Source organism: Semicossyphus pulcher, unplaced genomic scaffold (genome assembly GCF_022749685.1).
Source record: "Semicossyphus pulcher isolate SPU_LCO1_2020_fin unplaced genomic scaffold, fSemPul1.0.p SCAF_17, whole genome shotgun sequence".
Classification (NCBI taxonomy): domain Eukaryota; kingdom Metazoa; phylum Chordata; class Actinopteri; order Labriformes; family Labridae; genus Semicossyphus; species Semicossyphus pulcher.
The window spans coordinates 21562054-21632771 of record NW_027211681.1 but is presented as its reverse complement, the minus strand read 5'-3'; the positions used below and the strand labels follow the sequence as shown (position 1 = coordinate 21632771).

At 42.9% G+C, this 70718-nt stretch overlaps 4 protein-coding genes across 5 annotated transcripts in view; 2 read left to right on the top strand and 2 right to left on the bottom strand.

The window, feature by feature from the left end:
- LOC138594472 (beta-1,3-N-acetylglucosaminyltransferase lunatic fringe-like) overlaps positions 1-8180 on the top strand; it is a 10123-nt gene extending 1943 nt beyond the window's left edge. Inside the window, exons 2-8 of the mRNA XM_069665570.1 lie at positions 3760-3808; positions 4222-4324; positions 4412-4565; positions 5766-5851; positions 5930-6089; positions 6189-6274; positions 7861-8180. Of these exons, the coding sequence (XP_069521671.1) occupies positions 3760-3808; positions 4222-4324; positions 4412-4565; positions 5766-5851; positions 5930-6089; positions 6189-6274; positions 7861-7927 (705 nt within the window). The 3' untranslated portion in view covers positions 7928-8180. The remainder of the gene's footprint in view (positions 1-3759; positions 3809-4221; positions 4325-4411; positions 4566-5765; positions 5852-5929; positions 6090-6188; positions 6275-7860) is intronic.
- A 5750-nt stretch (positions 8181-13930) lies between these two features.
- On the bottom strand, positions 13931-42011 carry ttyh3b (tweety family member 3b). 2 transcript variants are annotated; one of them, XM_069665334.1, is made up of 15 exons: positions 41503-42011; positions 39632-39818; positions 31183-31379; positions 26239-26350; positions 25913-26133; positions 24620-24715; positions 24416-24488; positions 24208-24283; positions 23151-23206; positions 22916-23008; positions 22648-22740; positions 22423-22559; positions 20409-20582; positions 18755-18830; positions 13931-16882 (listed from the first exon to the last, which is right to left on the bottom strand). In XM_069665334.1, exons 2-15 carry the CDS (start codon positions 39755-39757, stop codon positions 16748-16750), a joined length of 1665 nt encoding a protein of 554 aa, XP_069521435.1. In that variant the 5' UTR covers positions 39758-39818; positions 41503-42011; the 3' UTR covers positions 13931-16747. The 2 variants fall into 2 exon arrangements, with proteins under 2 accessions (XP_069521435.1, XP_069521436.1); XM_069665335.1 differs by lacking the exons at positions 18755-18830; positions 20409-20582 and having other exon boundaries at positions 16771-16882.
- Positions 42012-42776: 765 nt separating this feature from the next.
- On the bottom strand, positions 42777-57029 carry iqce (IQ motif containing E). The gene is made up of 21 exons (XM_069666029.1): positions 56643-57029; positions 55265-55306; positions 55118-55163; positions 54866-55015; positions 53110-53211; positions 52815-52885; positions 52384-52497; positions 52256-52306; positions 52102-52172; positions 51941-52013; positions 51768-51808; positions 51343-51494; positions 49650-49705; positions 49306-49535; positions 48984-49091; positions 47451-47727; positions 47239-47325; positions 46033-46160; positions 45843-45934; positions 43898-43996; positions 42777-43787 (listed from the first exon to the last, which is right to left on the bottom strand). The coding sequence occupies exons 1-21, from the start codon at positions 56712-56714 to the stop codon at positions 43663-43665; spliced, it is 2187 nt and encodes a 728-aa protein (XP_069522130.1). The 5' UTR covers positions 56715-57029; the 3' UTR covers positions 42777-43662.
- Positions 57030-61451: 4422 nt separating this feature from the next.
- On the top strand, positions 61452-69734 carry LOC138594953 (fascin-like). The gene is made up of 5 exons (XM_069666243.1): positions 61452-62493; positions 65404-65560; positions 65676-65797; positions 66066-66236; positions 68385-69734. The coding sequence occupies exons 1-5, from the start codon at positions 61668-61670 to the stop codon at positions 68588-68590; spliced, it is 1482 nt and encodes a 493-aa protein (XP_069522344.1). The 5' UTR covers positions 61452-61667; the 3' UTR covers positions 68591-69734.
- Positions 69735-70718: the final 984 nt, after the last annotated feature.

Here is a 70718-nt window from a genome sequence, read left to right as displayed (position 1 = left end):
TCCAGAATATATTCAGTTCTACGGAAGCCCTAAGAGGACAAACATCCATACATTAATTTACTCTGAGTGATTTCCGGTTGTTTTCTCGAGATCTCGACTTGTTTATGTCGTTATCTTGAGATAACAACGCTGCACCACCGTTTCAAAAGCACAAAACAAACATAGAAACAGGCTTATCTTACCTCATCAGGGTCTGTAATATCACAGTGACCAGCCATATTGTTTTGTTTCGACAGAAAATGAACCCATTATAACGAGAAAACAAGCTTTGTTATCTCAAGATGATGAGAAAAATAATGTTCTTAAAGTGGTAATCTCGAAGATCTCAGTTTCGGTGTCTTTGGCGGCACCTATGGAGATAAACGGTAATTGCGGGAGCACACTTCCCAGATATCCAGACTGTGCTGCATGTGTGACGTCCACGGTTGGCTCCGTTCGTAACTCTTGATTTCCTCGCTGACGGTCGCTTTCCTTTTCAGACGGTTTGCCTTCATCTGAGCGTCGAGTTTGTTTCTTTTTCTTTGGATTTTCACTTCTTTTTGAAGTCGTATCTGTAGTCATCCATCTTTTCTTTGTTTGTTCAGCCATAGTAGATTACTGTTTACTCGCAACACTTGCAGAGACCGGAAAAGCAGCCGCTTAGCTCCACCTACCCTCTCTGGCAGACCAACCACTGCTGGGTGATGGAAAAAGCATCACTAACTGGGCACCGCTTGTGATTTTTTCCGTGAACGTCGCCACAGACACCCAGTCAAAGTCTTTCATCAGCGGGCCATAGGCTCAATCACCATTGTGTTACCTCACTCGATTGATAGATAGACACTTAACAGACATTTATTTAAATGAAAATCTTAAAGATCATCCCTTTAATGATCAACCAATGATGAAAATTGTTGCTATCTTATTCTGCATTAATCGACTTATCGCTCACTCTCTGAATCTGAACTCTTCTTCCTCCACTGATCATATAAGAAACCACAACCTCCCAGTCTCTAAAGCATTAGTCCTGTGATCTGGAGCAGCATCATGTCTACTGCATTAAAAGGAGAGATGCTGGGCACAGAGGGGGGGCAGTTAAAGTTCTCACAGATAAATATTTGAGATCAAACAGTTTGAACAGTCTCGATGGAGTCTGATTCAGAGTGGAGAGCGAGTCAAAGATGAATCTGTTGCTATAAAACACATGGGGCTGTGGTGAGCTGCACCCAGCGGCTTCAAAGCTCCTAATCGAACACAGACGAGAGTGTGGAGCGGACAGCGGTCGCTCTGATTCCCATTTAAAGGCCTCGTTCATGTCTCATCTGCTGCACACGCACACACACACACACACACATACACGCACTGTTGACATGAAAACAGGGGTTATGGAGGGGAAATCAGCTGATGTGTGTCTGCGTGTGTGACGCATTCCTGCATCTGCTCTCACGGTCAGGTGTGTGTAACTCTACCTGTTTCCCAGACACGCCTCCGTGCAATAAGACTGCTGAGTAATGGAAACACTGCAACACACACACATATGCAGGTTCTCACAGTGTTACCTTCACACACACACACACACACACGCCCTGGGAACTCGCCAGATTTCTCATGGGAAGTTAAAATGCGTCTGATCACAAGAGTAAACACACACACACACACACACACACACACACACACAGACACACTTTCTCCTGCCCTGATTGTTGTTGTTGCCGCCGTTTCCTGTGCTGTAAAGCTCAACTCCTGGCGATCCACCGACCCACTAACCCCCCTATACCACCACAATTTCTCTTCACACTAACCCCACCCCCTCCCTCCTCCTCCCTTCCCAGCTCGGCCCCAGCGTACACTCACTGGTACAGACACACACTCCAACAAGAAGCTGACGTCTCTCTGGAGGCTTAAGAGGCTCAAGGCTGACAAAAAGTCACAGCTGGCTGGACTCTTTCCTCACTCTCTCTCTCTCTCTCTCTCCTTTTCTCTCTTTCCCTGTCATTTCTATCTCTTTCCCTTCTCTCTCTCTTTTGTCTTTCTCTCGCTCTTTCTTTATTTTCTCCCCTCTTTCTCTTTTTTCCCTCTGTCTTCTTTCTTTTTCTCTCCTTCTTCTTCTTTCTCTCTCTCTCTCTCTTTTCCCTTCATTCTCTTTCCAATCTTTCCTCTCTCTCTTCCCCCCCCTCTCTGTCTCTCTTTTCTTTCCTCTTTGTCTGTTGCCTCTCTCATTTGTCATTCTTTTCCCTGTCTTTTCTCTCTCTCCTCCCTCTTCCCTCCTTTCTCTTTTCTCCCCTCTCTCTTTCCTATCTTTTTCTTCCCTCTCTCTTTCTTATCCTCTTCTTTCTTTTCCTTTCCTGTCTTTTCTACCCCTCTCCTCTCTCTCTTTTGTCTCTCTGTTTCCTATGTATTTCCTCTCTCTCTCCTTCCCCCTGTCTCCCTCCTTTCTCCCTTTCTCTCCCTCTCTTTCTTTTCTCTCTTTCTTGTCTCTTTATTCTCTTTACTTTCTTTTCTCTCTCTCATTTCTGTCCTCTTTCTCTCTTGCTTCTCTCTCTTTTGTCTTTCTCTTTCCTATGTCTTTCCTCTCTCTTTCCCCTCTCTCTGCCTCCCTCCTTTCTCTTTCTCTCTCTTTCTTTTTCTCCCCCTCCTCCTTTCTCTCTCTCTCCCTCTCTCTCTGTCTCTGTCTCTTTCTCCCCCCTCCTCCCTCTCTCTCTCTCTCCTCTCTCTTCTCCCTTTCTGTATCCTCACGCTGAGGTCACGGTGCAGACTCTGAGCTGCAATCTGAATTGAACAAAGTGTGAGTTTTAGATGTTTCAGGGGAACAGAAGTAAAATGAAAACATCCTAACTTTCATTATTTCAGAGTCTGGAGGCTGAAACACACAAACACTTGTAAGCAGACTTTTAGTCCCTGCTGGTCTCCTGCCGGCCTGCACTGCAGCAGCCTTTAAGTATTGATCTGTTGGTTTGCAGGTCTGAAGACCTCTTGGTGCCTTGTGTTATAAAGTGAACATTTTACAGACACAAACACATTTTAACCACAATAACATTATGGCTGTTTGTGTAGGGGTGTTATCATTTGGATGGTCAACGATTCAATAATGTTTTCTTTAAGATACACAGACCAACAACTATCCTCCAACATGACATGTATTTTATATTGAAGAAGGATGGATCCTAATACTTGTGGATTGGACTGAAGGGATGCGACAGGCTTCGACAAGAACATCACAAATGTTCCTGCATTATCTAAAACTCGGGGCCTATATATAAAAAATAGGATTAATTAAGGCCTAAACTGTGCAGAGAAAATGGATGCAAACAGCTTCAAGCACAGATTTAGCAGCGAAACCTCTTTGTCTTTGTTTTATGTCGCATCTATTGTCCTGGAGCCAAACACTATATTTACACACCGCTCTGCGTGAGCACCCGGGGTGTGTGTTTACTTCCTGTGGAAAGTTGAGGGGTCTACACGGCTTCCTGAGTGCGCAGTGACCCTTAACCCTCTCACTCATCGCATAAACACACACACACACACTGACACACAGCTGCTGGACTGCTGATAGACAAGAGGCTAACCTTTGTCTTGGCCTCCATCCAGTAGCAGTGTCGCTCTCTGCTGCTGCTGTGTGTGTTGGTGTGCGAGCGGGGAAACGTGCGGCGTCTCACCTGAGATCATAAACAATCATCCACGATCAAAGATGAGCGAGGAGACGGTGTTTTTGTTCCCCCCCGCTGGACACGACACGCTGCTGGAATAACACGAACTGTGTGTTTGTGTGTTTTTCCGCAGACGTACGTGTTCACTGATGGAGAGGACGAGAAGCTGAGGAGAAGGATGGGTGAGCAGCACGCACAAACGCACACACACACACACACACGCACACACGCAGGGCAGTTTTTCGCTGAGTAGCTGCAGTGTTATCTGCAGAGTGTGAGCAGGAAAGCAGGAACCAGGCTGCTGACGGGGCATTGCTGTGTTTCCACGAAGTGCAGGAAGCCACTTCAGTTTAATCAACAGGCCGTTCTTTATCTGACTCATGCAACTGTTTTACTTTCAATGAGGTATTCTTCTCACTATCGGACGCAGTGTACCAGTTGATTGATAATGAGCTAATTTATGAGGCTGTTCTCGAGTCGGTCAACAATGGGATCCTAGTTTTCATTAGTTTTCTTGCTAGCCACAATGTTCTTTCTCTCTTTCTCATGTTCTTACCTTCGTTAAGTCTCTGATTTTTGCGTCTTTGATTATCAGGAGCTCACCTCATCAACACCAACTGTTCAGCCGCCCACAACCGCCAGGCCCTCTCCTGTAAAATGGCTCTGGAATATGACGCCTTCATCAGCTCTGGCAAGAAGTAAGACATGCTGTTACACACACACTTGTCCCAAACACACACACACACAAGGAGCATTTTACGAACTGTGAGCGGCGTCTGTTGCAGGTGGTTCTGTCACGTGGATGACGATAACTACGTGAACGTCGGCTCCCTCCTGAAGCTCTTGTCTCAGTACGGTCACACTCAGGACGTTTACATCGGCCGGCCGAGCCTGGAGCGACCGATAGAGGCTACGGAGAGACTCGGCACCACTGACATGGTAAACTTTGATAAAACTTTACATGATGACAGACTGTATAAAAAGTGTACGTAACCACTGTGACATTACCGATTGGTTCGTGACCACGATTTTAAAGCCTAAAGGTATTTTGGCCGCTGCTATCCTGTTTTTTTGGAGCAAGACGTGAGCATATTTCGAGCGGGTGAAGTAAGAGTATAGCAAGCGTGACATTATAAACGTTAAACGGTGAGGCCTGCTAATTGCTTAGCTTATGAGCCAAGATATAAAGCCAGTTATAGGGCGCTCGTGTAGCTCAGTTGGTAGAGCAAGCCCCCTTGCAGTCCTCGACGGACTGATCGCAGGCTCGACTCCCGGTCTGTCGCTCTATTAGTGCATGTCATCCCCCTCTCTCTCCTCCCCACACTTCCTGCCTCTCTACAGCTATCTTATCCAATAAAAAGCCAGTTATGGTGAGCATGGACACCGATAACTGCTTATTAGCTAGCTAACAAATAAAAAATATAGTCGAATTTTAGTCAACTGTCCAGTATTTGCAAGATAACATCCCCAAAAGGCACCAACGACTTTAATGATTTATAGCCGAGGTGGTGCGGAGCAGACAGCTAGCAGCACCCACCTGTCACTTAAGTTTGCCACACTCAATATCATGCATAACATTAAGCCTTACTATGATTTAAACAGCTGAGTTATATAAAAATTAAATTAATTAAAATTAGCCGCAGAGACCAAATACAATATTTGTACAAGGCTGTAAACATGTTTACTTCTGCTGCAAAGTAAGACTTGTTAGTACTGGCGTCTACGGGACTGTCTCGCTTCTGGAGCCGGCCTCTAGAGGCAACTTGAGGAACTGCAGTTTTTAGCACTTAAGCATTAGCCGCAAATTTAAGTCCCTTCGGCATCTCACCTTAAAAACAAACCGTAGCATAGAGATTCTGTAATATTCCTCCATTGTATCGATGCAGCTTCACATCCTATTTCCCTGATCCATTACTAAAATATGCATCTAGATCTCCATGCGTTTCCCCTTCTTTCAAAAAAACGTGCTTAAAGTTTCAACAAGAAAAAGGAAAGTGAATAAAGTAACGTCAGCTCCCTCTTGTCTCACCCATCTGTCTGTCCCTCACTGGTCCCCCAGCTGACCTACAATACATGCAGAGGCACAACTCATGAGTACAGCACCTTTTGATAGTAATGCCTGTGTGTGTTTGTTTGCAGAAGCAGGTGCATTTCTGGTTCGCCACGGGAGGAGCAGGATTCTGTCTGAGCCACGGCCTCGCTCTCAAGATGAAGCCCTGGGCCAGGTAAGTCTTCACTTTTCACAAAGCTCTGTCAGCTTAAATCTCCCCTCTCTTACGCCCTCTGCTTCTGTCTCTCCGTAGTGACGGCACTTTCATGGCGACGGCCGAGCACATCCGCCTTCCCGACGACTGCACGGTCGGCTACATCGTTGAAGCTCTGCTCGGCGTGAGCCTCATCCGCTCGGCGCTGTTCCACTCCCACCTGGAGAACCTGGGCCTGGTGTCAGACGTGCACAGTCAGGTACACACACATTTACACACACACACACTCGCACAAACAGACTCACTGATCTGCCGACTGTTTATACAGCTTGTGTTTTGGTTGCCCTCCCTTGTGCAGGTGACGCTCAGCTACGGCGCGGCGGAAATCAGCAGAAACACTGTGAACCTGAAAGGACCTTTTTCAATAAGTGAAGATCCTACAAGGTAAAAACATCTGTGTGTCCTTTGAGTTGTTTTTGTTTCTTTAAGTTGCAGGAAGGAAGACAGTGAAACAGCTGGGGCTACAGCAAGCCACTGTTTCATGATTAATTGGTTATATTTTGACCAGAACGGTGAGGAATTCCTGTCTCGATTTCCAATAGCTTTGAGGTTTTTTGCAGACTAATCAGAAATGAAAACACTTAGTCAATTAACAGACAAGACCAGAGTTAATTTTGTTAATGAAAATGAGGACGAAAAATGTTCGGCAAATATCATTTTTCCATGACGAAGATGAGACGTTGACGAGCTTAAAAAAGATGTCTGACAATAAAAACTCTGACGACACAGGTGTTTTGTTTTTGTTGACAAGAGGAGGCCGCACTAAAATGTTAGTGGTGGGCCGTCGGACATTCAAAATCCATGATATTTTAAGCCTCAGCAGTTAGAGATATCAGGTATCATGAAGGTAGTTGTGAACCTTCTTTCAGCTTCAGGTGCACGCTCACAGAGCCCGAGCCGATCATCGCCGTCTGCTTCAGTCAGAGACAAAGTTATCTTAAGATGCGGCGTCTTAATCGTTCTTTATTGTATGGATGATCTGCTGAAATTAAAATGTTATCTGTACCTGAAGCAAACATCACCTTTTGTAAGTGACACTATAAAGGTTAAAAATGACTAAAACTGAGAGGATTACATCTAAAATATCTGCCAAAATGAACACCGTACAAGACAAAGACAAACATCAAATCCACATGAGCTTGAAATGAGAAAATATCCAGCATGTTGTCGAAGTTAATCAACGATAGAAGTAGCTTTAAAGTAGCTTCAAGCAGGCGACAAACCAACAAATCAATACATTGTTAGCTCTATTTCTTATATTCTCCTGTCGTAAGCGTCCACTTTTTGTTAAAAGTACCTTTTCTAAATGCTAATGAAGAACAAGATGACATTTGATTAAGCCTGGCTTGTTCTGCCACTCAGTGTGACACAAAGGACGGCCTTCTGTGTGAATATTAAAAGCACATGAGCATCGCTGAGGGGAAAAACATTCCGACACCACAAAAGACAAACAGAACCACACAAAGAACAAATAAACCTGATGTTATCTTCAGGCTTCCTGACATTAAGGGGATTTTTTTTTTTACTGCTCCCCCTTCCCTTCTTTCTTCTGCTTTGTCCTCTGCTCAGTAATCGTATTATTGTGTATTGCATTGGGCCGATTGTCATTATTTGTGTACCTTGTCTATAGACACTAATGGCCGTGTGCCAAACGGAGGGAGAGAGGGCCAAAGGAAGTATGATAAGCTTGTTGACCTATTGGCAGACGGGTTAATACAGACGGGTCGAACAATCGATAGTGCACGCTCTAAACCAGGACAAGCGTTCGACGTGTAAAATGTGTACTACAATCCTCCTTTATGTGAGTGCTGCTCGTTGTGAATGTTTTACTACTACGACAAGCTTCCTGGCTTTGTTCATTGTGCGTGTGTGAATGTATGCACACGACTAATTGTGTTCACTGTTTTATTTTGAAATCCCCAGTGGGCAGCTTCCAGGCATTGTGACACTCACTTCCCTCTCTCTCTCAGGTTCAGGTCGGTCCATTGTCTGTTGTACCCAGACACTCCTTGGTGCCCGAGCTCCTGGCGACTCTAACACCCATCCAGAGACAGACGGACTGGTGGAGGAGAGTACGTTAATGTCTGAAGTAACTCAATGTTCTCGGAGGGTTGAAGGAAATCATTGCAGACTTCCAGGAATAAGAGAAGAGGACTCGGTGCTGCCCTCCTCTGGCGTCCTCTAAGAATCTCAGACAGTTTGAACATGAAGGTTTTCCTCACGTCTCACAGTGTGACCGGCTTTTAATGAAGGACTTCTGTTTAATGACACCTGAAATCAGAGGGCAAAAGACGACTGAAACTCTGGACAGTCAACTTTGCTTTTCTTCAACCCTGAAGAAAAGAACAATCGAAGTTTGACTGTCATGTCAGTGTCAGCTCTTGTTTGTTAGCTTCAGCTGCGCTCACGCTTAGCTTTGCATAAAGCTTAATGCTATAGTAAGCATGTAACGGTGAGGCTTACAGGGTCCTTTTGTTCTATTGCAGCTTGCCTCGTTGTTTCAGGTCATTTTATACATTATGATGACATTTCAGGCCTCTCGCTAGGGCGACCTGCCGGGTCAAAACGTCAGGGAACTTGTTATAAAGATGTGTTTTAAAAGAAAGTTCGAGTGGGGCAAACATTAAGGAAACATGCTGTAAATGTATGAAATGTTACCAGTGACATTAGTTGGATAAACATGAACACACTATAGGAACAGGAGGAAATATTTCTCTCTAAACCAGACTGACGGACCAACAGACAAACCGACTAAAGCCCCGTGTCCACATAGTGCTTGTGCAGTGAGAGGAAAAAACGCTGCATGCAGGTTTTGTTTCTATGACAACAATAAGTTTAACTTACTACACAGGTAACAACAAGCTTTAGGGCGATAGAAGCACAACACAAGCAAGCACACGCTTACCAGCAACAATTAGAGTCCGGCCGATCTGCTCCCACTGACGGGTTTGTTTGTCATGTCGTACAGCTCAGAGTAGACAGAAATGGCCAAAACAAGTTGCTCCTCCATGTTTGGTGGTAGACGGGGTGACGAGTGGCGCCCCATCTGATTGGTTGCCTGAAAAAAGCAGGAGTGACGACACCAGCTCTTGGAGCGGCCGCACAAAAAAGGCAGAGCGCTCAGAAAAAGGCGCTATGTGGACACGGGGCCTAACCAACCTTGATCGTGCTTAAAGTTGAAACTGATTGGTGTACACCATCTCTTCCCATCTCATGTAGATTGTTAAGGCATTTGTCGCTACACTGCTGCTTGTTCTGCTTTTCCTCACATTCTCGAACATTTCCAGTCTTTTCCTTACTTTTGTTGCTCTCACAGCTCATATGCTACCTGCTTGCCAAACCTGCGTCCCTCTACCTGCTCCAGTGTTTAGAGTGAACAGATGAAATGAAGTGTTTATCAGCGCGATGAGACAAAAACACCAGATGGATTTTGACGGTCTCCAGACTCCTTATCTGAAGTTTTATGTTGTCAGTGTTCAGTATTATTTTCCTCTGAAGTATCGCATAATGACTGAGCACTTTAATGTTTTATTTGTGGTGTTTGCAACTCATCAGATGAGCAAAGTAAAGTACAGGAGGAAAAGAAAAAGTTCTGGGAAACATGCTCATTTGTTTCCTTGACAAAAGTTAAGTAGAAGATTGATACCACTCTGTATGTATGCTAAATATGAAGCTAACAGCTAGCCTGGCTCACATATCCAGCTGTCAAAGCACAAATTGTTGCTTTTACACTTTCTGTAAAGATTAAACAAACATGTTTATTCATGAGCTTTAGGAGTGCTGGAGGACAGATTTATTTCTGGACCAAATCAGGCTAGCTGTTTCCTCCTAAGCTGAGCTAAGCTAACTATCTCCTGGTTCCAGCTACATATTTACCCAGAGACATGAAAGTGGTAACAATTTTTCAGCTATTCCTTTTAAAAGCCCTGTATTTAATATTTTGAACCGATCTAGTGAGGCCTCTGTTACAAAACATTCTCAAATGTGTGGATAATGTTTGTTAATGCTGTTAGACTGCCTGTAAAACGTTGTACAACAGCAGTGTTTTTATTGAGAAATGACTCATGTTGGGTCGTCTTCTGTCTGTCTGTGCTTTGAAAGCAGTTGTTACAACTGAATGAGAGTCATTAAGTTAAATTGTGTCCCTTTTTAAATGAATGTATATGATGAAATGTTGCTTGTGAAGCGTACACGCTCTCTCCAGTATCTGGACTGTATGTAGACATTCATGTGGAAATTAATTAAAGCAGTTTTTGGTCAAATAATTGAATGTTTCTGAGATTGTGTGATGTAACACTGACGTACATGGGTTTTAAAATGAAACTGCTGTGACCTTTCACCTCTGACCTTGTTTATGTGCGGTTGGGTTCCTGTCTGTCACACACACACACACACACACACACACACACACAAAAATAACAGTAATCCTACCCTCAACCACCTCTAAGCCTGTGTGCACCCACCGCCCAACAAGGTCAGTCCTATGGTTCAGAAGAGATGGTCCACAGTTAAGAGATGCAGCGACTGAGGGAGAGGGAGGAGCTTCCTGGACGAACACACACGTCTTCTCACTCATGACGGACCGGAGGTCACACGTATGAAACCAAAAACAAGAAGGCATAAATTCTGAAGTTGCAGATACCTACTAAAACAGGGCGCTTCTAGGTGGAGAGACGCCCTGCATGCATGTGAGGAGTGTTAATATGCTGCTCCGAACCGGCAGCGTGTTGTTGCTGCTCAGCTTCGGTTGTCACATCAGTCACACATCCAACTTTCTGCTGGCTTGAAACCTGCATCAGACTCAGAGTGTGGCTTCATGAACCCTTCTACAGAAGTACTTTTGGTTGATAGCACTGTATAGTAGCTCTTGTTTGTCGAGTTGAAAATAGTCCCACAGCAGATATTCGGCTGTTTACACCCGGCCCGCTCAACCCCGGTTGCCTACTCTGCTGTCTCGCAGCAGCCCAGCAGGTACTCTGTTAGTGCAGAGAGGGAAGAGAGAAGCAGACGGAGCGAAAAAGAGTTATAGGGAGCCCACGAGTTGCCTCGGATGTGTTAGTTAGCACTGAGCGCCAACCGGGATTTCAACGTTGAAATTTGGTTGAAAACAGGGTGAAATCAGTTCTGAACGTCTAAGATCTCATTTTGCTAAAATACGGTTACGACATCAACGTGTCAGAAACACATTTTAGTTTCACCATTTTGTTTATTTGTTCATTTTAGCAATGAAAGGGTGGCAAAAGTGACATACGGACATCACATGTGAACTTAGTAGCTGGGTTGAGAGCTTGGCTTGAATGCAGGCGTCCTTGAATTAAATCCAGGGCAACCTCTGTAAAAAATGTGCTGGTGACTGTGATGCACTGTTCAATTATATAGACTTGATAACGTGTGTGAATGTGTGATGAATCTTTTGAAAGAAGCAGGTGAAATCTGGTGTGAACATAATCAACGTCTTCACACTTAAGTAAAAAAACTTTAAACCAGTTTTGAACGTCTTTTTCCTATTAACACAAGATGAAGACCCTTTGGAAAATGGACACTGGGCTCTTGTCCTGTCCGGTCCCAAAGACATGGATCAGAAAGGTAGACTGGAAACACCGGAATTTCCAACAAGGATGTAGTGAGATGGAAGTTTGTGGGTTAGAGTAAAACTGGAAACAGTTCCCACTGTCGCTTAAAACACGACAAGCATGGATTCACTGATATCGCCTGATGAGGAAACTGCAGCACTATGATTTCTCTCTGGTACAACTAAATTCTCTGGTGCTTTAAAAAAGATGCTTAAGTGTCTCCAAAGAACTGACTGCAGCTAATCTTTTGGTTCCCGCCTCCTCATAAAGACACAGGTCTTTATTTGTTTGTTACGTGCAGCAGAAACATGCCTGCCTCTGTTTCCATCAAAAGAACATGTACAACACGTGGAACAACAATGGTTTCCTCGCATGGTGGGCCATTTTATCAGAGAGGAAGCATGAATAGTGTTTTATTATCCGTCCGATCAGCCACCGAAAAGTTGACAAGACCAGTGCTGCATGAATCGAAGAATCCTTTTGTTAATGACATTTTGAAAAAATTACATATAATTATCTGAAGATTAACAAAAACAATCCTTTAATCTTCCTGCGATCACAATGACTACTGGTTAAACTTGCCCCTCGGTCCGTGTGTACATGTGTATCTGTGTGCAGATGCTGCAGCACATGACCTCCTGGCCTTTCATTTGCCCTCCCTCTCTCTTGTCCCCTGCAGAGAGCTCGTTTGAGCTGCTGTGCCACACTGAAAACTTTCCTCTGTGACAGGGGAGCACGCTGACAGACACTGAGAGGCTACTAGCTGCTGCTTTGATTCCCTGGGTGATTAGCTGAGCTGGGGGAGCATCATGACACGGGTGGGGCCCGGGCGTTTTCAGAGACAGATAAAGACTTCTAGAGACAAGATGATGAAGACACACATTTATTCTTTATCCACTGGCTCTCTCAAACACACATACACACACAGCATTTGTATGCAGTTTAAAAAGCATTCCTCAGGGGCTGACCTCCTCTGGCTCTCATTATCGGCTATAACAGACAAGCAGTTCTCTTTCTCTTACACACACGCTGAGAGAAATAGGCATGAATAACCCCTGATACTACACAGATACAGGGAAAGCATTAGCAGACTCCATGCCTGTGTGTGTATGTTTCTGGGTATGATTTGGCTCTCAGAGACAGCTTTCAGACTAAAGACCAGTTAACTGAGAATATGGTCTACCTCGTTACTGTAGGAGACATTGCAGGGACACACTATCCTATTGGGGACTACACAGGAGTGAAACTGTAAAGCTTTTCTGAGGTTTAACTGCTTCTAAGTGGAGTGTGACACCTGCTGGCTGCATGTGGTACTGCAAAGGGTAAACGTTTATTAAAACTGGCTCACTGCCTGTTTTCCTGCACTGTGTTTGTATTTAAATATTTTTATATTTATATATGTTCTATATTTAAATGTTAAAGAATTTTATATTGAAGTTTTTCTGAGGTCAAACATCTTAAAGGGGGACGCTGGTTTAGCTCAGCTGGTAGAGCAGGCGGCCCATGTACAGAGGCCACAGTCCTCTATGCACTGATCGCAGGTTTGACACCCGGTCTGCTGATAATTTAGTGCATTTCCTGTCTCTCTTCAGCTGTCCTGTATAATAAAGGCAAAAGCCAAAAAAAAAACTTTAAAAAAAACAAAAAACGGTAAGGGTAAATGGATCGTGGAAACACCAGGGAAAAGATGCAATAAAAACAACAACCCAGGACTTTAGACATGCAGGTGTCAAGTAGATCATCTGACCTTTGACATGCAAAGTCATTCACATCTTGAAATATAGGAGCTATATTTTATGTAAGGGATAATGTAAAGTGAGGGGGGTCGTTATAGTGAAATGGAAACACGACAGGCTGACGCAGGACGGAGAAATCTGTGAAGGTTCCCAGTCGTCCAGGTCATGGTAATTCTGAGCTTAATCCAAAAGGCAACTGGACTTGGATGAAGTTCTTGAAGACGTTTCACCTCTCGTGCGAAAGGCTTCTTCAGCTGTAAACTAACTGGTGGACAGAGTAAGAAATATGAGCCTCTGTAGGTTATTAGCTAATAGATGTGTATAAAGGAAGAGTCAACCTCAGTTGTTTAAACTAATAGCAACGAAAGTGCTTCATTGCTTAGTCGCCTTTTGGATTAAGCAGGACCCAGATGCAAAGTGAGGTTGACTTTTCCTTGTTAGGTAGAATTTCTACATTGTGGTATTTCTACTTTTACTTAAATAATGGATCAGAGACATTCTCCCCCCACAGGGTATTACAGACGCTCTTGCAGTTTCTGAGATATTGCAGACTTTACAGATTCCCTTGTGGTCTAAAGCAACAAGTGAGAATGCAGATAAACAGTATGTGTTGTTGCTGTGTGTTTCTCTGGTCATTAAGGTGCACTAAATCCTAATAGGGAATTCCAAGTTACATCATGGAAAAGATAAACACAAAAGCAGAGAAGAAAAGAAGCCCCAGTCTTCATCAGTACGTTAAAGTTGCTTTAATTCCTTTTTTAAAACATTTATTCCAGGCTGAATGATATCATTACCACAGTTTTGACATGTACATCATTAATATCTTAGTTAAACCATCAGAAAATAAAAACAGCCATAGAAAACATTGTTTGTCTGACACACCTGCACCGAGGTGTATTTAAAGTCCTGTAAACACCACACATACGCAACAAACATTACTGACCCTTTAACATGAACGTGGATCTATTTTCCCCACCAGAACACACCGTATCAGATCGGTTAAACCCCGGACAGCATTTGCACAGGAATTCAAATACAACTTTAAAGCCAGGTGTGCAGACGACACTGGAATAGTTTTATTAAAACATTGCAAGACAGAGAGTCATTCACCATTAATAAGAGAGGAAAAACGCTGCTCTTGCCTTTATTCTCCTACAAAACAGCTAGCTATTATTTTATCTTTAAAGTTGGATTTTTTACAAGACAGAGAAAAATAAAAAAACATGTTGCGATATGAAGTGTTGTAAGAGTTTAAAAACATTATGAAAGGCCATTAATCAGTGACTAGTCCCACAGATCTTAACACTGTTTGCATCGATGGTGCAAAGGAAACACTGTAAAGTACTAGACCATAGGTAGCATTGTTACCATAACATGGACATTTTCTTTCTAGTAAAATCACACATGTAAGATTGTCTCGCTAATACGAGAAGTGGTCATTGATTATTAATAATAACATATTAAAATGCTGTACAGGAATGGGTGGTTGAGATGTGTTTGAATGTTAGGCTAATAACTAGATTTCAGCTTTCTCTGAAATGCGGCTTCTACCTACTACATCACCCATAATGCATATGGTTATCGGTGTGATGTCACAGCTGTGGGAGGGGCATGTGGTTACTACGGCTCTAGCAGTGAATGTAAACAGGACAAAAGTAGGAAAAGATGGGTTTAATATGAAATTGTGTGTGTGTTTATTTGAATGCGGATGTCTGTACAGCATGTGTGTGTGTGTATTTGTATGTGTTTTCGTGTGTGTGTGTGTGTGTGTGTGTGTATGAGGGCATGCGCAACGTCTGTGTAGAAATGACTCAGGCTAGATAGGCTGGCCCTTTCTTGCTGCCAGTCAGACACACTGATCACTGTACTTACACACAGTAACACTGAGATAGAGCAATAGCCAATCACGCTGCAGTGATGTCACACACACACGGGTTCACGGATACAGTTTTTATACACTGTACAGAGAGTTTTAGAGCGGGAGGAAAAACCCACCGGCAGTGTGTTTTTACTTCTCCAACTCGCAAAGTCACCTTGTGGAGAATTTGTGCTTGTGGGTAAAAAATAAAAGAAAGTAAAAAAAACTGGTGGCTGATGGTCGATCCGAGGCCGCCAGTTAACAAAATAAAAGCACAGGAAAAAAGGAACAACAGTATAGAAGAAGAAACAGAATACTACAGTTTGTCACAGTTTCACATCCCGAATTCCAGCTTATGATAAAACATAAAAAACACCCACTTCCTTTCCTTTCCTTTCATGTAACCTTATTTATCAGGGACATGTTGTTTTTTTTTTTACAGGTTTCTGGACACAACTTTCATTCAGTCATGATGGAAAGCCGTTTTATTTTGACTGCTTTTCATATTCCTGATCACATCCCTGAATGAAAACAAAGAATTAAAGTAAAAAAAGAAGTAATCGTCCCTCCTCAGTCTCCTGCGTCCAGGACCTTGACTGGCTTACATAGCACCTGGCAAGATGTGTAGTCACGATTTTTTAAGTGAGTCTTATTCCACTTCAGTCCATTGTTTTCCAGTTTCAGTGTCTTTCCTGTTCTCCTTATTATTTACAGTCAGAAGGAAAAAAATCCACTTGAGTTTCTTCCCTTTTTTGAGACTTCTGGAGGCAGTAGGAGGAGAGGACAGAATCAGGCATCTCTCATTATGAGTTTTTTGGCACAGGTTGAGCCGTCTTATGTCCTTCTTCTCACGCTCCACTTCGCAAAACTCAACACAGTTTTTCCACATCGGGATTCCTGGCTCGTTTTGAAAATGCATTAATCGACACGTGTACTGCATGTGCACGTAAACAAATATGGAGAGCGACGTGGAGACGCTTTTCAAGCTCACGATTCAAGTCTTAGTTAGACGACGATGTTAGGCTAAAGAGAACGTGTATGCGGTGGAACTGTTTCAATCTAAACATGGCTTTCTGATTCACTGGCTTATTGTTTATACAGATGTGTGCGCGCCTCTTATGTGTGTGAGAAATACAGCAAGGGTTTCCATGATAAACACACAGCACACCACATCACCAGTATGATTCAACAGTCTATTTTTCATGAAATCAGAGTAAAGCACACGTTTCCTATTTACATCTCTGTACAGTGTGTGTGCGTGTGTGTGCTCTTGTCTGTGTGTGAGTGTGCGGTTTGAATGGAAAAGCATCCGGGGGGGGGGGTTTATTGGTATGAGTGGTTGTCTCCACTAGAGGGCAGTGCACGGATCCCAGCGGAGGAGAAGAAGAAGAAGCTGGAGCCCAGGCGCTTTGACGGCTGAGCCTTGTGGGTTGTGATGTGGAGGAGATTTTGTGATCTTCTGACTCTTTCGGATAATTACGGGTAAGAAGAAGAGGTCGACCCTCAAAGTGCAGTCCTTTGCTGAGGTGCTTGGTTGATGAGTCCTGTTTTTTTGGGTATTGTTTGAAATTCAGCAGACCTCTGCAAACTGGTTGGTGCTTTAAATGCTCTGGTTGAGTTTGGATCTTACGTATTGGCTGTGAGAACTGGATTCAGGCAGTACTGGGATGGACTGGTGCGACTCCGGTCTCTAGTGGACTGAAGACTGTGGTCGGGCAGTTGGGTGAGGCCGGCTAGCAGGGTCCAGTTGGTCGTTGGGAACGGAGCGTCGGTTCTGGTCCGGTCGGTTGGTGGCCAGGTACTTTGCTCTCATACTAGAGGTGTACTGAGGACATGGAGGATAGGGAGAGAAAATGGGAGGGCGTGGAGAGAGTGTGACAAAGGGGAAATATGTTTGGAAAGACGACCGGAGGGAGAAATGAAAGTGGGAAACAATTAGAGGCAGGAAAAATAGACGACGACGGAAAACAATGTTATGATCCGCTCTTATTTACACTGAAGAATAAACAGTTTCACAGGTAGATAAAGTACATTAGATCAGGACATGAAAAAGTGATAGAAAGAGAGAGAGAGCGAGACGCTCAGAGAAATAGAGATAGAGACAGAACAGCGATATAGAGACTGAGATGGAGATAGAAAGAGAGAGAAGTGTAGTGAGATAAATAAGAGATGGAGATAAAGAGAGTAAGAGAGAGAGAGAAAGAGAGAGGGATAGAGATATGAAGAGAGATATAGGGTGATGGAAAGATAGCGAGAATGATAGAAAGAGATATAGAGAGAAAGGAGGATGAGGTTGAAAGATAGAGATAGCTAGAGATAGATAGACAGACAGACAGACAGATAGATAGATAGATAGATAGAAAAAAGGGATGAATAAAGATAGCTGAGAGATAGATATAAATAGAGCTAGAGAGATAGATATACAGACAGAGAGAGAGAGAGAGATACATAGAGGTAGATATATAGAGATAAAGTAAAATAGCTAGAGATAGCCAGAGATTGTCGGATGGATGGATGTGTTGATGAGGTGAACAAACACACACAGGTACAGCAGAAATACTTTGACCAGTCATTTGGACAGCCGGGGATTGATTACAGTCATTCATTAAATTAAAACAGCTGATTAGGTCTGGATGATGTTACTGTAAATTAGCAGAGTGGTCCATTTTGTCAGTGGGTTGTAGTTAGTGCTCTAGTTCTGATGTAGTAGGTTAGCCTGGTATGAGTTAGTGATCTCTGGTTAGCTAGTAGCTAGTTACAGTTGGAGGTCTCTGGTCTTCATATTACTGCAGAGCGTGATGACTGCGCTCCGGCACAGGACGAAGAATGATGGATCGTGGCCATTTTTGGTGGCTGCTATAGTTCAACAGTGGAGGTGCTCCTATGTATTTTAAATGGTGAAGGGTGAGGGGGCACAGAAACAGAGGACACGCAACACCTCGACAAGAAAATGCACACATAGACACACTGTGGGAGCAGGGAGGGGGCAGGGACTTTAGAGGCTTGGGCTCGTTTTTACTCAGGGGCAGTTTTTCAGCTGAAGGGGACGGCCAGGTGGCATGAAGCAAGGAGTCTATCCATGGTATTGTAGCCCCAAATGTACACAGTTGATACTGCATGGTACAACACCCACAACTATAGGCCCCGCAGCACCTTGTCAAAGCAGAATTACATCTTTTAGTGTTGGAGAAAAAGCTTCCAAGAGGTTCTCTGGTGATCTGTTTGTTACCTGGTCAACAAGTTCTCCTCACATTGCACAAACCAACCAGACTTTTTACATCAGAAATAGAGGACAACTTTGTGTCTAACATGACCCAACAATCACACTCATCAAAAGAGGCGAGGCTCTCTTTTGATGAAAGTGCAAACCCTACGTACAACAGGCTTCTTTTCAAGCTTCCAGGTCTCCCAGGCTGCCAAAATGACCTTCATGTAGGCGATCCATGATCATGGTCTAATTTGAGCACAAAGTACACTTGCAGTGGTGTAGGGAGAGGGGACTACCTTCCAATATCCACACTAGCATGCTAAAAAAGCATCAAACTTGAGATAAAAGAACGTTCATAAACACCATGCTTCCTTCATTACATTCTTCAATTGTAAAATTCCATCTCTGCAGATTTTAATATGTCTCAGCTGCATTGTGGGTATTGGAAGGTAGTAGAGGGAGAGTGTGTTCTAGAAAGTGTGCACTTACAGAGGGTGGAGGGGACTCCCTGCCAATCAGGGGGGTGTTCTCACACCGAGGGTTCTGAAAGTTTGCGTTCTGGCTCCTGCATTATAGAATAAGAGGTTACTGCATGTGGTCACCCTGCCACTGGTGTCCAGTTGTTGTTGATCTGTGGTCTGCTCAGGGTCACGACCTAATGCCTCTCTGACAAACGGCCTCAGTAATAATTACGCTTCAGGGACTTAAGCTCAGTGGTGCCTTATGGCCAGAGGTTAAACACCTCTGCCACAGTCCAACATACTTAACATTCTCTCTTAACAATGCACAGAAGACAAACATTTCTGCTCACACTGGGAAACTTGTTCAGTAGTATTTATCAGAGTGCACACAGAAACTTGGCTTTATGTGTATATTTCTAAAAAGTAATTTATATAGCAACAAATATGGATTCAAAAAGAAGTCATTTTAACATAAAATATTTGTTCAATAAGCTTCAAATGGTCCTTTGAAACACAATTTAATAGGAGGCCAAATAAGAGCTATTTCCATAGCAACCGGTCACAAACCTTATCTATATCTATTATAAATGTCATAATAACTGAAGGAGTGCTGTTCAACTTACTGCATTAATGCAAAGAGAAACATATGTATGTGAGAACACCCAGGTAGCTTTACATAAACATAAATTACTCATTATTTTGTTTTGTGTCAGGATAAAATAAAATGTTTTCATACGTAAGAACTCAGCGGTTTTCTACGTTTTGGTCCATTAAGCAGAAATGTGCAGCTTCCATTACTGCCAAACCATTTCAAAAGGGATAGGTCTGCTCTAAATTACTGAACTCATTTCCTAGGTTTTTTTTTAATCAGGCTCTTCAGCAGCTGTTGGCAGCGAGAGCTTAACTTGGGACTGGTAAACAAATATGACCAGACTTTACTGAAAGGGAGTATCTGACCAAACTGACCAAATATGGCTTCATGGAGGTGAATAAACCCTATTAAACTCTACTGTAACCTTTGGACTACAGTCATCAGTATTAAGTTAACATTACAGGATTTGTTAATGGCCCAAAACATGAAAAACATGATTCAAAAAACTCTAAATGCCACAAGACTTTCAGAATGCAGATACTGTCTGTCCTCTTACTGCAGATTTACCAGTACTTCCTCAGCAGCAGTACTTCCTTTGCTGGTTCCTTAACAGCAAATAGTACGCGGTGGTATTTAAATATCAGCAAGCAGTGGCAGACTACAGATACATACGCTTATTTCTGTTCTGTACTTCTTGTTGTATTTAAAGCAAGCAAGCCTGTGGTAAACTGTAACATGTAGCAAGCAGGGTGTTATATTTAACTTAAGTGCAGACCTGAATAATTTTTGGTTTTTGACAACACTGTGTACTGAAACAGGCAGGCTGGCTGATACAGCAAACAGCAACTTGATCAGCATCAGAGGGAAAACTAGTGAAGGGTTCTAACTCACTGGGTGACATTTACTGCCGACAATGTGTCACACAGTACATGCGAGCTTTACAAAGCTAACAACTAGCTATTCTAACTTAAGGTATCGCAGGCAGTGAGCGTTGCTAATGCTGCTAGTCACAGGGGGCAAGCATTAGCTACCTATGGCAGGCAGTGTATTGATCTTGCTAGCCTCTAGCTAGCAGTGGGTGCTAACTCACATGTATTCAGTGACGGGGGCATTGCTGACAGTGTGGGCTGTAGCGGGCAGGCTAGCTTCGCTACCGTAGCTGGAGCCACAGCTGTAGAGACTGGGCATGTGAACGCGGTACAGGTTATCGTGCACACCGCCCCGTGAGGCGCCCGACTCGTCCTCTCCGTCTTCCTCATCCGTCCTTCAATCGGTCAGGGTTAGGGCAGGGCACAAGAGGGCATGATGAAGAGGAGGGGGAAAAGGTAGAGGGGAGGGAGATCCAAGAGAGACAACAGAGTGTAAACAAGTGGTTGAAGAGGAGGTTAGGAGAGGGGAAGGTGCACTTGTTCTATGTGGAGTCCCCTGATACAAAAGACAGGGTAAGGCCATGCCTTCAGCCCCAAAGCAGCTGAACAGGAAGACAAGGAACATAGGCAGCATTTATCTACAGAACAGGACCACTACTAGCACAGTGAGGCATCTTATCTCGCTACACAGCCCAGAGTGGACCCATGAAGCTGTCTTTTGTTTCTCTCTGTGGTTACATAATATTAAATGGTACAAAGAGAGTAGACTCTTGGATACTCTCAAAGCTCTCTCAATAGGTAAAAACATGCAGTTATTTTCTTCATGCAGCAAACCTCCTTTGACACGGAGGATTTGCCTGTAATTATAACTGTCCTTTTCAAATTGTCCAAACAGAATCAAATGACTAAGGTTCATTTTCAAAGTACTTCATGCATCACTGAGTGCTCCATAAAACTCAAAGCAAAAACATCAGGAAAGAAGGAGATAACATGGCTGGTTTGGGGAAACCACTTCAGACATAAAATGGTTAAAAAATGTAAAAAACTGCCAGCAACGGAAGAGAATGAGGCATCAAATAAGATATGTGCTGATTTGGAAGTCGGGTCTCTGGCTACAGAAATGTACTGGCTTCTACAATGTATCGGGTCAACCACAAAATACATGTACATATGTAGACCCTAATATTAAGACTCTTTGTTCTGCTTTGCTGTTTATTGGAGGTTTATACCAAGAATTAAAGAGGAAGGGAGGGTGTATGAAAGATGTTTCAAAAGGGCCCTATGTCAACAAAGACAAAAGGCAAGAGAGAGCTTATTGCATTGTCTGGCCACCAGGTGGAGCTGTTTCACTCCATAAGCTGTGCAGCCCATCAAACAGCCATTGCAGCACAGTCGGACTAATAAGCAACCAACCCCATGAGCAGGTATTCTGGCTAAATTGTGGGACATTAAGCATTATTGTTTAACACCTGCTGGGCCATAACTTAACTTTGCTGCATAAAAAACAAGCGTGAAAAACACCTTTTATCATGGCACAGCTGTGTTTCATAATTAACATCATTTATAGGAGTGAGCCCCATCGCTTGAGCTCTTTGCACTGATTTTAAAAAGTAATATTTGGGTTGTTTGAATGGTCACTTGAACAGTCCGTTTAACAGACCATGGGGTCATTTAATTTGCTCAATATTCACCATCATTCGCTGAAGCCCAAAGCGTTTTTCCAAATCAGGACAGGGAGAGAGGAGGAAGGGACGGAACAGAAGGAGGAAGTGGGGCACAGAACAGAAAAAAAAACGTGGTGATACACAATCTAACACAACACTGGTGCTCCACGTCCACAGCGGAGAAAAGAAAATGAGATATGTAAAAACATGGAAACAAAAAAAATTCAGCCAGACTGGCAGCGCTGACGGCAAACAATAAAATAAACATAAAGTTGCTGAGAAAAACCAGATGGATGCAAAGACAGGCAGGAAGACGTACAGAAGGATACAAACAGCTCAGGAGGCAAATACACTTAAAGAGTGACATGCATGGGCACGGAGGAGATTCTTTATGGGTTTATCCACTGTTCTCAGGTCATAAAATGGATTACGTTAAAGAATTAAAGGAGTTAGAGCTAGTAACATGTTAGCCGTTAGTGTACAGATTAACTAAACAGATTAAGGAATGTAAAGGCTTGTTGGGAGTCTGAATATGTGAGAGAGACTATGTGTGTGTGTGTGTGTGTGTTACCTCTTGCCAGGCCAGGTGTGAGGGACACTGCACACGATGGAGGAGAACATCAGAGCAGTGACGAACGAGAAGAGAACCAGGTAGATGAGACCCTCCACTCCATCGTAGCACAGCCCGGTCAGAGCCTGGACGTAGTCCTATGTGGAGCGAGAGAGAGGAAACGAGTGAGTTGTGTAAGAAAGTCCTAGATTTGAGGTTTTCACCACAACACACGAGGTGACTCACCATGTGTAGGCTGCGACAGTCAACCAGAGCGGTCAGCTGGTGAAGGCCGACCTCAGTGGAGTTCAGCACGGACTGGATTTGTTCGAGACTCCCCTGCACACACGAGGCAAAGCTTACACATGCATTTCTCAAGTATAGATATCCACCTTCACACACACTGGATTAACATGTGTGTCTGTAACTGCCACTTTCATCAAGCTCCCAATGATTCACATCCACTCATCCATGAAGACCAACAGATCATCGCACAAACAAGCGGCACACGAACCTTGGTGTTTGCATAATCACGTGTTGCTGATCTCAGTAGCTCTGCCACATCATCCTGCATCTCCACCAATGCTTTGTGACTCCCCGACAGCCTCTACAGAACATACAGAGGGACACATGAGAGACACAAACATAACACACACGTACACAGATGTAGCTTTTAGATACGTATTTTACAGGTTGCAGGTTTAATCATCTGAAATTAACAAACAGTAAAACAAAGAAAATGAATTTACCTGCTGGAAGGGGTTAATCTGGCCAGAGCTGCACCTCAGGTAATACTGCAGGATATCTGTAAATGTACCAATAAATACTAATCAATGGAATTATAATGCATACATTTCAAATAGAGTAAATATTCACTGCATGTACTAACTTTATGAGGCCATTATCTCTCTTTAAAAAGGGAGAAACGTGTACGTGTGTGTGTACGTGTGATACAGAGGCAACATCTGCGCTCTACAGAGCGGAAACAACTGACAGACAACAGAACTCATTAGACGAGTGCAAAGAAGGAAGTGAGAGAGGGGGGAGGAAGAGCGAGAGCGACTGAGAGGTAAAGAGGGATATGAAAGGACGAAGAGAGAGAGAACAAATCAGATAACGATCCTAAGTGAAAAAGCAAGAATGTGCTCTGAATATTTATTTATTTTTCTTTTACATCTACATCTTACATCTGGGACGGGCAGGAGGGAGAGCGAGCTGGGCGTGTGTGTGTGTGTGTATGTGTGTGCAGGATTGCTGATGCATTGCAGTCAGCAGAGGGAGAGAGTAAGAGCTTTTGTATACAAGAGTGTCAGTCAAACCCAATCCCCTTGGATTCACACAAACACACACACACTTGTTTCTTAAAATAGAAGCAACATGTCAGGGTGAGATTCAACTGTCAGTGTGGAAAATGGAGTTTATTCAAGATGTTTCTGCTTGTTTTTCAACCTACAGTGTGTGCCTATGAGCTGGGCATTGACCAATGATCGCTTATCTGGTTTATAAGTTGGTTACACATATAAGGAATCTGTCTTTGTTTGTTGGTGCAAAATAATGAACATAGGAATAGAAAGCTAGTAAACAGCAGGAAACATAAATAGAATTAAATATAAATAGAAAACAATACTATATAAATATGTAAAATTTGTGCAATTATTCCTTTAATTCCTCGATTCCGTGCATTATAATTACTTATACTAGTCAAACACATGATTGCAGGTAGACACTGCTTTGTTTTTAACACTGTTTTCTCACCCTAAAACCAGTGCAAATGGCTGCTGGCACTCCACTGATTCGTGTGCATACCTTGGTTGATGACAGCGTTCTCCTTGGTTACTCTGGTGATGTAGGTATCAGGAGAAACGCAGAAGTCGCTGGCTGACTGTAAGAGGGAAGCACACATGACACATCAAGCTACAGAAACATCCACTGCTCGCTCGAGCAGTGGGAAAAAAAAGATTACATCATTGCAGAGAGCCAGAGAGCCCGGCGATGTTGCCATGGTGACACTTACAGCAGCGACAGCCAGTTCCAGGCCGAGAGACCCCCAGCTGATTATCAGAGTCAGAACCCCCAGCAGACACACTCTGAAGGACCAAAAATACATGTTTCAAGTCCAAATTCAGCTTACGAACATGACGTGCATTACACTGTTTTAACAGAGTGGATTTTAAACGTCCAATAGGAGCGTTATCAGGTGTGATGTAAAGGAACTTACCCAATCAGAGTGCCTCTAGAGTTGCGTATCAGGCCGAACAGCACCAGCAGACAAATGAGTACATCAAATAGCAGCAGGCCAAGGTACCCCAACCACCTGTCAACATACACATTTAACACAGTGTTATATACTAATAGGGGATATTTAATGACAGAGTTTTCACATATATATACATATATCCTAGGCTGTTTTAGGACACAGAAGGTTATAAAGCCATAGTATGTAAAGACATGTCAAGGCCAGAGACGCTGCTTATGTAAGGAGTAATGTACAGAGAGCAGTTTAACGCTGTGTGAGAGTGAATTCATTCCCCGTCCCTTTTCTCTCTGTCAGTGTGCATTTCCACGACCAGCACTTATCTTGCTTATTACACGGCTACATATTAAAGAAATCAACAATTACTAACTAAGATATTATTATTGTTCTAATATAATACTAAACTCTACTGCCTTCTTAAAATTAGCCTACTTAGCTGTTGTAATTCACATTAAAGTGAACATTTACACTGATGGTAAAGTGAGATAAAGTGGACTGTATGAATGACCAAAGCACCTGAGTTAGGTTTTCTGATGCCTGATTATCTGTTGACATTTTATTCCACAGTTAACACGTCTTTAAAGCCCCCCTCCAGTGGAAATCAAGTGTTGAATCTTGTAAACATTTCCATGTGGTGTTCTTCATGTGCTACAAGACATATCAGGGACAACAACAGCAGTCATCTCCATGGCTGGGCCTGTCTGCTTTTAAACTGCAGTGTACCAAGGACAGGCTGAACAACACGTTTTCAGATTGGCAGGTTTGAGACGTCACAAACCTAAGGAGCCAATCCCGTTAATGGACAGGGTGGCACTATGCATATCATTATGTGCAACCTATGGCAACCACTTCAGCGAGCCGCGAGCCAGCTGTAACCGCCATCGTAATTTTTGCAAACTCACTACTGACTTCTAACATTAACGTTACTACTACTAATTACTACATTTCAAGCTAGCTAAGTTTCAACAAGCTGCCACTAAACGATGGCAGAGATGTGTTTTGTTTTCACAAAGGAGGGGGCAGTTGGACATGTGCATAGTGGGCGGGGCCTATGCAGATTCAGGAGTTTTTAATGAGGGAGAAGGAGGAGATGCCTCGGGAGGATTTTTACAAGGTAATTAAACGTATTTTACAGAAAAAATATATCAGACACAATTTATTATTTAAAGCAGAGCATTTTATATGTTTGTATGTTTATTAGTGTTTATTAAATGGGCACTATTACAAAACAAATCCATTACCATTCTTAGCACTGACCTGTAAAAATCAAAAGCCTCCGTCTTGCGGGCCAAGTCCTCCAGGGAAATGTCAGTGTTGGACCAGAAGGGAACATCCACCATCAGCCTCACCAGCTCGTCCAGCTGTCCCTGCAGCTTTTGGACGATGGACACGTAGTCTGTCTGCTCCTGGAAGGCCGCCTCCAACTGGACCAGGTTCTCCTCCACTGTCTGGTTTAAGGCTAGGGCGCTGTCTGTCACCTGGACATTGACAGGAAAGAAACATTAATTAACAATTAGCTGCCATGGGAAACATTTTTTAGCGGGTTGTGAGAGAAATTTGTAACAATACAACAGGTAACTCACCAGTTTCTCCACCCCAGATACGGTGCGGTTGGCATGACGGAGGGAGTACGCCAAGCGATTGGCTCCATCACTGGACTCCCCGTTTCCGTAAAATCCCACAGCAATGCCAGCGCTGGGAGGCAGAAAACAGGAAGTGTTAACACGATGACTAATTCAATCATCAGATGGCTTCATATCATTGACACGGATGAATTTCTCTCAGTTATACGAGCACAGACAATAAAGACAGTTAATCTGTTAAGTGCAGTCCCCCTGTTAACCAGCAACAGGCGGCGCTGAGCTCTGTGTTCTTTGCTTTGGTGTCACCCTCGGGCTTCGGGCAAGCACAGGACGACCAGGAGTGATTCACACACACACACACACACATACATAGGCAGAGTCTACACAATAATTGGGTCACCAGACCGCACATAATATGATCCTTCTGCAGCTCTGCATCCACATTCACACATGACACATGCTACAATATCTGAGGTTCGTGGCCACAACACCCTTTCTCTCGTAGTCCTTTACCATGTTCACAAAACTCACCCCCTCACCCACCCAAAACCATCACCACTTCCACTTCCAAATAAATCTCCCTACTTCATCACATCCCTCTTTCCCCACAGAGCCCCCTCCCCTCCATGCTCTTATTTTCGCACTCACTCTGTAAAGCTCTTGTAGCCCCCTCTTTTCCCTTTGTGTACTGTATGTGTGTTTGTGTGTGTGTATGACTGCACTCTTTGTATTGATGATGTCTCTGTCTGCGCACAAACACCAGACGGGTTTGTAGGGGGAAATTTATGGCCATTGTTAGGGCAATTCATTCTAGCCCATTAGATCTTGAGTACCCCCGTGTTACAGTGGATTTACACACACACGCACTTCATTGTGTTGATGTGTGTGTGTGTGTGTGTTTTTGTGTATAAAACAATAAACACAGAAGGAAACAGGCTTGACAAGAGAGCAGAATAAAGATGAACACAGACATGGAGGCACATTAATGTGCTTTGTAGCCTATGTTTTATCTTTCCATTTCCCCACCCATCCGTGCCTCCCACCATCTTCCTCCATCTTCCATCATGTCATCTCAGGTTTGCCAGTAAATCATCTCGCTCCACTCCTAGTTACTCATCCTCTTCCTCTCTCCCACTCCTTTCTCTCTGCAATCTCCTTCTTCCCCCGTCTTCTCCATGAGTTTTATCTCGCTGGTTTAATACTGTAAGTAATTTCACGACTTCATTAACCACCAGCACAAAGTATGAGGCATAAAAGGCAGCAGTCAAAAGTTTAGAAGGCTAATAATTGACAGCAAGCATTGGCAAGCTCAGCTGAAATAAACACAACAATCTCCAACATAGAAAAATCATCATCTGAGTGAGCAACCTGTTTTAAATGATGCTAACTCAGAGAGAGAGCGCTGCTTCAGTTCATATTCAGTTCAAATGGCCTGACATCATTGCTGCTGTACCTAAATGGCCACTCAGATGGAGCTCAGTGGCTGAGACAACAAATGTTGTACTCAGTCAAAATTGGGTCCACTGTGAGTTCAAGTCCAAACCAAAACAATTGACCCGATTCCAAAATAAAAGCATCAAAAAAAGGTACAGCAGGATGACATACAAAGAGTGCAACCTGAAGACTTAAAGGAGCAGTTTGCTTTGTTTTCCAGGGCCCATTGGAGAAGCGGATAGCGTCCGCCAAAGGCACAGAGTGAAACAGCATTTTTCTTTCTACCATAATGGCATTAGCTCCCGAAAATAGCATGATAGGACTGAGGTTGAAAATCGGCAAACTGGCCCTTTAAAATGCTATTCCATGTAAACAGGTGACAACATACAGATATATAATCCCACTGCAGACTAAAAACTCCAGAAAGAACTTTAATTTGCTCTTTTGTCATCAGCTATTTCATAACACATCCAAAACTTCCAAACTAAGTGTGGCTGGCAATTCTGATTCAATCTATTTACATATGTAGTAACCTCTCTATTTAATAGCTTTTCCATTACTGGCAATGTCTGGGCAGCTGTGGCTCAGGAGGTGGAGCCGATTGTCTTCTAATGGAAAGATCAGTGGTTTGATCCCTGGCTGCTCCAGTCCACATGTTGAACTGTCCTGAAACAAGGTACTGAATGTCAAATTGCTTAGCTATAATATGTATCATTGGTGTGAATGGGCTGATTGGGAATGACTAGAAGACCATAAAGTTGCAGTTTAAGTGCAGTCCATTTACTATTAAAATTCCCTATTTGTACCACAAGTGATCTCGGCCGTCGCCTATTCAACCAGGACTGTGGTAGTAAAAATCTGTGTTGAAGCTGTCAGTTACATTTATTCAGTGACAGTCAGCTGCAGACACGTTCTTAGTGCAGCAGCATCTCTGGCCTCGTGTCAGCTTACATCAAAATGACAACATGAGTCTGAAGCAATGTGGTGTGTAGTGTTTACATCTTGGTTTTGTTATTGGATTCAGTGTGTTGAGAGAAAAGGCTGGATTGATCCGCAATACGTTTTGTTTTTTGTTTTTAATAATTGACTTAAAATTCTAATTGATAATTAAACTTATAATGCATTTCTACTGGTCGACTCCATAAACTGTAAACCTTTCAGCACCATATTGTACAACACTAAACAGCCTCATACAAAAACACAGCTTCTTCTATCTAAACACACAGCACCTGCACACAAACAGAGGAAGTCCACATGTGGCTGGTGCTGTGCCAAAAATAAAATATGATGTCATATTAAATCATGAACAAAGAATCACACAAGCACACCCGCCTGCGCACACCCGCACACACACACACACTCAGATTCGTATCAAATATTCAATAAGAAATATTATAGCTAATCATAAAATATTAAAACCCGCGAAAAACACTCTCCAGCACTGAGTCACGCACGCACAAACACACAGAGCTCCCCCTGACTGTATAATTCATTTCTCGTCTCTGCATCAAATCTGCTTCTGTCTCCATGGCAACCTTTCTAGGCCAGGGAGAAGGCCGAACAGAGAGAAATAATAAATAACGGAGGGGGGACTCAGATGGAGAAAAGGGGAGGAGAGGGAGAAAATGTCAAGAGAGGGGAGGTAGAAAAAGTGGTGAGAGAGTGAATCAAAGAGGGATCATTTGTATGTTTGTGTGTGTGTGTGTGTGTGTGCCAAAAGGAGCAGAGTCCACGCCGCCTCTGTATCTGTGGTTAAAACACTCTCTGCAATGTTGTCGGGTCATTTGGGTGAAAGATCTCAGCGTGTACACACGGTCCTCAGAGACAGGTAAAAACAAACCGTGGAGTGTAACCGCCTGGCTGGCTCCCAGTTACACCACACGGGATTTTCTGTTTAAACCACACTGAGCAGACTGAATGAAGGTAGATTCACAGAGTGGAATAAACACCTTGTATGCCCAAATTGACGGCTTTAAAGGAAAGCAATTTTTGAAAGCAGTTTTTAGGGTTTCCTAAATTTGTCCTCCCTCTACTTCTACTCTTCCAATCCCACAAAAGCACCTGTTTACTGTCTACATTTTACTGCTTTTGCCAAGCTTGGATCACATTTGTGTTTTCTGTTTTCAATCGTGAATTTCATGTTTATAATTTTGACCTCTATGATGCAGTCTTTTCATTGCTGCAATGGTGAAAGAGGGAAGGATGACATGAAATAATGGCTGCCATCTGGATGCAGCGTTAAACTGTGAAATAATGCAAAAGTAGGTAATGTGACATCAAGGCTTTTTGTGCATCTAGCAAACCACTGATTTGTGACTTTGTTGTGTTAAAGGGTTCAGATCCAACTAAACAAACTAACCGGTCGCAGCAGTGGGAGACCAGCAGCTCCCTTGTTCTGCCAGGTGAAATCACTGTTTTTATCAATGGAGTCTGGTTGCTTTGAGGAGAGCAATTTTAAAATAGTCTTTTGCTTTTCTTAACAAAATTAGTGAAGTGATCCTTTCTGTAATGTTGTAAAACAGCTTAAATGGCAATCTGAGCTTGTTAGTGGCAAATACAAGCACTTTTAATGGATGTACTTTGATCAGGCACTTGCCCTGAAAGATTACATTGCAGCCTGTCTCGCAGCTGCCAGCTAAAGCGATCTACAGGAGCAGTTTTGCACTCAATAGTCATTTAGTCGAAGTAAGACCCAGGTTAAAAAATACAGGAAGTCTCCTTTTATACTGGTAACTATGTGATTCAAATATAGTCCATCTGCTAGTAGTATACGATCTATAAAGAGTCATACACTCTGCGTCTTTTTTCAATTGTTTCCAAATAGACAGAGCGTATGCGGCTGCATGCGGCCGCCGAGAGAAAAAGCGCTGCACTTACAGCGTCTTTTCTCACGGTGCTTTGAGTTGAAAATCTATCAACTTTTCAGAAAGGCGCTGGTGTTGTCACCACTGCAACCAATCAGTCACATGGTTAACACCAAACATGGAGGAGCAACTTGTTTTGGCCGTTTCCGTCTACCCAGAGCTGTACATATGACAACAGTAGGCTATCACAATAGAGACCGAAAAGCCCATTTGTGGGAGCAGATCGGCCAGACACTAAATGTTGCTGGTAAGTGTTGTGCTTTTATTGCCTCTACGCGTTGTAAGCTTGTTGTTAGCTCTGTAGTAAGTTAAACTTACTGTGGTCATAGAAACAAAACCCGCGTACAGCGTATTTTCTCTCAACGCATGCAGCGTTTTTTCTCTCAATGCACGAGCGCTTCATCCCAGCTCTCTCTAGCGCCCTGCCACAGCTTTTCTGCCAGAAATTGGCGTTATGTGGACACGGGGCCTTAAGCTACAGTCTCCACTTAAAGCTGCAGGGAAATTCCTTCAATTGGGGAGAATGATTTTAAAATATATCTACCTTTACTCAGACAAGTATTGTTTACAAAACAAGGGGTTAAACACCTTAATGCATGTAACTTTTCTGTACAGAGGTGTTACTGTGACGGGAATAACCTCTCACCTGCAGACGAGCGTGGCGATGATGACGCACCAGGCGGTGCAGCAGCAGTCAGCGCTGGGTTGTTGGGAGTGCGAATGGGAATGTGAGGATTCGTCACTTTTACGTCGCCGGCAGCAAAGCCAGAATGAGTAGAAGAGAAGGAAGAGGAGGTCCAGGCCCAGACACAGCAACGCCACAGATCCCAGCAGCAAAATGGACTGGTGACAGGAGGGATTGAGAAAAAAGACATTAGGGTCAGCAAGAAATGTATGTTTTCATTATACAGGTTATGTTCTATTTGCACTGTCAAACTCTGAGCTTCATATGTACACAATTGGGAAAGAGTCATCCTTATCTCAAGGAAGAGGACAATTTAGGAAGCAGGTTGAATATACAGGAAGCGAATAAGCTGATAGGAGCAGAAACTAGATACACAGACAGATCACATGATGCAGTTTGTCCTGTGTCGACAGACGCTTACAGATACACAAATTGTGTTCCTCTCTCCAGCTATTTGAGGCTATGAAAAAGTGGCTGTTAAATGGGTGTCTGATGCATACCATGAAAAACACATTTGCACACCATCAAACACGCACACCTCCATGGAGAGAGCGGAAGCGATGCTGCTGGGGAGCTGTGTGCGCTAGAGACCCACCACACAGATCACACACCCTCTAAAAGCTTTGAAGTGTAAAAGAAGGAAGGAGTGGTGGGGGCAGACAGAAGGAGAAAGGAGGGGAGGATACATTAGGAACAAAAAAGAGGCAGGCTGGAGAGACAGAAAAGGAGATGTGAAAGAAGATGACTGAAGTGAACACTAAAGGGAGAAAAAGGGAGAAATGGGGCTGTTTCAGCAATTTGTCTGGAACTAATGAAACCTTTTTTTTTTACCACAGACGAACACTGCAATGTTAGTTTTTCCTTTCCCCTCTGGGATTGTCTGGAAAAGTCATTGTATGGCAGGACCACAGTCAGACAGAGGCACGTTTCTGGAAAACCAAAATCTCCACCTGCTAGACTACTTACAATAGACAAAGGAATACTGCCACAGTTCTGCACAGGCAGAAACAGCACCAGTGGGATTCTGGGGGACTCCTCCGTGGATGATAACAAAATCTGGCTCCACCTCTAGGATCCTCGCAGACTTCCTGGCTTCCCAGGCTTTTAAACAGCTAGTTTTGTGTTGACCTAAATTTTTCCTTGCTGCCAGCCAGCGATTTCCTCACCCTGCAGCAATTTGTGCACCTCTGCTGCTAATATGGGAATTGTATGAGTGTATATGGGCCACATCATAGTTAATGCATTTTTAAATATGATGTGGTTCGTTCCCCAAAATAAATCAAGGAGCGCAGAGGTTCCAAACTAAGAGGTCCAGACCCCGAAAAATGGTCATAAGGTAAGAGTGGGAAAGCACAAAACAAAACGTATATTCGCCACACAAAATCATTCGGATCTTTTACTTTCTGTTATCAAAACAAAGCATTTTTTGTGCAAGGCTGGATAATTTTGCCTCAAAAGATTAACTATCAGTAGATATATGCAATCATCATTATATTTTGAAGGGTCACTTACTCTGCAGTCATGCTAGCCTGCTGCACAGCAATGATGTGAGCTCAATGCTAACTTAAACATGCTAGCATACTCGAAAGTACAATACTACGTTTTGGCATATTAAGATTTGCTAAACAATTTTCAGGACGTCATGTATGTAGACCAGAAATATAACAATTCATGCTCTCAACACCATTACTGTCTAACAAAACAAGCCATGTGCCCCACATTGCCATCCCAAGAGGTTTGCTGCTTGCATGGCTCCAAACATGAACAATATGAGATCTCCACTGTGCATGACAAGACAAGAAACCATCTTTCCGATAAGCAACACGTAACATTTTGATAATTAGCAGTTGTCAATGCAGAATGTTGCGTATGGAAAAGATGGCTTCTGTTCTCTGAGGCTGGTTTTGGCCTGCTGGCAATTCCTTGACATCAAAAGCATCCCGTAAATAACAAACTAACCATTCACACTAGAGCCAGCTGATTTGCTGGCACTAGCTCGTCTGTGAATGCACAAATCTCTCTCCACATTGAGAGAACAATGCAGCCCAATAAGGTCAGCATTCGAACTGTGCCAGATGTATAACGAGGCCAGCAAAGGGCACTGTTTCAAATCTGGAGGGCTCCAGCCAATCCAGCCAGGCTAGTGGGTCACTAGAACACTACAGTAGATGAGCTCCAGTGTGATATATAATAGGATGTGACCTGCAGTGGTGTAACTTGACATCTGAAGGGAGAGAATAGGGCTAATTTTCCAACAGCAGTATAAACCACAGCTCTCAGTCTCTGCTGAGGAATCAATGTACTTCTATTGTCTGAGGTCTTTAAATTGAAGAGAGCCTGGAGATAACAAGTACAAGCACTAATAATATACTTGGAATATTCATAGTACTCAGGTAGTGGTGACAATTTTAATTTGAATATTCAAAAAGGACTGTGGCTCTATGCCAGAAAAAACCTGCACACAAATCAGAAAAAAATGCAGAAGCCTGCATTTACGTCTGTCCTGTGTTTCTGTCATTACCATGGTATTATTTTCTCATTGGAGAAAAGCACGGCTCAGTGAGAGGAAGTCAGCTGATTGCTTTTTCCCAGACTGTTGTTCTCAAACAGGTTAAAGAAGACGAGCAGATGCTGGGAAGAGAGGATCCTGGAGGGAAGAGGAGGGGGAGATAAGCTCTGTCGATGGTCTCTGGTATTATCCTGAGTTATTATCTACAGGCTTAGTGTTAGAGACGTTGTGCTTTGGTTAAGGCGTACTGTGCTCCTCTAATGCATTGTTTGATCTCTAGTGCCTTCAAAATCAACGTTGGGGCTTAAGCCATAAGGAGTGAAATGCATCTGAGCTTTGCAGAATGAAAATGAAACGTCATGCAACATATGCATATGTATTCATCTATCATATATAATGCTATCGTGCTATGACAATGACAAAAGGCTGACCCAGATACAGTGATGTGGAGGAAAGTGATATGATGGAGAAACTGTATCATTGTCCTGCTGAAACTAACTGGAAAATATTTTGATAATCAATTCATTCACTCATCAAGCATATACATATATATAATTTTATATCTTTGGGCTACAATCTCTCTGTTATTTTCCATTTATGTGTTGTGATGGCTGTAGCCTGATGTTTACATAGCATATATCTCAACTGTTGCATATTCAATCTTGAATCAATCAATCATGAGCTTTGTAGCCATATTCAATATGCTCAGTGCTACTTGACTGTCTCTGTAGACACTGTATCTTTAACTTGTAGTCCACTATACTCAGGACTACAATCCCCCTGATGCTTAGCCACACAAGCTCAACTGATTGACATAAGTGTTCTGCATTAAGGCTACTCAAGTGATGTTCTCTTAACCTTGTACGCTGCTGCATTCACTTGTTACCTGTTCATGCCTTGTAGAAGGTCTCTGACCGAAAGCTTGCAAATTAAATACGATCTTTGCACAGATCTGAGTGCGCGGATGCTTTATTCATTCATTTCACTACTTATAGCTCCAGCAACTCAATCAAGTTTGATACCGGGTGAGCGGTTTTCATTTTATGGAGAAAAATTATTATTGACAAAAAAAAATAGGGTGATCAGGATAATGAAAATAACAGATGCAGCCCTAAAAATAATTAAATAAAATATTTTCTTTCATGATTTGTTCAAATCAAGTAGAAATGACTCGATGTAATATATTCCCTCCAGCCATTGCCATAACATTGCATCCCAGAGAATGGGAGGGACATAAGGTCACAATGACCTTGACCTTTAACCAACAAATACAAATCAGTTCATCTGTGAGTGGAAATGCCAAATGTGAGAAATTCCCTTACAGCGTTTTAACATATCGTGTTCACAAGAATGGGACTAACAGACAGATGGACACAAAACAAAATGCCCCCAGGGTGGAGGCATAAAGAACAACTGTTTTATGCCTGTACATTGTCTGTATTTATCTAACTACCAATCAAAGACCCACAGGTTCCTGTGAGAAAACACAAGCAGGACATGCTTACATTTGAGACACTGAGTTTTTTAACAATACGTTTACATAAAAAATTGACAATCAACAAATCCTGTGCATATAAAGAATGACAACTGATCCAGAGCTGTTGGTGTTTGTTGCATGAACCTAATGTGAAATGTATAATCTGACTGAGGACCAGCAGGTCTCTGCAGCGTCTCCCCAGTCCTCTCACCGTGTATGATGACTGCTAGATTAACTGTTAGGCTGACAAACCATCAGCGCAGATTAAGCATGGATCAATTAGCTACTAATAAGCATGGTGAGCTTGGCTGTGGATGTGTGTGTGTCCTTAGATGTAGGAGTGAGTGTGTGTGTACATCTACGCTACTGGAGATCAGCTTGCAGGCTTGGAGGAGGGGCTAAATGTTAAACACCCAGGCACAGTGATCTACTTTCAATCTGTCCATTTAAGTGTGTGTACGCGCGCGCCTGTGAATGTGCGTGCGTGTGTTTGAGCTGACAGGATCAATCACTTCCACTTCAGCGGGTTGTCCTTGCACTCTCTCTGCCTGTGTGTTACTAGTCTGGCCTTGCCTACTGTGCTCTGAACTTCTTTCCTGAGGCGCTGACTGACCTGGAGTTCATTCTGTGGATATTTATCTGCACTACGGGGGTCAAAGAGCAACCAAAACACATAAAGCAAAATCTCTATTGAGGGATCGGGTAATTGTTTTGACGCCAGTATTCATTTAATAAGTATTCGCTTTATTTAATCAAATGCATAGAAATGCAAATTGACATGGTTCTGTATTAAAAGTTTGTATTTTCTTTATGTGACTATGATTATCTAAACAGATTCATACAGCAAAGATTATAGATCTCAGAAGCCGCTGGTAACGTTCAATGTCTTTATTCCAACATCGCTCGATCTAACATGACAGGCAGAATGGCGACAAGCAGGGACAAGAGAGAGCTATGTAACGTTAAACTTGTATAAAAAACCAAGTAGCAACAGTACAAGCAGGAACCGGGGGAAACAGATAACAGGCAATCACAGGGCAGAGAAGATGAGGCAGCTAATCATGAAAAGTGGTCGCTGGAAAATGAAGCTACGCTCCCTTCGAGCTTTGCTGAAGGAAAAGGCTTCCTTGAGCTGATAGCGTTTGTTGAGCCGCAGTACATGCTACCATTGCCTTGTGCAACTACGAGAGAAGTGAAGATATAATAGGTACGCGTGGTGAAATTAAGGCTGATCTGCCAGAAGTGCCAACAAGGTAGCTATTACTGCAGACGGCTCTTTGAAGAGCAGCAGCTGAGGAATGGGTGTGTTGGAGAAAGTTAATGCTTTTGTCCATGACAACTACAGTAATGTGGTATTGGCAAACCCACGCCTCCTTTGTGCAAGTACTCAAGAACTCTATAATAATTTCATCAAGTGTTAAAATATGGAAATTACTTACTTAAACAAAAAGCCTTTGGTGACCTGTGGAGCATATCTATAATCTTTTAAACACAAAAAAAGATTCCAAAGCAGCATTTTTCTTTTCAAACTGCTTTGTGATAATTTCTTCCACTGTGCAAACTCTAGCAAACTATCCAAAATACCAATTACAGATTTACTTTCCACAGCTGGGAATATATGTGTCTGTTATTATAGGTCACATGATTCTTCTGTAATGTTCTGCAGCTGTTTTAACTGTGGCTGGTCGCTGACTCTGCGATTCTGCCATAATACAAACACACGAACGCTCGCGCGCACACACACACAAACACGCACAGAAGCTATTCCACTGCCTTACAGACCCTCAGGATAAGAGCTCCCATTTCAGCTCCCCAGGAAAAAAATAGAGCAGTTTTCTTGTATAAAGCCACAGAGTCAGCATCCCCAATAAAGTGAAAGTCATCAGAGACCAACCGCTCTGGTGAATGAATGCTGAACAGTTTTTTTTATGTAGTTAGTTTAAGAGAAAGGCTCATGCAGTGAGAGAGTGAATGTGTGAGTGACAGTGTGTGAGAAGAAAGTTTTGAGCAGCTTCAGAGCTCCAGAGCTGAATACAAATGAACCTGTGCCAAATCACATCAGAAAGAAAAACACTACACAGAAGAATCTCTCTCCATTGTGTGGGAGTGTGTGAGAGAGAGAGTGTGTGTGTTGTGTTGCGGTGACGGACTCTGTGCACTGAAGGACACTGTGTAGGACCTTGTTTGTGTGTGTGGATGTGTGTGTGTGTGTGTGTTTCTCAGCTGGATGAGTGGATGCATGAAAGCCTTTGAGACAGATATACTGAGCCAATCTAAAGACGGGCTCCAGTGAAAGAGTGAAAGAAAGAAAGAGAGCATTCTTTCACAACAGACTACAGCCCCCCTCCCGTTTGCCCCTTCCCACTCTCTCCCCCCTCCTTCCCTCACTCCTCACTCCCTCCCTCCCTCCCTGCCCCAATCCAATTCAACCTCCTTCTTCTTCTTGTTCTTCTCACCCTCTTTCACTCCCTCTCCCTCCCTCGTCTAGCCAGAATTAATGATTTCACCCTGAATAGAACCCCTATATTCACCCTCACACATACCAAACACACTCGCACACACACAACCCCTGAGGGAGATCTGTGACCTCACCTCAACAAACAACACTAAGTGCTAAATACGCACTGACACAGAAAGGGAATCTGCTGTATGTGACATATATACATACAGCTTGATATATGCATAACTAACATAAGGTATTTAAACAAACATATGATCATGGTGCAGGATGCTCAGTGACATAGAAACAGCCCCGTCTGCTAAAATATGTCAGGATGTAATTAGTCCTAAAAGGGGGTCCTTAAAATTCCAGTGGTCACACACACTGACACACACACACACACAAAGGCCCTTAGTTAAACATTGAATAGCCCGCAGGAAGTGGCTATTTGGCAATTTAGAAGCACCTCCCATGGTTCATGGAGCCTTCTCTCTCTCCTCTCGCCTCCAATCAGTCCCTTTTTATCTTTCTCACTCCTCTTCCTCCTCCTCCTCTCTCCCTGCTTCTCTCTCCGGTTCCCATCTCCCTCCCTTGTCCATGGCCGTGGGTGCCTTCCCACGCTCGGCTCTTGAACTTGCACGCCCTCCTTCCTCCCCCCATACATGTCAGCGAACTACATTGAGGGGTGAATGCGGTGCATGAATGCAGGGGATCGACACGATGTGTCTTGGCTTCATGTGGGATCGCGAGGCTGTGTTTTCTGGTGCAGAGACCTGAAAGTCACCTTGTTTGAGGATTCAAATGAAATGCAGTAAAACTGGGCCAAAGCCCCTGTTTGAGATGGAGCTGCTTTCTATGCAGTGCTGCCGACTCAGCCGGTGTTGCATTAAAGAATGACTGCAATCAGTTTTATGCATTAACTATATCTTATTAATTCTCCCTAATATTTTTTCAAATTAATTGTTCATCCAATTCAAAAAGACTTATCAGCTCTAAGTTTCCAAAGCCCAAGATGGTGTCCTTAAATTTAAAGAAAAAAACTGGAAACAGAAAATGTTTGAACTTCATAAATTACTTGGATGTCAAATTGTTCGAAAACATTGATTTATGTAGACTAATCCATCAGTTTTTGACTCATGACCTTTCAGAGAGAGGTAAACAATGCCTTATCACTGCCCCTCATCGCTGATCCAGGAGCTGCTAGCGGTTCATCCAAACAGTAGGCAACTGTTCCCTTCCAATATACAAAAGTATAACGCAAAGATTTGAAAAACCTCAACGTAATTCTGCAGCAGTGACTTTGCAAAGAGAGAAAAATCTGAAATACAAATTCACAACATACACATTTTAAGGATCATCGATAACATAATGTTACAAAAGTTTCTGCTTATGTATGTTGCATTAAAGACACAAACACGGCTAAAAAACATGGAGCCCCTCCTCCAGTGAGCAGGTACTATCTGCAAAACAAAGCAGGAGTGATAATACCAGTTCCAGGCGAGGATAGTCGAGTAGAGCCACTTGCATGCTATTAAAAAAGCAGCTTTTAACCGTCCCATCTTGCTATTAATCCTGCAGTTCCCTTAGATTTATAGGGCAACCATTATGGATCTGGACCTCGAGGTTGGGAACTACCCAACTAATCGATAAATCAACTAAGAGTTTCTGCACTACATTTATCCATAACAATGATGGAGCAGGTAGGGGGTAATTGTCTTGATTCAAGGACATTTCTCTCTCTCCCTCTCCCGCTTGCATACACACGCACGCACACAGGCACGCACGCACACACACAGCATTGATCGATGCAGGGAGGGAACCCACAACTCTGGTTGCAGGACAGCCTCAGTCACCACTTGGCCACTCTGCTGTGAAATTACAGTGTGGGCAGGTGGCAGGAGGTGGGATGATAAGGTGATGCTGCGTGATGAAGAGGATGATGAATCCCGAGTGGGAGGTAATTATTCTCCTGTACTTGTCTTACCTTCTGATACTCAGAGTCCTCCGGCCTGAAGTCGCTGCTCACGAGCTGGAATTCGATGTTAAAATGGGGCAACCGGTGGAGCAGATTCACCCACCAAGGCGGAGAGTAGTTCACTACAGCCGCCATGCTGATCCAGCGACCTGCCCGGCTGTCACTTCACTCTCTGACCAGATTCCTCACACGGACACTGTAGAGAAATTAATGACCATAGCAAGTTAAAAGAGGCCCAGAAATTACTTCAGGCACAATTATACAACAGTTAGTTCCAACCAAGTAATTCGATTGGACAAGACACATTGAATGAGCGTTGATATGGAGTATAACAGCACTGGGACTTTGCACTACATGTATCACTCCGCCTCAGGTGTTCTTAATGCTGTTAATTAATGTTACAGCAAACAGTGTTTCTCTACCTCGGAATCACACATGCAGCAACGCATCCACAAACAAACTCTTATTAGACTGGCTGAAAGATCAGTGGAAACATTAAGATAAACGTATGAGCAGCTCTTTTGTGCTAATGTGTAGATATACACAAAGTAGCAAGTGTGTGATGCTTGGCATCAGGCCAACTCCAGTCAAGTTGTGAAACTAGTTGTGTCAGCGGAGCCAAATGAATCATTAAACAAACTAAAAATATGAATCTGTTGTTGTTTATAACTGTTTAAAACCGCTCCTTGCAGCAATGTTTTATCAGAGAAATATCACACCCAAGGTCATGCTGTTGTTGCACAGAATATTAGCACGACTGTCCCCCTCGTCTGTTCATTAAAAGCACCTGTCACGACAGGCAGAGATAGACAGCAGCTAGTACTGATGGAATTTCATTGAGCACATTAAGCAAGATGAAGGGTCCGTTTCATAATGTTTACCACCATAACTTCAACTGGAATTACTGATGATTGACATTATGATAAAAACCAATGTTGACTGTGATTAGTCAGTAACAGGGGCGGGACAAACACGACAATAAACTTCATCATGCCAAGATATTACACACATTGTTTTGACATTTGGTAACAATACACATTGCACATTGTTTTTTGCATCCTTTACATTTCACGTACTAATTACTTTTTTCATTAAGATGCAATGATTTCTTTTATCTGTCAATGTCATACCTGCTATGTCGTATGCCTTTGTGTGTGGTTAAAAAAAACGAAAAACTGCAATATGACAGATTCATATCAGTTTTCTAAAACTCTGTGAAACAGGAGGTCTGCCACAGTTAATTTAATAAACATGATTATTTTGCATTCTAAACACCGTTTCCCTTTTCTGGTGCATTGTATGTTACATTGTAGCATGAATGTTCCCGCTGTAGGCATCATGTCAATCTCATAAAATAGCTCAATTCCCACTCTTATCACCGACAAAGCTTAAATGTCATTTTGTAAGCAAATATTAAATACTAGGTAATTCTGTAGTTGAACATACAGTACATGAATTATGGTATGACAATAGCATGGCGACCCCGCATCACCCCATTTACGCCCATACTGCAAAACACAGGCTTCATGAGACAAACGTATTGTAGAGAGTGAAATGGCCGTTATATCAAACCCCACACACTGGCACGACTTTTCTTTTATACTGCCTTTACTGTACCAACACATGTAGGTCAACTCAGTCGAGGGTACCCTCGTAAATTCATCCCGCAAGCCTTAATTATCCTTACACGTCGAGTAAATAAATTGTTAGCAAAACCCGGATTAGCTAGCATTAACCTGCTTTGTCCGTTAAAACTACCGCAGTCTCACTGAGTCGTCAAGGCAACAAGGAGGAGAAAAGGCGAGAATTCGCTTCAGGGCTGCGTGTCTGTGGACATCAAAGCGTGTTTACTGGGTGATAGAAACAGTGTCACAACCTACCTAGTGTGAAGCCGAAGCAGATTCAGACTCTCGTTTAACGTAGTCTTGGGAGTCCAGGCCGGCGTATATTTCACCTATTGTCTTCCGAGATCCGTTGGTGGATTGTAACCCCACAGCCGTGCGCTGCTGCATCAACGTACCGAGCAAGCTGCAACGACCGAGTCGGCTGCAGTCCCAACCACATTGAAACTAACGGAATAACGGTCACATTTCACCAAGTCGCCCTCTTGTATTGACTACCTTCTCCGAGAGCGACAATGCTGAGGCAGATTAGGCGTCAAACTCGGTGACCCGCAACCCAGTATCTTTCTTTCTCTTTTTTTGCAGTTGGACGATGCCGTCGTTGTCTTTTTCCTAAACCATAACGGTTTGTGCTCCTCGGCTCTGTTCCCACGATGACCGTCGGTTCAGTGCATTTAGCGCTGCGGCTCTTCAATTGGATGATATTGTTAGAGCGTGAAGCAAACACGGTGTTTAAAAAGCCCTGGAGGACGGGGCTTTGCGGCAGCTCCAGCTCTGCAAATGTGTGCGTGTATGTGTGTTTCTGAGAGAGAGAGAGAGAGAGAGAGAGAATGTGTATGTGTGTTGTGAGACGGCAAGAGAGATAGCAAATGCGCAAAGAGGTCGCCCCCTATCGTTGAAATGGTGGTAGTACATGTTACAGAGGGCAGCTTTACAGTACGTTTCAAGCAGTGGTGAAATGTGCATTCAGACCAATTTACTTAAACAATAATAGAAAGATACTCATGAAAAGTCCTGTATTCCAAAGCCATAGCCATTCCATAGCTTATGATGCTGTACAGCAATTAAAGTCTATAGTTAAAATCTCAATCAAAAGGTAACAAAAAATGAACAAGTAACAGTATATACAAATAGAAATAACAACCCAAAAATAAATAACATTTATAAAAATAAATCACACTACACTTATACTTAAAGTAAAAGATCCAAAATACAGTACGGAGCAGGATTTTGTTTTTTTCTTCTTTGCTACCCCATTAGTCATCTCATGACCCTCAAAGATTTATAATGTGACCCCTCAGTGTGGAACCACTGGAATGAACTACTGAACTACATCGTAGTAGTTTAAACTACACAAAGTAGAGCAGCTGCAAATGCAAAATGCACATTTCCCTCTGAAATTAAATGTAGTAGAAGTATTAAGAAGCTGTAAATAACTCAAGTAATGTAATAATTGTAACATTCTTTCTATCGCTGCTTTCCAGCAAGAACTACATCAGACATTAATTATTTTTTTTACAAAAGATGCATTTTATTGAATGCCTCAGAAATTAAGTTACACACATCATGTGGGGAAACCTGCACTCATCCGTTCTCTTTGTTGTCCTCCCGTAGGTCATAATTCCTCTATTACACAGACATTATTGCCATTAAACATCCTCCCTGTGTATCCTCCACTGTACTGACTGTGTGTTCTGTATTGCAGCAGACTGATCTATAATTTATTCACAGTTTGACTCAATAGTGCATCAGTTGAAAATCAGCCCTCTATTATACCTCAGAATCAGCCATAATTTATTAAGCATACATGATTGGTAAGTGAAGTTTACGTGTTACAGGAATTTACAGTGATGCAGCCCATTTGGGCCAGTTCGGTTAAAAGAAAAATATTTATGTATTACTGTAATTTGAATATCCATGTAGTAGGCACTTTGGCAAACAAAAAGAAAATCACTGAGGATACATAAAACTAATTGAATAGGGCTATTTGGCTCAAGTGAAAGGCTTAAAATGAAAGGTTATTTCCAGCTGTGGTCATGTGAGAGAATATTAAAGGCTTCCTTCAGACTACATGCAGATTAGTCCCTTTAATCAGGTCCTTAAGACTGTCTGCACTGTAATTTGCAAGTGATCAGATCCAATTTGTGTGATTAAAGTGAGGTGTTTATGTGCCTCTAAGTCTAAAACGTCTCTAAAGACTCTGCTGCCACCTTCCAGAAGAGTAGAGATAAATGGGCTTACACGTGTGAGATCAGCACACAGCAGATATTGTGTATGTTTAATGTTATCCTGACTAATATTGAAACATCCCAGCTGTCAAATGCAGGTTCAGTAAGAACCCAAACCTTTATGATTGGGTACTCATTCACTCTCTCTCCCACACACTCACACACTGAACACACGCACAACCCAGAAGGTCTACAAGAGTAAGACTTCTCTGCTTCTCATAGGACGTGTCGGAGACACGATGATGTCATCAGAGTCATCAGAATCAACTGCAGCGGCGTCACCAGACTCAGCTGTGCGATGAAGCTCTGTTTTGTCTGCATGAAACACACAGTGTGCTTAATACAAGGGAAACATTTCATTTTAATCAAATCAAAAAGAACACATAATTGAAAATGCGAACAAGCATATGTCCTCTCTCTCTTACCTGCTGTGGGTGTCTTCCTGGAGGAGTGAGTGCTAGAAACGAGCCAGGGGTCTTCTTCCTCTGCCTGCCTTTTATCTCCTTTATGGAGGGATGCAGCATCTTGGCAGAAACACATCACATTCATTAACCATTACAGCACAATTCAGACACATCCTCAAAAAACACATTTAAAGCTGATGAAGCAATGGTACTTCTAAATGTATAAATTAAAGTTTTCTTCATTCCAATTGAGCCAAAAATAAAACTTCTGGAATAACAACCAGATGTTGTCTTGCACAGAGCTGTCAGAAATGCAAGCGAAAACTGGTGCAGCCCAAAACTCTTTCAGCAAAGCCCACACTGCACATCAGATGCAGGGCCAGTCTTGTAAGCATTCTCTGAAATAAAGCGCTGACATCGCTGCTCTGCTCGATGCACCCGTTTGCTGTCAACCTATTAGACAGTCAGAAAGATGGAGGAGAAAGTGATGGGGAAGCTAGTGGAGTCTAACAGGGTCATTTAGGTAAGGCAGATGCTCAGGACAGAACTCCTGAACAGCAGAAACTTCAGATATTTAGGGGTCATGTGAGGTAGTAAGTGACATTATTGGTCCACAGGGCCGCTGAGTGTCCTCATCAGTCTTTGATAGGAGGCTGTCACAGCTCAGCCTGCTGCAGAGCAGACGGGCACCCTGGAATTAGATCAGTGTGCCAGCAACATCCATCACCGCTCATAAAGGCGTCAGGGTGGACATGATGAGCGATTTGGTCGTTGAAAGCAGGGCGATGTCATGGTGTTGTATGCCCGACAGACATAAAGTCTGAACCTTGATAGACTGGCACCGTGTTTTCTGTCCAAACCCATGCGCTAAGACGTCTCCAGTGTAAAGAGGTCCTACACTATTAGAGAGAATTATCACCCTGCTGCTCTTGTGCCTCCGCCAACAAATCAACTTTCCTGAAAAGTTGGGGCTCATCATTTTTGACTATATGTCTCAACAGTACAAAAATAAGATGATATACTTAACTTTCATTTAAGTTTACAGTGTCTGAAGTTTTTGATAATCAGGGTTGGAAAATGTATGTAATCAAGACTTTGTAGGATCCTATTACAAAGATATTTGCCAAAGCAATGTCTTTCTTTTGAAACTATTTTTACAGAGAAGTACAGCAGACTGATAGAGATAAAGGGTTCATGAGAACAGGTAAGATGTCAGAGCCAACCGTGGACGTCACACATGCAACACTGTTTAGAATTCTGGGAAGTGTGCTCCTGCAATTACTGTGTATCGACATAGGTGCCACCAAAGAGAACGAAACTGAAATGTTCGAGATGACCACTTTAACGTTGACCTTTGACCTTGGAACACCAAAATTTAGTGAGTTCTTCTAGGAGTCCAGTTGGATGTCTAAGCCAAATTTGAAGACATTTCTTTAAGCTATTTCACGCAAAGCAAAGTAGACAAACAATAGCAAAACATTTACTACAAGGTCACAGTGACCTTGACCTTTGACCCCCATTATCAAATCTGTTCATGCTTGAGTCTAATTGGATTTTAGTACCATCTGTAAAATGTAAAAGGCGTTTTAAAGAATGGGACAGATGGACGGACAACCTAAAAAACATAAAGTTTCTGGCAACAGCTGCTGCAGCGGGGAGGCATAAAAACACAAGTGAATCCAAACTGTTGGTCGTGATTGTGAGGGGAAACTTATAAATCTGTAACGACTTTATAAAGGATTAAAACGGTTTCAAGCATGAGCCCCTAAACCCTGAAATAAGAGTTGAGGCAAGTAGAATGAATTAACCAGAGCTACTAACTGGAGATTCAGTGGACGATCGTGAGAGTGATGATGGGTAGCTACAGGGGCAGGAGATAGGGTAAGACAGGTTTGTTCTTTTGTTTTTGCTTTGTTCAGAGTGTTGTTTCATGCAGACAATACACCACAGATTGTGTGAACCTCACCTGTTCTGCTAGGTGTGTGTGTTGAGCGAGCCCTTCTTGGTACCAGCGGTGGAACACTGTTTCCAGATTGAGAAGGCACAGACATCTCTGATCTAAGGCACAAACAAACACACACACGCACATTCATAATGCTTAAAAAAGGCACTGCATGTTTGACTGGATTGGATTTTTCAGTGGACACATGAGTCACCTCTCTGTTGCAAGGCTACAGCGCGCCAGGTGTCCCCTTAATGCAGACTGTATCATTGTCAAGGAAACTGCATCCAGCTCTCCTTCTGCAGAGGATTCAACGTCACTGCGGTTTGTTGCTTCTTCAGCCTGAGAAGAGGCGATGAGGAGAGCACAATGGTGAAGAAAAGGAGTACAGGAGACACAGAGGATGTTCAGTGGGTGCGACAGCGAAACACACATGTGATGAGGAAGATTCCAGGAGTGTGATAGGAAAATGCTCCTTAGAGCCACCTAGTGGTAATAAGAGTAAGCTGAAACTCTTGTTTCTGATCCAACAAGCGCATGTGCCTCTATTGCTATTTTCTCTTTTTACTCTGGCCTCTCTGTGTAATCAAGCATCTGCTGTCCCGGGGCCTTCCTCTCTCTCTCTCTCTCATTCCTCCAGGTATCCAGGATCCAGGTATTTTGGACCTGGATCTTCCTTACTTGAGGTAATTCAGTTTCTCCTCTAGTCAATTTCTCTCATTGTCAATTCTTTGTTTCCTTTCACCTATCCTGTGTGCATATGTGTGCTTGTCGTCTTTCAAGTTCACATGGGGGAGAGAAGGTAATGTGGTTCAGGACCTATCTATTTAGTGGTACCTGAGAAGAGCTTGACGTCATATTTTCTTTAAAGGAGCAATTTGCCCCTGGAAAAAGCCACCGTCAGTCAAAGCTAATGATCGATAGAAGAAATAATATTTTAAATTGGCGCCATAGCTGTGGAGAAAGTTATACAAACAGCTCATGGTACACCCAGCGTACATTTCAAACCTGACGATTTTGAACGAGACATGACATCAGAGGCGGGCGTCCTAGACTGAGGAAGTGTAGTTTAGCGAGCTCCCTGGCCTCCGCCAGATGACGCGTTTTACGTAGTCTGGCGGAGGTTTTCCAGGACCCATTGGAGAAGCGGATAGCGTCCTATAAAGGCACAGAGTGAATTGCTTATTTTTGTACCATAATGGCATTCGCTCCCCGTAATAGGACTGAGGTTGAAAATCGTCAAACTGGCCCTTTAATCACAGTGGCCAAAGGTTTGAAAAAATACCCCTGATATAGATGCACAAGGATTACCACACCTGAACATGATGATTCAGGAAAGTAACAGGATTCTCACAGCATTACATAAATATATATACATAGTGACTAAGTCTGTATGGAAGTGTTTGTGTGTGGGTGAAACCTTATTCTGGGCGTCTTTCAGCAGGTCCATGAGCTGTGACTCTCTGAAGAGGTGGCCTCTTAACGCTGACTGCAACATCACAATGTCCTTTAGATAGGAAGCAGAGAGATGCAGATATGTAGAGACGTCTGGGGAAAAGCTCTGTGCATTTTTATATAACATTTCTCTGACACATCAATAACTTCTTTACATAATTGTGGTGTGTTTCATACCCTTCTTCTGTGCTCCCTCCAGTTCGTCTGGATGACCAACGCTGCTTTCTCTTTTTCTTTCTTCTCTCCATCTGTTCTCGCTTCTTCATCTCCTTCAACCTTCGTCTCATCTTTACCCCCAGAGGCCCTCTCTTCTCCTGCTTCCCGCTCTGCTCCAGCCCGAGTGTCCTTTGTGTCCTCTGGCGGTGTGGCAGAGAGAGACGAGGGCTCAGCTTGTGCAGGTTTACTTCTGTCCTCCAGAGTTTGGATCCTCTCCAATAACCGGTCCAGCTCCTCTCTGGGAAACACAAACGCAGGAATTAAAACAGGAACAAGTTAAAAAAAAAACAAGCAGCCAACGTGGATTAGAATAAAGGGAGCTGTGGCTTTCTCAAACTATGACTTTGGTTTTGAGATAGATATACATTTGATTTTTTTGAGAGGTTTTTGACAGGGGACCGATTTTGTCAGATTTGATTTTAGGCAATTGCAGTGGTACAGTATAGTTTAGTGTCTTTATTAAAATCATTTTCTTTTATAAGAGCCTGAAGTTTGATTAGCAGGCTAGTTTGTTTCGGTTAAACTGTCTGTAAAAGTGACTCTCTCTCCAGCAAGACTTAGAGGGACCATATCTTTAAAAGGATATTCTCGTATTTTTTACGGGTTTCACATTTTTGGGTGTTTATTGTTCACAGTGAAAAAGTGAAAACTGCATAATTCGGCTCTAAAATGGGCCGTTCAGAACAGCTGCAGGTTTCTACATAGAACCTTGCTCTCGCTGAAATCGACCAATCGTCATTCACCGTCATTTACCTCAGGCTGCCTTCTTGCACGAGCTTGCTGTCAAGTCGTCGTCAAGATTTCAGCTTACCATTCCGATACCTCCTGGTGATTCTGGCTCGTACATATAAGGCCAAATAACCGATCCTAGAGCGGCCACGTTTTCTACAACTTTGGATTGACCGCTTAGCTCCTCCCCAACATGAGGGAGCAGCAAATACTGTCAGCCAGTCGTGGCTAAGGTCTGACCTTTGAATGGCAAAACAGCTTGTTCGTTTCAGGAGGAAGGAGAGGCTCCGTTAGAATAACAGAAAATTGATTGCAAAACTAAAATATGTCCACTTTCAGCCTGGAAGTAAACTCCATCAGTAAACTCTTCTTTATGATTGCTTTGCAATATTGATTTGACCATCACCCACACTGCCACAGCTCTTTCTGTCATCTCCATTTCTTCCCTGGCTGTTATATATTTAGACACTATTTGCATATAGGCAAGTCTCCAGTGGATCTTTATGATGGTGCCAACTGTGTTTGCTTGGATACTTTTGATGTAACTACAAAGAGTCTATATGACAGAGGCATCAGCTGTGGTCCAATCTGCACAGGTGGCTCTCCCGTTACAATTAAAGTTTAGATCAGTTGGTTTTTAAATACCACCACACATTAAAGAAAGTGTGTAAGGACGCCTTTACATTGAAAAAAAGTTTAGATATTTAAATCTAAAAAAATGTAGAGATGAAGATGTTACATACAATCATGGCTAATGAAACATACTTATGCTGCTGTCTCTCTTTGTCCCGCTCCTTAGTCTGCTCAGCTTTCCACTGCTCTGTCTCTTTCTCCCGTTCTTCTCTTTCTGTCCTCAGCTGTCTCAATTCATCACTGAAACACAAACACAACACAGACTCAAGACCCAAATAAAAGAGCTTCATGTCCATAGCACCTGTAACTTCTGTTATAATGACGTGTTAAATTGTTTCCTCTTTATCATGTACATAATGGTTTTTTTAAAACATATATATAAGCATGTGTTACAGCTTTAAAAGACAGATAGATACATCATATGTTAAACTGTGGGTGAATGTATGTTTCTCACTCTTTACTGGACAGCCTCTCTTGAAGTGCCGCCCTCTCCGTCTCTAATTGGCTGAGGCCTTCCCTCAGATCAGAACCCTCCTCCCCTCCCTCAGTCAACGTTCCCACGGAGACCACTGCCTCTGTTGCCATGGTAGACCCCAGAATCTCCGTGGGCGTGGCCTGGACCTCCTGATCCAATCGGCTACTGCTTTTCGTGGACTGGGCGTGTCTCCTGTTGTCCTCCAGCCTCTGATTGGAGGAGAGAGGAGTCAGTTTGTGATGGAGCTGCTGTCTGTGTTAAAGGACGATCAGACACAGGCGAGTGCACGTGTTCATACTGGGAACTAGTTGGTTTCCTCTCACCTTCTCCACTTCCAACAGCCGCCTCAGCAGTCTCTGTTTACTCCATTCTCGGTAGCCTAGGACACACACACACACAGCCAGACACAGACACACACACATAGTTTTAATCAGCATTACAGTACAGACAAAATATCACAATATTGTAAAATGCAAAATTCAATATAGATGATTCCCTACAAGTTCTTTGTTGTAGGGAACTTTGTACTGTTGGAACATGCCTACCAAAAAGTGAAATATTTTAATATAAATTTAAAACGAACATATGATCATGAGAAGTATCACTAAATTGATCAATTGTTTGTTAGGGATGGGCAATATGACGTTACAGACTATAAGACTGTAGACGGTTGGCACTGCAGAAGAATTACAGACTACACCGATCAGCCATAACATTATGACCACTGACAGGTGAAGTGAATAACATGGATTATCTCGTCACGATGGCACCTGTCAGTGGGTGGGATATGTTAGGCAGCAAGTGAACATTTTGTTCTCAAAGTTAATGTGTTAGAAGAAGGAAAAATTGGAAAGTCTAAGGATTTGAGCGACTTTGACAAGAGCCAAATTATGATGGCTAGACGACTGGGTCAGAGCATCTCCAAAACTGCAGCTTTTGCGAGGTGTTCCCGGTCAGCAGTGGTCAGTACCGACCAAAAGTGGTCCAAGGAAGGGAAAGCCAGTGAAACGGCGACAGGTTCATGGGCAGCCAAGGCTTATTGATGCGCGTAGGGAACGAAGGCTGGCTCAGGAATGGTTTGAGGAACACTACAACGAGTTCAAGGTGTTGACTTCCAAATTCCCCAGATCTCAATCCAATCGAGTATCTGTTAGATGTGCTGGACAAACAAAGTCCGATCCATGGAGGCCCCACCTTGAAGCTTATAGGACTTAAATGATCTGCTGCTAACGTCTTGGTGCCAGATTCCCCCAGCACACCTTCAGAGGTCTAGTGGAGTCCATGCCTCGACGGGCCAGGGTTGTTTTGGTGGCTCACCGGGGAACTATACAATATTATTAGGCAGGTGGTCATAATGTTATAGCTGATCGGTGTATGCTGTTAAAGGACCAGAGTGTAAAACCCAGGGGAGTCTGTTTGCAAAACTGGAATACAATATCTATAAATGTGTTTAAATCAGTTCTTGTATTATAATGAGCTCTATATATCTGCAGAGGGAGCAGATGTTGCACCACCATGTTTTTCTATATAAATAATAAATTATGACTCTACAGCTGGTGTTTTGTGTTTTATGTGAGTTAAGTGTGCACCATAGCTTCTCCTGCACCGTTGGAAAAGGGGGACAGGGGAGCAGTTATCAGTTGGTTGCACTAAAATAATAACCAGAGTGGTCCTTCAGGAGGAACTAAGGCAGCTATTCCTTCCTAATGCTTGTATCTGCTCTGTGATTATGTTTAGGAGTACTTAATGATGTATTTAAAATTTAGCTCAGAAGCAGTTATAAATGAAGAAACAGTCTCACACCCGATCAAGTTTCCACACATCTCATGCACAGCCGAACAGGGACGAAGGGAAACAAACAAAGTGTGGAGTGAGTTGAGTAAAAGGCACCAAAGGAAGAGGAAGTCAAATTAGAAGTTAAAAGAAGATTAAATGAATTAAATGTGTTTTAATCTGGTCGGTTTGGAAAGCTCTGGGACAATGGTGTGCGCGTGGTTGTGTTGTGTGAGAAAACACCTTTGACTCCTCCTGCAGGACTGTCGGTGTTGAGCTCCTCTCTGAGCGCCGTGTTCTCCTGCTGCAGCTGCTTCAGGTTCTCGGACAGACGATGAACCGTGGAGCTTAACGCTTTCTGCTGCCTCTGCGAGCATTTACTCTCTGCTCGGCTACTGTAGACAGAAAAAGACAGAGGGAGGGGTTTCAGGATTCTGTGAGGGAGATGGAGACATTGAATGCAGAGATGACAATATATTTAACTATCACAAGTCCTGCAACAACATCCTTTGATGGAACTTTTTTCAGCCTTGTGAAAAGTTAAACAACCAACTAAACCAGCTCGTGAATCATCAAGGTATATCCAGGGTAAGTTGTTACTGCTTTTACACAGTTTGTCTTCAAGCTGTAATAAATGAGGAAGATGAAATTGATCCGCAGATGCAGACCTTTTCTCTGCAGCTTCTAGAAGAATCCTCAGCCTCTGGATCTGAAAGAGGAGGCACACAAAAACACTTTACAAGTGAGGTGAGATTTCCTTTTTCACAGCCTGCATCGAAAGTAATCGTGACAACAACACAGTTTAAAATAAAACATTGTGTGTCTACAGGCAAAGATTTACCTCTTCAAAGTACGTTTCTACTGTGATCTTCAGCTCCTCCAGGTTGGTGGTCCTCAGCTCACTTTGTAGTTTACTGAAAGAAAGCAAATAACGTACATTATTATTATGCAGCTTCACACATAAAACAAGTGTTCTTATGCAAGGATGTGAGAGTGCTTTACCTTAGGGCGTTTTCTTTCTCTCGACACTGCTGCTCAAGCTTCAGGATCCTCTGCTTCAGCCCATTCACAACCTTTATTGATAGAATACAAATCTGTTTATTGAATCCTAATAAATCATCTCTGCTATGTTCATGATCACACATGAAACACTCACCACACTCCCTTCTTTTTTCTTATCCACAAAACTTCGAGTATATTCAGGTCCCTGTAGAAAAAAACAGATTTTTAAAATGCACCTGTTGTTGAAAGCTTCTATCACATAAAACTGCAGAGTGATCATACTTTAGTGGGATCCAACAGCTCTTCTATCTGTTTCTCTCTTTTAGCGTTATCTTCCTCCAGGCGGCGCAGTTTGGCTTTCATTTGCTGGTTGTCCGACTTCTGTGCATGGAGATTCTACAGAGAAAAGCACAAGCAATTCATCACACGTCAAGGAGGTACAGAAAGGAAAACACCAACATATTAAGAGGAGAGCATATGGAGATCCTGAGGTGTCAAATTTAAATCACATTTTAATGCCTCTTCATCCTTCGCAAAGGGATAAAAGGCTGAGTCAGCTACAGGACATCAGGCTGGAGCTGCTGTCAGTGCATTGCTAAGGTCATTTCAGGAGAGAGGTGCACACGTCATGTTGCTGCTTAAATATGCTCCATGAGTGTGTTTACTCCTCAATGCATGCGATTATTCCATAAACAAGCTGAACACTATTTTACCTTCTTGAGGCGAATAATCTCATCGTACATGTCCTCCTTGTCTCTGTGTTCACCGGCACCGATGGAGAACCCTGCAGCACATCGGGACAAACGGGGATCATGTGACAAAAACAAACAAGGTCGCCTCCATTCTCACTTTACAGTTATGAAACACACGATGCTGCCGTATCATCAGCATTACTCTTACATCTCTTACTATCCAGCCAGTTTTCTGACTCCTCTGTTTGGCACAAAATCTGACCCTTAACTTCCTCACCTCATCTTTTCTTTCTCACACACATACAGGCTCTCTCACCGTTGGATCCAGATTGGAGATGTTTGTGTTTCTTCATGCACAGTGTTTGTTTGAGAAGCTCCGGCGTGACATCAAACTCTGATCTCAGCGTCTGGGATGCATCTAGAAAAGGAGGCAGACAGAGAGGTTTCAAATGTTTACTGAAACAAGTAAAAATGTGACTCCAGGTTTTAACACCTCCTTGAAAACCTCCTCAAGCTTCACCAAAACAAATTATCTTCATGATAACGCATCAGATAACAAGAATTCATAATTATTGTTTGGTTTATAAAATGTCAGTGTTTTCCAAAGCACTCCATAACATCCTCAAATGTCTCGTTTTTCACAAAACCAAAAAGATGTTCAGTTCACTGACATGTGGGAGAACAAAAAAAGAGGAAAATATTCTCATTTAAGAAGCTGGAATCAGACACTAAGATAAGATAGCTCCAACCGCGTTATCAGTTTTCAAAATAGGTGGCTTTTCTTTTAAGAGTTAGAAACAAATTGATGAATCTTTGCGCCTCTACTCTCAATGACTCACTTCTAGCAGCAGGCAGCTGTTGTCAGAATAAAGAAATACAGATAAACACTGCAGTGTTTCTAGTATTTTTTCCAGGACATTTACATCAATAAAAGTAGGCTTAAAAAAGACAGAAACACGTCTCTGTTAAGCAGAAGTGTTGAACTGTATCACAAACTACATCCCCCAAAGTGACCATAGAGTTGAATCAACACATTAATAAAACCTGAACATTGTAACCTTCATCAAAGAACGTATGTTGCAGGACCTTTGTATTAGATGTTATTTTATGTAATCATCTATAAAACTTATGGAATCTTATATTTATACCCCTTTCACACTGAAATTAGCATGTTGACGCAGGTTTTTCAGACCCGGGAAGACCCACTTATAGATGCCGATTGTCTCTGTTCCCATTGCCAGTGAAGTATCCTCCTGTCGGTCTCTTTTCTGCTGCGTCACCGTCTGACGTCACAGACGCACCCGAAACAGGGTTAGTAAACAGTGAAGATGTTACGGTGGTTAGGTCTTTACCCTATCTATTACTCATTCAGTCTGTGTATCAAACTCGGCGCAGACAAATTTGGAATGATGTTCGAGCGCTGCTCGGACGGAGACAGGAGGAATTTGTAGCTGAGATGACGAGGAGTCGCAGAAGACGGAGCATAGCATCGCGCCGGAAAGGGGGCGGAGATTAACGTGTCAACACGGGTTTTGTGTTCCCATCAATGCCGATCGGAGCCGAGGCGATAATTCTAGTCTACTGCAGAGTAATTTGACCCGGGTCTGAATGCCGATTGTAGCCTTTCCCACGAAGCAAAAAAGCAGAGTGTTAGCAGGTTCTTTGACCAGTGGGAAAGAGGCTCGTGACTTGCTAATATGTTATAAAAAACCAGCAATTTCTTGAAGAACAAAATTGTGAGTCTGTTGGGTTTGATCGTTACTTTGGCCCTGAGCTGCAGAAAATCAATGCAGGCACCTTTGTTTGATCAAACTGACTTTCTCCTGTAAAGATTGAGCCAAAGGAAATATTGCTGAGTGCTTGTAGTGAAGCTTATCTTCCCAAAGTCATCAGCACTGATCAGGACACCTACAACGTCAGCAATGCAGTTATCAGTGAACAAACTGAGTCTCTCTCTCTATCTATCATCTCTCCTTCCAGCCTCTGCAGCCACTCCTCCCTCCCTCCCTCCCTCCTGAAAAGAAACTTTGCACTGCCCCGGCTTCAGCTGTGTTTGCACGCGTCCTGCCTACCATGGCCGTTGCTGAGGGACGTTAGGCGAGCTGAGCCGCTCTCCCCAGGCGTGTCCCCTCTGGTGTCCCCCAGGGAGGCCCGCGGCAGCCTCCAGGCCGCCACCGCTGCTCTTCTGGGGTTCACATTCATACTAGAGAGGTATGGAGACCCTACACGTGTACATACAGTAAAAAAAAATCAGAGCATTTGGAAAGTGGGTTTGTTACAGTGTCTGTTGAAAATTCACCACAGAGCAGCCGAGTAGGTCTTACTTGGAGAAGGAGGAGGCTTGCATGAAGATCTCTTCCTCCTTGTTTTCTGATAGTAAACAAACACAAAGCAGGCCTTCAATCAAACTAATTCTGCGACATTAAAGCGTAGAACAGATTATATTCGTCTTTAACAGTGAATTTGTTTACCTTTTCCAAAATATCAGCAGAGAAGGAGAAGCTTTCATCAACCTGCGGACATAGGAGTATGCGTCAGTCAATGAGAGAAAGAGATTCTGTTCAAAGTTAGAGACAAAACATTCATCTGTCATTTAAATCTGTTTAGCCTGTGTTTTATTTATGTCAGTCAAATTAAACCAGTGGCTCCTAACCTCAGTGAGTGGGTCCCTATCAGTATCTGTTACGCATGTTTTATAAAGGGAGATTTAAGATTAAACTAATAAACTTTTAAAATAACATAAAATATTCTTTTCACATTTTTTTTATTGCCAATGTTTGTTTTTAGTGAACCTGAATCAGAAACAGGTTGGTTGCTAAGTTACTGTTTGCATTACAATGAAATTGTCTTTGCCTGATGGTTCATATGATACACAGGAAATATGAATATAACATAGAAACATTTACAAACAGAATATGCAAAAGCATGATAAAATAGTATTTATGTTTTGGGAGATAGTGAGGTCGGTACTCCCTCGATGTGTGGAGAATTGGACCCAGGCAGCAATAATGATAGGGCGGCGACATATTCTAAGGAACTGGAAAACACCTGGAACACCTGCTTTTCAGGACTGGGTGACTGAATTGGGAAAGGTTGCTGCATATGAAAGAATGTCATACAGGAAATGTTATAGTGCTGAAAAGTGGGGATGGTACATTGCTTTTACAAATGCTCAAGAGTAGGGTGAGGTGCAAACAATTGAATCATAAGTACTTTGAGGTGGATATGGTGTTTGCCTCATAATGTATTTATTTATTATTTGAGTTATTTTTCTCTATATTTTATTTCTACAAAGCCACATTCTTGATGTTTCAATCATCCCTCTTCTTCTATGGGGTGGGTAGGGAGCAATGGGGAAGTACATAATGTGTATTTGTACATTGATTGTTTTGCATAATGAAACATAAAAATTGCAAGTCATGAAAAAAAGTACAAAATATCTGCTTTTTTTTTTTTTAAGCTGTGCATTTATGCATGACTTTGCAGAATATTCACCTGAGAGAGCACTTCTTTCACCTCCACAGACAAGTAAAACTTACTCAAATGAGACGATGGATAAACAATCACATAGGATTTGGTTAGATTTCTCTCCACACATATCCATCTAATGCATGACGTGAACAGCACTCCAATCGAAGCTGTCAAAAGCCCTAGGGATGTTAGAATCAATTGCTATAAACCGCTGTTGGCAGCTGCTTTGAGGTTTCATGCTCAATGTGGACACATGAGTGACAAATGACATATTAAACAGGCTTTAAATAATACGCAGAGCTTAGTAAAACACAACTATACACACTCTGTGGCCAAGTCAGCTGTAATTCATTATCCTAACCGAAGCTAAGGACTCACCAGCTCCTCACAGTCTTCATCTGTTTGAACGTCACTCGCCTCCTGAGACATCTTAGCAGTTGAACTGAACATGGCTGTTTAGTGAACGTTACGTTAAGTTAGAAAACTTGACTTTATCCGTGTGTAATCTTCTCATTTTCTTCAAGTCAAAAAGCGCACTTCAGGTACACACTCCTGCTCGTAACCTAGTAGTAAAAACACGGGGCAACAAAAGAGACGTTAGCTATGCTACAACTCGGATTTTCGTCCACAACACTGCTGATTTTCCACGTAATAAGCCGGTGATGCGTTGACAGACTCTGTAGATCATAGCTTTCTGAAATCCGTTGAAATGTTGTTGTGTTTCCACGCAGAGGTTACTGTTTTCACATCAGTGTTGCAGATTGAGTCGTCTAGCAACCAGGCAGCTGTTAATGAGCTGTGTTAAACTCGCGAGAAAAAGTCAGGAAGCTACCGGAAACTATTTGAGTATGCCTTCAAAATAAAAGTAAAAACCGGATAAACAAAAGCAAATGCGTGTTAATTATGTTTTGTAAAAAATGAAAAATAAATCATCATAAGTTTATCATCAAATGCATTTTGAAACAATGTTAATATAAGTAATTTCCAATCAATATTCCAACAAACTTTTCGGTAACAAACTTATTTTGAAAATTCAAGCCGGTTATACATCTCTAGCTTTGTTTAGCTTGACTGCGCCAATAACAATACCCAAGCCAGAGGTTGAGTGTCAATAGTTTTTCAATTCCTTCTTGCTTCTGACTCATTTCCTCACGTTTCCCATTGGTGGAGAGCTCCTTAAAGGACGTACTTAAAGTGTTTTCCCCCAATAGCATGAGAGAAGGAGGCAAGGAAAAGGGAAAGTAAAGGAGACTTATCCAGTGTTCTTCCTTCTCAGTTTTATAGCTGCGACCACTGCAAATCAAAGCTGTACCATGTTGTACAGTACATTATATTATACATATACAGAACATAATTGTGTCTGTGGAAAACACAAATGAAAATACATATTTGACAACTCTTACCAAATCACTGACTATATCTTCAAAGTCGCTTTAAAATGTACATCTTCCTGCAAATGTTTAAGGATAACATCTCAATATTTTCTGAAACATACACAAAATTTTGCTTCTTTTTTGACATATTGTAAGTAATAGTTTCTTTATTAATCAAAACTTGTGTGTGTTGCAGCATTACTCTCCTTCGCTCAGTCTCTGCAGAGAACACAATGGCCTCATGTAACTGTATCATATTCTCCTCCACACTGACACTGTTTATTCAGGTGGTGGACCCCCAGAGTCACACGGGTCGGCAGACCAGCAGACTTTTCTTCAGGGCAAACAAACCGATGGCAGATCTCATCTAAGACATAAAGTTGTTTTTCTTCTTCTTGCAAATGAGCTAAACTGGTTTAACGAAATGAAAAGTCAACAAGAAAAGCTATACCTGCAGAGATGATGGGAATATAACACCACACTTTACCTTTTTTATAGAGAAAAACCTTGTCATTATCATGCACACCATTTCTGTTATTCTTTATGAAGAATGTGTTTTATGGAGAACAAACCTAGGGAAGAAAAGTCACCATATCAGCTGCATGAGCGAGCAAACAACAGTCCAATCGATGCTTGTGTCTCCAGTTCTTTGTGCAATATCTGATGTGCAGTATGAGTTTTAATTTAAGGTTGTTTTTTGTCATATAATATGATCCATCCCCTTAATGTTGTTCTGTGAATAACCAGATGGGGGCGATATGAGCTGAGCTGAGCTAGGCAGTATCCAGGATAAAGCAAACCAGGCCCAAGAAGTGCTTTCACCAAATTCCCCGCCTCACTCAGTCACAACCCTGAGTCTTTGTCATAGCTCTGGCCTGCGGTGTCAGTTTTACACTCACTATTTACCTCTCTTACTTTGATTTGTGTATGTTTTATTTAAACAAAACACAAGGATACAAATCTGTTAAAGATTTTAAAATAATCACCCATCATCTATACCTCTTATCCTGTTCAGGGTCGCGGGGGGCTGGAGCCTATCCCAGCTGTCATTGGGCAGAAGGCGGGGTACACCCTGGACTGATCGCCAGTCTATCACAGGGGTGACACATATAGACAGACAACCTTTTGCACTCACACCTATGGGCAATTTAGAGTCACCAATGAACCTAACGAGCATGTGTTTGGACTGTGGGAGGAAGTCCAAACTGGGGTTTGAACCAGTGACCTTTTAGCTGTGAGGCAACAGTGCTGCATGTTACAAGATGTTCAAAACAGGAATCTGTAGAGACAATTACAATTGTACAGCTTTATGCTTAAATAAAAATCTTACATTCAGGCATTAAACTAAAAGAAATCCTAAAAACAATCAGACACTTTTTATTCGAAGTCGAGGTGAAATGAAAAATGTCATTTTAATCCTTTTAGATCACATCCCCGGTAATATTGTGCATCTATTTGACAGTATAGGCCAAAAAAAATACAGAAAATCCATTTCTTCGTATTCTTATATCAAAATCTGATCATTTTTTCTTCTGGTAAAACTAAATTTCACGTGTGCTTACGCAAGTTAGCACCAAACCAATTAATCTGCAACATTTAGCCGCAGAGCACCAAGAACGCTCGGTCAGTTAGCTAGCTACTGCGCTGTGGAGAACGTCTGTCTACGCCCACTTCTCAACGATCAAATCAAATCCCTCTAATGATATGTCCCGCCTGCACGTCCTGTTTCACTCGGAAATACGATACGGAAACTAGATACTCTCGAAATGCCGTTTCAGCTCGACTTTAAACACTTAAAATTTGACTGTTTAAACAGTAAACCACACAGTTTACAAAACTATTACATCATAAGTAAATCCTGAGAGAAGCAAAAGGAGTTGCTCTGCACGCACATCTTCACCTGCCTGCTTTTCTCTGTGAGGAGTTTTAAAGTAAACAAATGAAGTCATTACTTTAACAATAAAACAACAAGATAACTGAGGAGCATGCTTATCTTATCAGAGCCCAAAGCAAAGTCTGGATAAGAGTCGCAAACCTCAAAGGACTTCAGCTCACACTGATCAGGCAGTTTGTTGTTTTACTTTGTGTGTCTTTAATGATGATAAAACATCAAAAGTGTCATTGATTAATGGTCACTTGATTGACACATACAACATGCACACAAACACACCAAACTGCACATGGCTTTGGGGGTTTGCGCAACCGTCTTTTGCATGAATACACAACAAGAAAAACGCACGCATGCAAACTTAAGCAAACTAGCTGTGAACCTCTCGTGAACCTCCACTCTGTAAACTTGTGTAGAATTTCATTTGAGGAGGGAAAGTGTGTCTCGCTTCCTCGGATTACGTTCACTTAAGTGCATGTTATTGTAGTTTTCCAAAGAGGAACAGTAGGGTGGACATTACAGGACACAATGACACAGTGTGGCTGCTGGAATTCTTTCAAAAAAAGCAGATAAGAGGCCAATAATCACTCTAAGCACATTAACATAATCAGATTCACATTCAAAGAGCGCCGCAGGAGAAGAAACTAAATAAGTGGCTCAAAACGCTTAATTGGATAAACTTTGCATGGGGTTTGGTATTACCCTGCTTATATTATGGTATTGGGAGCGAGGAAAAGATAAGCACACACCCGATAGCGCTCTCTCCAGTGTAAATAAAGAAGGATGTGCAGACAGGAGTCATGATGGAGCCCAGGGGAGGAGGAGGAAGGAAGAGGCTGACCAGACAAGTAGGCGGAAAAAGGTGAAATCACAAAGAAGGCAACAGGGTCAGGAAGCAGCTGAAAGCGAGAACAGAAACACACAGCGGATTTCTTCAGAACACTGCTGCAGACAATCATTAAACTAAGTCCTCTCGGGGGGTTTAATTCATGTTGTGGTCTGTGTGTGTCATACACTGGAGAGTTGGAGAGAGAAAGAGGAGGGGCCTGGAGTGAACGTTATAACAGACATGCCCTCTAACCCTACAGCAAACATACGTTACCATGACAAGACGTCACCTGGGGACATTAAATGTACACAGAGACGAGAGAGAGAGTCTGCAGCAGGAGAGAGGTGTGGAGTGTTCAATTAGGTCGATGGCAGGAGGCTACAGTGCGAAAGGAAAGGGGGCTTCCTATAACTTGGAGAGAGTCTGGTGTGCTCTGATGTTTAAACAAAGTGTGCTCTTTGAAAGCGAACACGAAACTAAGGCACTCCTCTGGAAGAAAGTAAAAGGCCTTAATTCAGTTGGCATCTTCAGACTGCCAAGAACAGCCTTCTTCAGGGTATAAAGAGAGATACACTCGGGGGTAAAGTTGGAAGACAGTTGGAGCCACGCTCGAACCGACATTAGTCCAAACAAGGAAAAGTAAACTGACAATTTTTGACCCAGGTACAGATCATTGCCTTCGAATAGACTTTAGTTCAATTTCCTCATAACCCACCCAGCAGGCCACACACGCACAGCCCTGAAAAACAAACAGGGTTCTGTCACTTGGTCAATGGCTCAATCCATGTGGAACTGAGGCCGAGCAGATCTCAATTAGAGGAGGGGAAAGTAGGGCGAAGTATGGATGAGACGGCAAGTTATTGGAAATAGTTTGGATCATGCTGAATGGATAATATTTTTTATATGTATGTAAAAATAGAGTCTGTGAGTGTGTGTGTGTGTGTGTGTGTGTGTGTGTGTGTGTGTGTGTGTGTGTGCGTGTGTGTGAACAGGGGTGGGGTGCTTTGCCTAAATTGCAGTCCTCTCCCTGCAGCTCCTCTGCGTGGATCTGGGGCGTGTTCTCTCCCGTTATAAAACAAAACTCACAGTCCTGCAACTCCTGCAGCTCCGGAGAGGCAGTCTGGATTTACAGTCAGGGGACATTCATCATCTTCATCATCAGTCTCTCTCTCTCTCTCTCTCTCTCTTTCTCCCTCTCTCTGTCCCTCCCTCAGACACCCCCACACTCCCTCTCTCTATCGCTCTGTCTGTCTGTCCTCCGCTCTAAAGACGCACAGCATCTCTTTTCTTTCCTCTTCTTCACACTCTTCATCATGTCCACAAACGGCGCAGACGGGGACTTGCTGCGGATCCCTCTGGGGCTCATCAACAGCGCGGGGAAGTATCTGACCGCGGAGGCTTTCGGCTTCAAAGTGAACGCCTCAGCCAGCAGCCTGAAGAAGAAGCAGACGTGGACCCTGGAGCAGACCGGGGAGGACGGCAGCGCGGTGTTCCTGCTCTCCCACCTGGGCCGCTACCTCGCCACGGACAAAGACGGGAACGTTACCGCGGACAGCGAGACGCGCGGCAAGGACTGCCGCTTCGTCATCACCGCGCACGAGGACGGGCGGTGGTCCCTGCAGTCCGAGCCCCATGGCCGGTTCCTAGGCGGCAGCGAGGACCGGATCACGTGCTTTGCGCAGACCGCCTCACCTGCGGAGAAGTGGAGCGTGCACCTGGCTGTGCACCCGCAGGTTAATCTGTACAGCTTCGCGCGCAAACGCTTCGCCCACCTGAGCGCGCAGGGGAACGAGGTGTCCATAAACCGGGATGTTCCCTGGGGAGTCGACTCGCTTGTCACTCTGGTCTACCGGGACCAGCGCTACCACCTCGAGACCTGCGATAACCGCTTCCTCCGCAATGACGGCAGCCTGTCCACGAAAACGGACAAGGATACCGGCTACATGCTGGAGTTCCGCTCCGGGAAAGTGGCATTCCGCGACTGCAATGGCCGCTACCTGGCGCCAGCGGGCCCCACCGGCACGATGAAGTCTGGGAAGAGCATGAAGGTGGGGAAGGATGAACTGTTTGGCCTGGAGCGCAGCCACGCGCAGGTCGTGCTGACTGCAGGCAACGAGAGGAACGTCTCCACGCGGCAAGGTGAGGCTCTGCAGACACTCAGAGCCAGAGAGAGAGAAAAAAAATCTCATTTGCATGAAGTCACTGCATAACTGGGCACAAACCACATGCAGCTGTTGCATGATTTTGATGTCTGTGTGAGAGAGAGAAGCATTAGAGAGTCCTGTTACTTCATTTTCCTCCCACCATGTGTTTTTCATTACCATGCTCTCACTTTCTCCCCCCTCCCTCTCTCCCTCGCTCCCTCCTTTTGGCCACTCTGCCTAGCTTCACATTTTTCTGCAGTAATTCTACCCCTGCATTGTGGCTGCTGGTTCAGGGTCAGGCTCCAGTCTACAGTTATCCGTCATTCTCTCTCAGAATAGACAGAAAAACGAGGAGAGATTTGTTGAGGAGACAAAAAAAAGGAGGAGAGGCAGAGAAAACAAGGAGGGAGGTGTGACTCAGGCAGTCCTGCAGAATGTGGATCTCTGTGCCACATGAAACCTCTTTGTCTTGATGCCTCTCAGTCTCACTCTGTGCTGCCATGCACATGGGACTGATCGTTTATCCATGCAGTCGATATGCTTTAATGCAGGAGGAAATGGTGTGTGAGTGTGTGTGTGGGTGCACATTCCAGCAGAGATGGATTGTAGAAGAGGGAAGATAATCTTTGTTTGAAAGAGGTCGGTGTAGGGCAGTGACTCATGACCTGGTCTTTCATTTCAGTTCTGGCCATTAACAGATGAGGAGACACTCGTATAACACTGTTAAAGCACCACCAGTGCCTCTCTGCTGTTTCTGTAGGCAGTAACTCCTACTGAGCACAGTGTGGGCGTGCACAGGCGTTTTGTTAGCCAGCAGCTCAAAGGTAAAAATTAGGTTTTTGTGTCACTCTTTTAATGAGCAGAGAGGGCCTTTTCCCAGAACTGTGTTGGTGCAGAAATTAATTTGTAGGTCAAGAAGCCTTTCTGCTCTCAGTTTGAATATTTTCTTCCAAAGCCGTGTTAGAGCTGCACTAATCTAGCTGCTTTATGTAACATGAAAGGTGTTGTAGAAATGCAGCTCTCCTGTGCCCTTCAGATTGTTTTAGCTTCTTGCAGCTAGTTGTTTTAGTTTTATGTCTTTTAACTTTTACAGATTTGGTTCAGTCTCATTTGCATTGTCTTCAGATGCAGCAGGCAGCTTTTTTTTTTTAGTGACAAAGCTCTGATAATCCAGCAGCACAGTTTGGGACGAGCAGGTGAATGCAGAGCAGCATTTAGCAGCTTAAGAGCCAGATATTTCTCCAGGAGTTTAACCAAAGCAGACTCGCTAAGTAATGAGAATATTGGACTTTTATTGAACAGATGGCAAAAAACATGAGCCCAACTAAATGCTTATGTAACTGCATGTCTGCTTGTTTTGTGGCCTACGTGGGCAACTGCTTGTTGACATGTCCAGTGTATGAACTTTATGGTTTAAGCTAATGATATATCAGAGGTGTTTACAGCTTGTTGTGCTGCGTCAAAGAGATCTCTGTTTGGTTTTCTTTGGCGGCACCTGTGGCGATAAAAGGTAATTGCAGGAGAACACTTCCCAGATATCCAGACAGTGCTGCATGTGTGACGTCGAAGGTTGGCTCTGGTTGTAACTCTTGATTTTCCTTGCTGACGGTCGCTTTCCTTTTCAGACTGTTTGCTTCATCTGAGCGTCGAGTTTGTTTCTTTTTCTTTGGATTTTCACTTATTTTTGAAGTCGTATCTGTAGTCATCGATCTTTTCTTTGTTTGTTCAGCCATAGTAGATTACTGTTTACTCGCAACACTTGCAGAGACCGGAAAAGCAGCTGCTTAGCTCCGCCTACCCTCTCTGGCAGACCAACCACTGCTGGGTGATGGAAAACGCGTCAATAACTGGGCGCCGCTTATGATTTTTTCCACATGAGACACCCAGTCTGTAATACTGCAAATGCAAAGGCTTACATCAGTGGGCCATAGGCTCAATCACCATTGTGTTACCTCATTCGGCAATAAATAGTGACTTAGCAGACATTTATTTAAATGAAAATCTTCGAGATTATTACTTTAATATTGAATTCATACTGCGTTCCTGGTGTTCTTATCAGTCTTTTTTCCCCATTTGCTATCTACTGATAGTGATTTAGCTTCTGGGGTTCTGGTATAGCCGGTGACTATGACTGTTATCTGCTTTCATAGTCAGTCATCCGTTTATATAGTCTAACAAAGAGCTAAATCATCTTCAGACAATAGGTGATGGGGTCAGGAATTACATTATGATGTGGCTCTTTTTCTCTCCACAAGGACTGTTTCCTGGCATACAGAGTGATCAACTGTACTCAGACTGCAAACAGACTTCAAATGAATCACTCGTGTCCCTCGTCTACATTATCTGCATTAAAACATGGATATCTGTTTATGGAGATTAGCTGTTGCATATCCAACACCTTGTTATTTTAATAAAAAGACCTAATAACTACATATTTAACTGTTTAGCTACACATGGCCTGGCTCATAAAAAAGGACTATTTACATTCTGAATTCAGGAGAACTTCTTTGGCATGTGGACTGGAGGAGCAGGGGATCGAACCTTCCTATTGAAGAAGCAGCATTTGTCCACATAATGTCATTAGAGTTGAATGCAATGCAGTCGCATTTAGTTTTTTGGCTAATGACTGCAGCTATTGTGTTTTTTGGCTCTTCTGCTATAATGTTCTCCACCACCTCCCTACCTTTACTCGGTCTATTCCAGACCTGGAACGTGCCCAGCGTGTGTGCTTTAGTACAAAAAGCAGGTGCAGCAACCCCCTAACCAGCTTGGCACTGAGAGTTCAGGGTGCTCTGCCCCTTTAAGAGTTTATCTGGGGAACTTCAGAGGGTAGAGCGGTTTCAGACAAGGACGAAAACCTCCAGAGACAAATGAAAACTGACAGCAGACTGCCCCACTTTTCCAGGCATGGACCTGTCAGCCAATCAGGACGAGGAGGGAGACCAGGAAGTCTTCCAGTTAGAGATGAGCCGCGAGGACAGGAAGTGTGCCTTCAGGACCGCTGCTGGGAAATACTGGACTCTGACACCAAGCGGAGGACTGCAGTGCACGGCCTCCACCAAGTAACCACACACACACACACATTAAACACACACTGCATCACGTTGCATATCATGAGTTCAAACATATCCATCCTTCACGGACGGTTCACTGAGTATGTTAACGCCTCTTTCACAGGTCTGCCAACAGTTTCTTTGAGCTGGAGTGGCGTGACGGTCGTGTGTGTGTGCGTGCGGGTAACAACAAATATGTGGTTGCTAAGAAGAATGGTCAGCTAGCTGCTACTATTGACAGCGCAGGTCAGTGATGCTTCTGATGCACTAAGTAATTAAGTCATGGATAACTCTCTGACCTACCTCGTCTTAACTAGGATATCTTTGCACTCTCTCATCCCTTAAGCAGAGACAAAACAGACCAGGGAACCAGTTTCCAAAAGCATATTCAGTTGATAATATTTGTACCTTTTATGTTTATATTGGCTCTGATTATCTTTTAGCTTCAGGCTGCGTTTGAGAAACAAACAACCTAGCTTTGTTTGACACGACTCTAATAAGCCGGTCTCTTCAGGGGAGGCTGAACAGTTCCTGATGAAGCTCATCAACCGTCCCATCATCGTCCTTCGTGGGGAGCACGGCTTCATCGGAGCTCGTAAAGCCGGAATCGCGACCTTGGACTCCAACCGAGCTTCGTACGATGTTTTCCAGCTGGAGTTCCACAACGGAGCCTACTCCCTCAAAGGTAAGCAATCACTACACAGACCTGTTGTGGTGTTATTGCATGTTTACCGATTCACTTCAGCCGGCATCAGCCATTAGTGTTTCCTCTTCAATAATTGTAAGGGGTGTTTTTTTTGTTTTAATTTGAAGTAAAGATAATGAAAGGTCATACTATAAACACACCTGGGTTCTTCTTAGACATGGAACATCAAGACAGTTTGTTCAGCTGCTGCTATAGTTAGCTTAGGTTGTTTATAGGTGCTCTGCTTGTTTTCATGTTAGGATTCCTTTAGTGTAAAGAGCCAAGCAATACAACAACAAAATAAATCATATCTAATACATAGAGTTAGTAGTATACTGTACATCCATTCTTCCATTCATTAAAGTCGAGGTGAAATGAAAAATGTCATTTTAATCCTTTTAGATCACATCCCCGGTAATATTGTGCATCTATTTGACAATATAGGCCCAAAAAAATACAGAAAATCCATTTCTTCGTATTCTTATATCAAAATACGATCAATCTGCAACATTTAGCCGCAGAGCACCAAGAACGCTCGGTCAGTTAGCTAGCTACTGCGCTGTGGAGAACGTCTGTCTACGCCCACTTCTCAACGATCAAATCAAATTCCTCTAATGATATGTCCCGCCTGCACGTCCTGTTTCACTCGGAAATACGTCACGATACAGAAGCTAGATACTCTCGAAATGCCGTTTCAGCTCGACTTTAAGCAATACTGCTTATCCTGTTCAGGGTCACAGGGGGGCTGGAGCCTATCCCAGCTGTCATTGGGCGCGAGGCGGGGTTACACCCTGGACTGATCGCCAGTCAATCACAGGGCCGACACACAGAGACGGACAACCACGCTCACACTCACACCTACGAGCAGTTTAGAGTCACCAATGAACCAAACTAGCATGTCTTAGGACTGTGGGAGGAAGCCGGAGTACCCGCAGAGAGAACATGCAAACTCCACACAGAAAGGCCCACTACATCAAACTAGGAAACTTCTAGCTGTGAGGCGACAACCAGCTGTTAAAAATATATTTATATTTTTGTATATATCTTTAATAGGAGCGGAACAAAATATCCGTTCTGACTCAAATATCGATATTTTAATATTTGGCGCTCTGAGCAGATTTCCCTGCGATTTTGACTCACCGCGTCACGACTTCATGACTCCTCATTCCTCGCTTGTGACATGAATGATTGATGAAATTTGATTAATAATGAGTAAATAATAATAATAATAAATAGTTACATTATTTATGTGATATGAACTTATGAGTAATACATTTGTCTTAAAACTATATAGGTAAGTTTAAGTAAATAATTATTGTGAGGTTTATCTATAAGGAAGCTGGATAATGACCTATCAATGACTTATGGAGAGGGGGCGGGATTAAATAACTGTACTTCTTCCCACTCCTTTTCGGATGTGTATACTGAGTCATTGAGTGTTTGACAGTCAGATACTGCATTGTGCTTTCTATTTGTGTAATATTATTTTCTGTATGAGCTTCTTGCTTTTTACAAGTTCGAAGTAAATTTAATCCAATCCAATGAGGGTAATGTAAAAGGATCCGAAGAAGAAGTTAATCGGGTATTGTGCAATATATCAGTTATCGCAGAATCTCTGTATCGTGGGCCACGTATCGCGAGTTACCCTGCGATTCCCCTGATCTTTAATCATACCTGGTAATGGAGGGGTTCTCTGTATCAGCCATTACTCAAGTCAAGGTATCACGAAGGAAAAAATGTATCGGCACTTCACTGAATGATATCGGCTCCTCATTATCCTCTTCACAATGTCCTATCTGCTCTTGTCTCTGTGTGGGCCTCAAAATCAGTGCTCACCACAGCCCTGTCTAACTCAGCTGTGCGGTAGAGAAAGTCAATAAATGAAACGTCTAAAGCGAATAATATTACAGCTTATTAATGAGCAACTGTCAGTCATCTAAAAACACCAAAACACCTACTTAGCAAACAGTGAATCAACACGTCCTGCTGTCCTTCCTCTGCATGTAGCATTCAAATTAAAAGCATGATGAGAAGAGTCATTTCATCTGTTTGTTTTATTATATACAGCCACTTTGAATACGTAAACAAACCAGCTGGAGCTATGTGTCCTGTGTGGCATCATTAAGTGTGTGTGTGTTGTTTGTCCAGACGCACAGGGGAAGTATTGGTGTGTTGGAGACGACACGGCGGTGGTGTGCGGCAGCTCCACGCCCGTCCAGTTCCTGTTTGAGTTCTGTGACCTCAACAAGATGGCCATTTGCGCTCTGGGTGGGAAGTACCTGAAAGGAGACCACGCCGGAGGGCTAAAGGCCACTGCCGACTCCCTGGACAACGCCACCCTCTGGGAATACTGAGGAAGCACAGCCGGACTGCTCCACTGTCCGACACAATACTTTAAACTATTGATAGAAACTGTAGGTAGCTGTTTTTTTTTTTTGCATACGTGTGCGTGCCTGTGTGTGTAACTGTGAACTCGTCTGGATGGATGTGTGGTGGAAATTGAAGCTGATTAACTGGAAGTCATGGCACCAAAGCACTACAGGTGTTTATTTTATATTCTCATTATCTCTTCTTACTGGAAACGTGTACGTACGCTGAGTTGTCGCTTGATGGACGAATCAAAGTGTGGTTGCACATTGTTTGTTTCACTTCCAGTCAAATTTACACAAGATTACTGTAATTATTTGTGCCTATCTGTATTAACTACTGGAGTAAACAAACATCTCTAATGCTATAACTCATAACCTACAATATCTAACCTCCTGCTTTATCCTGCTTTTGTGCTGCTTTCATCTCCTGCTCTCTCTCAGACTATAACACATAGCACACATCAGATAATGGGATGTTAATGATTTACATGTTTCTGCTGTAAATAAGGTTTCTTTTCTGTCTGTAGACGCTTCAGAAAACAGTAATCATGGAAACTCGAGTGAAAGAGCGTGTTGAGGCTGTGGCTGGCAGATCTCTCTAGTTTCCTTTCATACTCTGACATGTGCAGGCGGATAAATCTGTATATAGACAGATGCCTCTACAGAAAGTAGTCAGTAGTCTAAGGTTTCCCTTCAATGATATAAATCTGCACATTTATTTCCTGTCCTCAGACTAGTTAAAGATATTAAATTAAAGAGGACAATGTTAAAAGGAGTCAAAGGGAGGTGTTGTTGGTAAGAGATTGTTACTACACACTCAAACGCACACAAATTCATCCAAATATGCAATTATAGATGCACAAATTCCAACTGTGGCTCAAAACTCTGCACAATACTGCAGTGTCCAACTGCAAGAAAATGAAAAGCACATGTTTGTTGTGATGAGACGTCTGCCTTAGATTTGGTGCTGCTGCTGCTGCTGTGTAAACACATGGAGAGAGTCAGTCATTTCTCTGGCTGTTAATGTGTCTGTGCCTTCCATTAAGTGTTTCAGTCCTTTCTTTATCATGTTCCCACATTTGAAACGGATGGAGTCAAACCCCCAATAAAGTTTTTCCTGTAAACAGTGGACCGTGTGTTGAGTTCGTTCATCTGGGTGTGGATACATGGAGATATTTTCTACCAGAGAAAAGGGTTGTTTTTAGCCATGCTAGCGGCTATATCGTTAGCATTGTTAGTCAGCCAGTCAACCACTTTGGTCGGCACTGAGATGCCTTGTTTTCAGTAGCTCTATTAAAAAGCTAACACTGTATGATTTTGTGCGAGATTCACACTAGCCGCAGCTGTGCTTTGTGTTGACTGCTAATTAGCTAAAGTTAGCATGCTAATACGCTATACTAAGATGGTGATCATGTGAGCAGTATATAAATGGATAGATAGATAGACTTTACTGATCCCAAACTGTTAAATTGTGGTGCTACAGCAGCAAGTTATCAAAGCAATAAGCGAGCACCAGAAAAGATATATAAATAAACATACTATACAGGGTGGTAGGGATGTTGATGTGCGAATGCAGTGTGCATTGTTATTGAATGTTAAACATCAAGTTATCATTGTCGTGAGCATGCTAACAAGTTGCTAGCTTGGCTGCAACTCCTGTTTGTAATTTAGGTGAACAGGTAGTTAAAAGCCCAGAAAAAAAGAGGTAAGATGAACAAACAATATGCACAGCTTCTTTGAAGGCTGGTAGTCTTTGAAAACATGTGACCTTATAAATAGCTAGTCAAGAGGAAAAAGTACCTTTTCACTAAAAATATTTTGTTTAAAGAGTATGATATTTTAAATATAAATACATACCAATGAAAAGAGTACAACATATGATTATTTGATATTCTTGTCCGTAAATCTAAACCCTATTATATTATGGCTCACTCCTTTGTGCTTCAGCTTGATTTTAGTCCAAAAAACGATTAAAAACAAACCACTAAACCCCAATTTTCCACAGGGTGTCATGTTCCCTCCCTTTGAACCTGAGCAGAACATGGGCGGTGCCATGATGGCTTTAATTTTGTGGCTTTTCAGGGTAACCCAGCATGGCGCCCATCTTGTTCTG

What these genes read in the sequence shown, in the direction of transcription:
- ttyh3b (XM_069665334.1), bottom strand. Translation starts at nt 39,757, where the DNA reads ATGGCGGCTGTAGTGAACTACTCTCCGCCTTGGTGGGTGAATCTGCTC. An exon ending in AGGACTCTGAGTATCAGAAG is followed by an intron (nt 31,380 to 39,631) that starts GTAAGACAAGTA and finishes TCCTGTCACCAG; the next exon opens with TCCATTTTGCTGCTGGGATC. An exon ending in CACACCTGGCCTGGCAAGAG is followed by an intron (nt 20,583 to 22,422) that starts GTAACACACACA and finishes GACCGATTGAAG; the next exon opens with GACGGATGAGGAAGACGGAG.
- iqce (XM_069666029.1), bottom strand. Translation starts at nt 56,714, where the DNA reads ATGTTCAGTTCAACTGCTAAGATGTCTCAGGAGGCGAGTGACGTTCAA. An exon ending in TGAAAGACGCCCAGAATAAG is followed by an intron (nt 46,161 to 47,238) that starts GTTTCACCCACA and finishes GCCTCTTCTCAG; the next exon opens with GCTGAAGAAGCAACAAACCG. An exon ending in CAGGAAGACACCCACAGCAG is followed by an intron (nt 43,788 to 43,897) that starts GTAAGAGAGAGA and finishes TGTTTCATGCAG; the next exon opens with ACAAAACAGAGCTTCATCGC.
- LOC138594953 (XM_069666243.1), top strand. Translation starts at nt 61,668, where the DNA reads ATGTCCACAAACGGCGCAGACGGGGACTTGCTGCGGATCCCTCTGGGG. An exon ending in TGCTACTATTGACAGCGCAG is followed by an intron (nt 65,798 to 66,065) that starts GTCAGTGATGCT and finishes CGGTCTCTTCAG; the next exon opens with GGGAGGCTGAACAGTTCCTG. An exon ending in CGGAGCCTACTCCCTCAAAG is followed by an intron (nt 66,237 to 68,384) that starts GTAAGCAATCAC and finishes TTGTTTGTCCAG; the next exon opens with ACGCACAGGGGAAGTATTGG.